This window comes from Miscanthus floridulus, chromosome 18 (genome assembly GCF_019320115.1).
Source record: "Miscanthus floridulus cultivar M001 chromosome 18, ASM1932011v1, whole genome shotgun sequence".
Lineage (NCBI taxonomy): Eukaryota > Viridiplantae > Streptophyta > Magnoliopsida > Poales > Poaceae > Miscanthus > Miscanthus floridulus.
The window spans coordinates 31,741,261-31,813,349 of NC_089597.1; the positions used below are offsets into that span (position 1 = coordinate 31,741,261).

The 72,089-nt window shown below is 41.5% G+C and overlaps 1 protein-coding gene across 2 annotated transcripts; it reads left to right on the top strand.

Moving 5' to 3' along the window:
* Positions 1–5,761: 5,761 nt before the first annotated feature.
* Positions 5,762–25,594, top strand: LOC136519987 (uncharacterized). Of its 2 annotated transcripts, none has more exons than XM_066513388.1 (29): positions 5,762–5,928; positions 6,664–7,282; positions 8,332–8,492; positions 10,640–10,705; positions 11,546–11,663; positions 11,741–11,850; positions 11,959–12,054; positions 12,660–12,783; positions 13,128–13,195; positions 16,606–16,692; positions 16,785–16,937; positions 17,031–17,126; positions 17,518–17,577; positions 17,655–17,776; positions 17,859–17,946; positions 20,135–20,239; positions 20,438–20,542; positions 20,614–20,666; positions 20,748–20,811; positions 20,895–21,029; positions 21,108–21,220; positions 21,314–21,407; positions 21,627–21,846; positions 22,862–22,992; positions 23,850–23,996; positions 24,133–24,261; positions 24,381–24,479; positions 24,579–24,617; positions 24,999–25,594. In XM_066513388.1, exons 2-29 carry the CDS (start codon positions 7,033–7,035, stop codon positions 25,134–25,136), a joined length of 3,171 nt encoding a protein of 1,056 aa, XP_066369485.1. In that variant the 5' UTR covers positions 5,762–5,928; positions 6,664–7,032; the 3' UTR covers positions 25,137–25,594. The 2 variants fall into 2 exon arrangements, with proteins under 2 accessions (XP_066369485.1, XP_066369486.1); XM_066513389.1 differs by having other exon boundaries at positions 20,441–20,542.
* The last annotated feature ends 46,495 nt before the right edge of the window (positions 25,595–72,089 follow it).

A 72,089-nucleotide genomic window follows, 5' to 3' on the forward strand; every position in this document is an offset into this window, starting at 1 on the left:
CAGCTGTTGGAATGAGCAAAAGTACCCCCACACACGAGCGGAGGTTGTATTTATAAAACCCGGCTAAAAAACGAACCGTTATGTGCCTCTGTGGGGTGACCGGATGCTCCGGTCATGTTGACCGGATGCACTGGTCAGTATACCCCGAGCTCCAGTGGTTATGAGTTGATCGGACGCTGGCAGCATCCGATCAACACTGACCGGACGCGTCCGGTCACATTTTCCCCTCACTGGAACCTTACTGATGTCGACCGAACGCTGGACCTCTAGAGTCCAGTCACTTGCTAAGCAGCATCCGGTCAGTAACTGGAACCTGATCAGCATCCGGTCAGTATTGACCGGATGCGTCCGATCAGGATTCTCCCTCTTTGGGACCTTACTGGAGTCGATCGGACGCTGGCCCTCAACGTCTGGTACCATGACCTCACAGCGTTTGGTCATTTCCAGACGATTTCACCTTGGTCAAATGAATTAACCAGACTCTGAGCCAGCGTCCGGTCATACCAGAGCCAGCATCTGGTCAGTATTTGACCCTCCATTCACATCCAACTCTCAAACATATGTGAATGAAGTTTGCTCCATAGGATCAAAGGGCTGTTGTGGAGCTACCTAGTGCTAGTTTTAACAAGTGTGCACCACACCTAACTCACTAGACTCACCTAAGTCAAGCTACCCGTTCATACTCCCCTTAATAGTATGGCTAAAGGAAAAACAAAGTCCTAAACTACTCTAAGTGTCTCTCCAACTCTAATCAACACTTAGAACTAGTCTATCCTTAACCTTGTTGTCCATCCTTTGAAAACCGAAACGATTTCCATCATAGGGGCATGACAACCATGATTACCCAATCGATCTCCATTACCGTGACCTAACTCAATTGTTTCTGTAAAACACACGTTAGTCACAGTAATCACGTATTGTCATTAATCACCGAAACCCAACTAGGGGCCTAGATGCTTTCATCATCCTTGTCAACCCCTTCCCTTTTCACTTGGTATGTCTCTTGTGTCATGATATCACCTAGTACTTGGTTAGGGGTAATCTCCTTTAATCCTCCTCTTATGATAAGCAATCTCAATATCTCAAATCTTAGAGGTAGGCACATTAAGAACCATTGAGAGACATCATCATCCTTGATCTTCTCTTCCAAAGCCTTAAAGTCATTAATAATCACTTGCAACCTATAGAACATCTCTGGAATGCTCTCATCATCCTTCATTTTGAAGCTTGTCAACTTATCCTTGAGGATGTATAACTTGGTACTCTTCACCGCCGGTGTGCCCTCATATGTTTCCTCTAATCTCGTCCACACCTCATTGGCTCTTTCACAATTCTTGATTTGCTCAAACACTTTGGAATCAATGGCATTGTATATGGTGTTGAGAGCCATTGTATTACATTGTTTGTTGGTCTTATCTTGGTTGGTGGGATTGTCGGGATCAATGATAGCATAATCATTCTCGGTCACCTCTCATACTTGATCATTGATTGAACCAAGATACATTCTCATCTTTCTCTTCCAATAATCATAGCATGTGTCATCAAAGAATGGTAGTTTGCCCCCCACATGGTTGAACACAACTTGAGCCATAATTTGACACCGAGGTTGTTAAGCCTTTAATCAAATGGTGGCCACGGCTCTAATACCACTTGAAAGGTCCTAATATGGCTAGAGGGGGGTGAATAACCTATTTAAAAATCTACAAATCAACTAGAGCAATTTGATTAGTATAACAAATAGCGAAATGCAAACTTGCTCTAGCTCTACAAGGGTTGCAAGCCACCTATCCAACAATTCTAGTTGCTTTGATCTCTTGACACACTATTTGCTAGATCACTACTCACTAAGAGCTCTCACACTTGCTACACTAAAGAGCTCTACTAGATGAACTTAAAATAACAAGGTAAGCTCTCAATTTTAATTATAGTAAAGAGCTTGCTACAACTAGTTTGCAAGAATATAAATAAGTGAGTAGGGTGATTATACCGCCGTGTAAAGGAGTGAACCAATCACAATATGAATACTAAATCAATCACCGGGAGAATACCAAAGGGTAAGAGACAATCAATTTTCTTCTGAGGTTCACGTGCTTGCCAACACGCTACGTCCCCGTTGTGTCGACCAACACTTGGTGGTTCGACGGCTAAGAGGTGTTGCACGAACCTCATCCACATAATTGGACACCGCAAGAACCTACCCACAAGTGAGGTAACTCAATGACACGAGCAATCCACTAGAGTTACTTTTCGGTGCTCCGCCGAGGAAGGTACAAGTCCCCTCACAATCACCAGAGATGGCCACGAACAATCATCAACTTATGCCAATCCTCCTTCGTTGCTCTAAGCCGTCTAGGTGGTGGCAACCAGCAAGAGCAACAAACAAATCCCGCAACGAAACATGAATACCAAGTGCCTCTAGATACAATCATTCAAGCAATGCACTTGGATTCTCTTCCAATCTCACAGATATGATGAATCAATGATGGAGATGAGTGGGAGGGCTTTGGCTGAGCTCACAAGGTTGCTATGTCAATGCAAATGGCCAAAAGAGTGAGCTTGAGCCAGCCATGGGGCTTAAATAGAAGCCCCTATGAAATAGAGCCATTGTGTCCCTTTATTAGGCACAACACGGGGTGACCGGACGCTTCGGTCAGATCGACCAGACACAGGACCCTAGTGTCCGATCGCCCAATGCTTGTCACGTGTCATCGGCTTCAAATGCTGTTCACCCGATCTCAACAGTTAAGTGTTGACCAGACGCTTTGCTCAAAGTGACCGGATGCTCCAACACCATCGTCCGGTCATTTCCAGTAAGGTTCCAACTGTGATCGGACGCGTTAGTTGGATTACGACTGGACGTAGGACCTCAGCGTACGGTCATTTTCAGTAAGCTTCCATGCGTGACTGGACGCGTTCGATTAAGCCCGACCGGACGCACCCAGCGTCTGGTGACACACTGCCTCCTTAGTGTGCTGCCACGTCTGTGTGACCGGACACACCCGCCCAGTGTCCGATCACTTTAACGCCAATGTCCGGTCGAAGACTGACGCTGCGTGTCCACAACTGCCACTTGACCGGATGCGCCGGTCCGACCAAGACCAGCGTCTGGTCACTTGGTGACCAGTGTGACTAACTTCTTTTCAACTCTATCTTCTTCACCCTTGCTCAAATGTGCCAACCACCAAGTGTATCACCTTATGCACACGTGTTAACATATTTTCACAAATATTTTTAAAGGTGTTAGCACTCTACTAGATCTAAAATGTATATGCAATGAGTTAGAGCATCTAGTGGCACTTTGACAACCGCATTTCGATACGATTTCACCCCTCTTAATAGTACAACTATCAATCCTAAATGTGATCACACTCACTAAGTGTCTCGATCACCAAAATAAAATGGCTCCTATCATTTATACCTTTGCCTTGAGCCTTTTGTTTTTCTCTTTCTTCTTTTCAAGTCTAAGCACTTGATCATCACCATGGCATCGTTATCGTCATGTCATGATTATCATTTGCTACACCACTTGGAGTGTGATACCTTTCTCATGACCACTTGATAAACTAGGTTAGCACATATGATTTCATCAATTCATCAAAACCAAACTAGAACTTTCAGATAGTGACATTGTCGGGGATACATTCCGGATAGTGACGCTAAGAAATGCCAACACACACCAAAAAGTAAAATCGACCTCAACCCAAGCCCCTATCGACTAGCTGGTTTCACCCTGAGTAGTGGCAGATGCATTTATTATGATATTGGTTGTGCTTCCCTTTTATTTTATTCATAATCATGGCCCTGTTCAGCTTACCCAGAAGCCGGCTTGTTCGACTTCTTTTTTCAGCCAGAACAATATTTTTCTCTTACAACAATTCAGCAAGAACAGTGTTTTTCAGTCAGTTTCAGTCAAAATTCAGCAAGCCGAACGGGGCCCATGTCTAGATCATTATAAACAAACTTTTAACTCCTACTAAATAAGACTATATATATAAACTTTAAAATAACTATGAAGTATTTTTACACTAAATATGCGATGGCTACTTTCATAACTTTTGATAACTCACTTGGTGACTATACGTATGGAATGAACACTCAAGTCTATCTATGTACTTATGGCTTTATATGGTGGCAACCTTCTACACTTTTTTTTACATTTTAGAATACCTCTCATGTTTATCTAGATATTTCTCATTACACATAAGATCTAGATCTAGAATATTCTATTTAGAATCTTGTTTGAGTTTATCTATTCCTAGATATTTCTCATGCAAAATATCCATATATAGAGTATTCTTTTGTCTAAAGTATGATAGTTATGTCTTATGCATACTCGTCATTTATCTAGAAAATTTCTCATGTAGAAGTTTCCTATTCCATAAGATACTAGGAAGGCAAATGGGTTACACTTCCTAACCTTTTCTATTATGAGAATATTTCTTTCCTCTTAATAAAATATTGTTTTTTCTACTCTAGAAGTTGTTTCTAACCCCCCAAAAAATATTTTACTACAAAGGGGTAAGCAAAAAAATGTTCTACCTATAGAAAAAACCATTTATTATTCCATAATAAAAGGACAACCAATGTCATGTAAGAGTGGCAACATTCCTTATTTATTAATTATGCATCATTGTTATTTGTACAATATTATTTTTCTCCAAATGCATAATTGTTTTTATAGTCAAACTATTTATATTCATATCCTGTCATGTCAAACCTTTTTTTTTCTCTTGCCTGATAACAATTGCATATATTTGTTTTCGGTTGGAGCTTTTCTGTGGACTTGCGCCATCATGTGCCTCTACTTTATTTGTGCCTTGCGGATAATAAGGCCCCCTTTGGCAGGGCTCTTGGAGGCTCCGCTTCCTCATCAAATTCACTGTAGCGACACTGTAGCAGGAGACGTTTCGGAAATCGAGGTAAAAAATGAACTAGAGAGAGCCGGAACTGGTGAAGCCATGACCTGGAGCGTCTCCGGCTCCGTGCTACAGTACTGCTACAGTACCTGGAGCCGGAGCCGGTAAAGCCGTGCCAAAGAGGGCCTAAACACTCGCTTAGCTGGATTTGTTTAAGATTGATAAAGTGTGACTATTCCAACACAAAAGTATTTTGCAACCAAATCTTTAACCCCATTACATCATAAAAATCCTTAGTACATTATAAAATGAAAATAGAGTGCTAGGAAGACTCAAATTTTTCATGAGATATTGAAGTGTTAGTACTCTTTATCAGTTCTTGTTGGAGCATGTAAATTTCTTTTAATGTGTTCATACCATTTTTTTTTGATGATAGCAATGTTCCTAGTTTATGGGAACTATTGTTCCATGTTTAGCAAAGAAATATTTAGTATTCACTTGGGAAATTGTCACAAAGAGAAAATTGTTTTTATTTTAGAAAAATGTTGTTATAGCTTCTTGGTTTGTGAAATTGGTATATGTTCATGTGAAAATGGCTTCTAGCTTCAATAGAAAAATATTCAACCTTAATAAAATATAAGAAGTTCCATTTACTTATTTACAATGTACTATATATTTACTAGCCATTGATAGTGTCCAATGAAGAGAATAGATATAAAATTTCTGTTATTTAAAACAAATGTTGTACTAGCCATTGATAGTGTCCAATGAAGAGAATAGATATGAAATCAACAAGAATAAAAAAAATTAAAAGGGAGAGAAAGAAAAATAAAAAACAGAACGAAACTAGAAAAAAAACAGCCCACAAGAAGCCCGTCCGTTTTTTTTTTCGCCGTCGATGCATAACCTACATTCCCCCCGTCCACTGCATCCCTCTTCGTCCCTCCTCGCTCGCTCGCTCTCTCGCTCCCCTCTCGCTCTCAGACGCCGCCGCCGCCGCCCTAAGCCAGGTGCTGAGGCTTTCGTTGGTGTCTTGCCGGCGCCCGGCGACGAGCACCCACCAGGGCACCAGGTGCTCCCACCCCTTCTCTTCCCTTCCCTTATGCTGTGCGAAGCTGAGCACCGAAACCCTAACCTAAAGCTATATAGCTATTTGACAAGCCCCTAACTTCGAAGTTTTTGCAAAAATTATTGGATCCGCTCCTGCCCTTGGGATGAGCATCATCCTGGAGCGATTTCCATGCATGGTTCCACCCCTGGGATAAGCATCATCCTAGAGCGATTTCCATGTCATGCAACCTGATCTTTTTTTAGAATTATGCAACCTGATCTTTGATGATAGGCTATCCAGTGTTTAGGGGAATGCAGCATGTTTTTTTTCCGATTAACTCATTGTTTGTTGTGCTGTGTGTTTATATGTATGCCGGAATGTAGGGGAGCCCTATCAAATAGAGCATCACATAACTCGCTTTGATCCTTTTTCCCCCCTGCGTTATGTTTCCTTTATCCCTTTTTCTTGTGTTATGTGATACCTGTTAAGTCGCTATAAATAGTCTTTTACCTATGCTGTGCAGTACCTGTTCAGATTTTATCATTATTGCATGAACTAACAAAATACAATGGCTCAGCAAATGCAGCTATTGTTAGCTGATTATTATGGTATCACGTAGATTGCTGTAACTATGTTTGTATGTGTCATCAAGTGGAATTGCTTAGCAAATGAAGCTAAAAGCAACCATTGTTTTGTTATTATGCTATTGTTTTGCTGGTTTGGCGGTCGCTAAGTTTGGCATTTCCATTCTTGCAGATCACTGTAACCCAGGCTGAATTGGGGCTGGTATTGGCGATATAAGCATTCGTTAGCTGTTTATATTGTGTCTTGTGTCTTTGATTAAGCGTCATTGAAAAGATTGTCATGAGAGAACTCTTTTGTTCAAATATTTCTCTCCTGTAATATGAATGTACTGTAACAATCCTTCATCCTATGCTAGAATCACATATTTTAGCTTCTAAGCTCCTTACAGTGCTTTACAAGTTTCCTATTCAACCGAATACCTAATGCATTAATTCGGTGCTTGTGACAAGCATTCATGCAAATTCGTGGATACTAATTCAGAACCTGGTGACATATTAATCTTGGATACTTGGTCAACTGCAAACTTGAAGCTTCATTTTCATGTCATCAATGGAGAGCCTAGCGCAATTAGAGGTGTTGTGTGAAAAGCTTTATAATTCTAGAGACTCAGCTGAGAGAGTGCATGCAGAAAGCACCCTCAAGTGCTTCTCAGAGAATAGCGAGTACATTTCGCAATGCCAATACATATTGGACAATGCCTCAACTCCATATGCCCTGATGCTGGCGAGTTCAAGCTTGCTGAAGCAAGTTTCCGACCGCAGTCTTTCTTTGAAGCTCCGTCTCGATATACGTAATGTTTCTTTCTGTACACTTATTGCATGGCATCATCTATAATTAAGGTTTTATTGTTTCTGTTCTGTTGCATCCATGTGGCATTTTGGCATTAAAATCCCTTTATGTTTATCAAATTTAGCTGTGTTGTTTCTGCTCAGTTGCATCTGCTTTAACATTTATGTCTCTCTATTTGTTGAATAAATATGAGCTGTGAGCCTGTGATGTATGCAGCATGCAATCATACAGAGTAGTCTCAATGTAATTTTCAATAAGCTTTTGTTATTTCTTCTAGACTCATTTCCTTATACTTGTGACATATCTAAAGATTGTAAATTATATAGTTTCATATTCTCAAGTTTTCTTTGTCTGCTTTCATGACGTTGCTGGAAAGATAACTATTTCCATTTATCATTCTTTATGGGAAAAAGTTCAAATTACTCCCCTTAAGTTTGGCATATGTCCAGATTACCCCGTAAACTTACATTTGGTTCAATTTACTCCCTCCAACTATTTCAGTTGGTCTAGTTTACCCCTTAACATAGTTTGTTATTTTTGTTTTTCCACGTATTTGTTGAGTCTTAATATCAACTTCTGTGATATGATAGAGAACATCACAAGTTATGTTAGAAAAATATATCTTAACTTGTTGCCACTATTTTGATAGCTTAGGAAATTTAATAATAAATTAACACTGGAGGTACAATATCGTATAAAACATAATGATGAAAAATTCATAGTGCATTTTTCTAATACAAAATACAATGTCCTCTATCACCTCACAAAATTTGAAACTAAAATATAATTTGTACATAGAGAAACCAAAAAAGAAAAAACTCTTTAAGGTGTTAGTTGGACCAACTTAAATAGTTGGAGGGAGTAAATTGAACCAAATGTTAGTTTGGGGGGTTATTTGGACATAGGCCAAACTTGGAGGGAGTAATATGGACTTTTTCCTTCTTTATACGTCATCATAGACGAAATTAGTATTTGTGTCTGTTTCTTACATGCTTTTGTATACCTCTTGTTGCTTATTTACACCTAACCTTTTTTGTAATCTGTGTGAAGGGAATTATGTCATAAACTATCTTGCCACAAGGGGGCCTAAATTGCAGAATTTTGTCATTGTGTCCCTAATTCAGCTGGTTTGTCGAATTACAAAATTTGGATGGTTTGATGATGACAGATTCAGAGAGACTGTCAAGGAAGCGACTGATTTCTTAGGTCTTGTAAGTATGTCTTGCATGCTTTATGTGTTGAGATAAGAATTCTCTGATTGTTTGTCACGCATTTAAGAGTTTTGTCATCACATGAGACCTTGCCAGTTCGATGACTGAAACCTGTTTTTGAAATTAATTAAACTTCACAAGATAGCTATTTGCACCATATAAATCTGCAGACACTATTCCTGTTTCTATACACGTGGATCCAGTGAGTTGTTTGAACTTTTTAACCTTTTGAACACAGAGAAATGTAACTTGTAAGGAAAATACAGACTGTTTCCACCCTACTGGACCCATGCTGTTGTTGCATGCATAGAGGTCATACATGAATTTGTTCATGACTTCATGTTCATAAGACCTAAAACCTTGGAAGAAATCATTGAGCACTTGAGCGGTATTATTAAGAACTCTGATAATTTGTTAGTAATTTATCAGGGAATCTGTTGTTTCAATTTTGTATTCCTGGTGATATCCATTTTAATGGTCTAAGTTCCATATGGGAAGCAGGTTGTAAGATCCTGTGCCAAATATGCCAGTAAAATTTGGAAGTTGCTATTTCAGTTGAAACTTAGATAGGAATTTTTTCTATGCTATTTATATAGGTTAAAATCCTTTATGGAGTAACTTGATCCAATCGTTGATGTACTGTTACCATAACTATTCAAACTAGGCTTCTTGTTTTCTGATGGAACCCTCATCTCACGGAAAAAGAAATATTTCCTTTCAGTTTTTCCGAGGTTATTGTAAACTTTCTACTACAGTCACATTGCTGCTCATTATACTATATACGTCTATACCTTCTGCATCCCTTTTGTCATCTTTTATATAGACCCCCACTGTTTTTCCATAAATGTTTTTTTATCTCACATACACATGTTAAGATAATGTGTGCTAGAATAGGTTGTTATCGTACACCAATAAATATCTCTTCTACTGTTCTCTAAATTTGTTTAGTTTTTTTCTTCGACCAGTCTGTAAGGGACCAGTTAATAACAACATAAGAGTCTCTCCCAGATTAATGGTCTCTTACAGTGATTGTATGCACAGTTGCATAGCGATTTGAGAACATCTATCTTTGCCCTTTAAACAGGAGAACATTACTTGTAAATGAACTGTTCTGTCTGTTAAACGCATTGATTTATGAGGCAACAATTAAGTGTCCAGGTGTACCCCTGGCGTGGTGGCGCGACAGAACGCTACAAGGTTCTAGTTACACTATATTTCCTAGGCATTGTCTAGGTGGCACGTGTCATGAACCTTGATCTGGATGGCCCTAAGCCAAGCAGCCCGACGTCAGGCAGCCGGTAGCTGGCAGCCGGAGCACAAGGGCAGGGGTAGAAGGGGCTAAGCCTAATAGATTGATGTTCTTTTTTGCTTTCCCCAAAATGGTTGCCAGCTGCTCCTTTTATAAAGCTAGAATGGCCCTAACAGTTCAAATATAATCTTATCTCTACTGGTAAGAAACCCCTGAGATAGATCTGAACTAATCTTATCCTTGCTATCCAATCTTCTAATTCCTAACTAACTAAGGACAACAATTAGCCACACTGGCTATAAGGCTAGATTACTGTTCCTGTGAACAGTAACACACTTGGGGCCTGCACGTGACAGCACCTATGTGTCCAGGCACACCTCAATGGCACTGGGTGCCACAACGCCTTAGAAACCTCAATCATTTGTAGAAGAAGAATGGAGCAACAAGAGAGTTTTTTTTTATTATATTATGTAAAACTTTTGTGTTTAAGCTAAAACATAAGCATCTTTACTGTTTTGGTACATTAGTAATTACTGAAGCAAGTCTGTTTAATGAATATTTAAATGAAGCAGTTGTGGCAATATTATACTCCCTCCTGTCGCCAGATGTCATTTTGGACATGCCTGCAGCCAAAATTCCAAAATTTCAATTGTCAGAAGATTTTAATTTCTGAAATATTTGTACTTGAGACCATGCATATTGTATGTTTAGGTTTGTCATGGGAATAACTTCCATAATATTACAATTGTATTGGTCTTGTAAATACAATTTTGGAGACCATGTGTTCAAAGTGAGAAGTCTTTGTGACTGGAGATGGTATACTTTTGGTTCCAAGTTCTTTTGCATGCGACGTGATGCATTTTGCTTATCTTTGTTGGCTGTGCCTACATCATTTCAGGCATCTCAGGATCATTATTTCATAGGCTTGAAGATACTAAACAATCTCGTTACAGAAATGAATCAGGTGAGACACAATTATTTGTGAAGCCAGTATATGCTCCATAGGTTATAGTTCCCTTTCAATTTTGGGTCTTATTTTGATTCAAACATGGATAGATTAAAGTTTAACTGAGCGTTGCTTCAAAAATAATGTTGATTGGTTGGTTCTACCAGGCTGCAAATTGTGTTGTTTGCTCATGTTGCGTGGACATACCGTCATAGAAAAAAAATGAAATGGTTGTTTTGACCACCATACATAATGCTGACTATGCACAAGCACAACTGATCAACATATACACTATCTTGTGGAATGAATTCATGCAAGACCAGTTGCACCTAGAACCATGCAAATGAACATCATGTATAATCTTAATGTTAGTACTAAGAAGCAGGGATATTAAATATGTCTACGTGTGATTGGCTTATTAACATGTATGCAAATGGACACACAAAAGGCTTTTCTCTGTTTCTTTGTGTACTTCTGTTTTGTCATATATAATTGTGTCTGTTGTGAAGACCTTGTGTGTCTGTTGCTGATGAACTTGTCAAGATAGTTCCAATATGCTTGTTTCCTACTTAACATGAAGAGTAACACATGTTGCTTGGTTAATATGGAGGTAACTGTAGCGGTGTCCATACTTGCTCTCTCTCTCTCTCTCTCTCTTGAAACAACACATTTCTTGAATGAGAGTTTTCTTAGTATGTAATGTACTAGTGTATACATTTACAGACTGACCTTGTGCTTTTTGGTTCATATAATTAACTTCACCTCCAATCAAGGTTTTATTTCGGACTTCATTTTTTTAGTACATTTGAATTGTCATACCCGTTTTAATTTGATGTTTATATGTTGTTTATCATATAGCCAAACCCTGCGATGCCTGTGACGCTTCATAGGAAAATTGCGAGTTCATTCAAGGACCAGTTTCTTCTGCAGGTCTTCCAAATATCATTAACCTCACTTAACCAACTGAAGAGTGAAGGTATGCACAATATGTCTAGTTGGCATTTTTTCCTAGTAGATTATTGCAATTCTTAATATTTTTCCCTTATACTTCAGCCCCGGATGAATTTGGACATATTCCTCTTGACCTTGCATTGAAGTGCTTATCATTTGACTTTGTTGGTTCTCCGGTGGACGAAAGCTCTGAAGAATTTGGAACAGTGCAGGTATATCAGTTACATGATTGTTAGCTTCTTACGTTTGATTAACCTGTCATTGTACCACACTTAATCTCTTTCTTTTATTCAATAATTGAATATTTTATTTTGGTGCAGCTTCCTGCATCTTGGAGGCCTCTTCTTCAAGATCCTTCCACACTCCAAATCTTCTTTGATTACTACAAAGTTAATGACATACGAGTTTCAAAAGAGGTATACACTGACATGATGATTTGGGTAATTCATTAATAACAAGAGAGTTTTGTTTTGTTCCACGTTTGAAAAGAGTTACCTTGTTTTGTCCATGTTCGTGTGCACAGAATTATGACAGTTTTATGCCCTCGATAAACCTGCGAAGAGTGGATCCGGAACGACATTTTCTCTAGCATGTTAGCGAAGTTATTAAAGTATAATCTTATTTTTATGGTTGGTTCAGTGTATTTCTAGTATCCTGTTAGAGACCGATCACTATATTACCTTTTTGAAGATCAATCACTATTTACCTTCTTATGAGGTGGTTTGGTCATTAATGCAACCTGGCAGCCTGCTAATTTAGTATTCTTAGTGGGTTTTTTCTTGCTCAAGAACTGTAAATTTTTGCTGCGACATGCAGCAACAAATTTTTTTTATAATGTTTGCCGTATTCTCTTAGAAGTATGTTCTTTCGTCCATTGTTAGTAAATTTAACATTGACTAATCTCTGCTTCAGAAATTTATTCTGGCTAGTGCCTTAAGCTATACCTGCATTTAACCTTTCATATATTTTTCTCTTCCTTTTCCTTCTGTACTTATATGTGCAAACCCTTTGATTTTTCCAGGCTTTGGAGTGTCTGGTGCGACTTGCTTCTGTCAGGCGCAGTATTTTTGTGGAGGATCCTGCAAGGTCCCTGTTTCTTTCTCATCTGATGCTAGGCACCAAGGAGATACTTCTAACTGGACAAGGTTTACTACACAGATTTTTCATTGTGAATTTGTATTTGATGCTGGTTTTGTGTTCCTCTCACAATTTTCACAGATTAATGAGAATAATAGTCTCTTTTGCTAAAATAAAAGCATAATGATCTCTATTGAAGACATTGTACATGAAGTAATAATCTTGTTTTCTGTTAATTGGATAAATTGACTGCCACAACCACATTGTGTATTGTAAGAGAATGCAAACTTGTTAGCAGATAAGTCTTTTGATTTGATATGCTTACAGTTGCTACTCTTACCATGTAGATAAGTTTCTTGATGCACTGACGCAGGCAAAATAGTTATGCAATTTATTGGTTTCCAATTTGCAGGACTTGCTGATCATGACAATTACCATGAGTTCTGCCGTCTTTTGGGACGTTTCAAAGTGAATTACCAGGTTGCAATCCTGTTCCTTTTTCGCTATGGACATAGCTTGAATTTCATTATTTCATAGCAGTGAAATTATGACGGTTTAGAGTTTAAAAAATACTTTTAGTTTTTTTATAAGGACCTGTATAAGTTGCAATCCTGTTACTTGAATGAAGAATGACCCTACTTGGTTTATTGCTGTTTTGGCAACAAATATTCTCTTTATCTGTTTTCGTTTTTTCTCTAATGATTATCTGTTTTCATTTTAGCATGTGATAGGAAATAGACCAACAAAGTATTTGTGTTGCTTGGTAGCTTTTTTTTTTATTTACACATGTCAAAGGGGTAAAAACACACAACCACGACCTAAACTCCACTGTCGTCCGGCTGAAGCGCAAAGAGGTAAGAAATGCCTTGCGCTTCAGCCAAACCTCACAAATGCAGCCCCTCATTAGCTAGCGGAAGATCTCTAGCCAGGTTAGGAGATGCCCCATCAAACACACACCTATTGTGGTGCAAACCATAAGGTCTAGGCTCCTAGTATAATAAGAGAATTGGCACCCTTCTGAAATTGATTGTTATTTTTTTTTGTAATTTTTCCTAATCTTTTAGTTTTATACCAATGAAAAGAACCAGTTAATTGGTTATGCTAATATATTAGTATGTTACAGCTTATTGGCGTGACTGCTATTGTTTACTGTTGCTGTTTATTTAGTATCCATATAAAAACATCACTGGAATAGATGGAACATGCACAATATATTGACAATCCTTCTCTTCTTTGCCACTAGCAGTGTACTGTTACTCCTATGGCCACCTCATGTATGAGGAAATGTGTTAAGTGTTATGCTTGACATTGTTTTTGGGACCTTTGTTTGTGAACTTTCGTTGCCTCATGGACACTTCGTACCAAAATTACTGTTCTTAACTGGGAGGCTATTCTAGTTTTATTTTTTCAAATGTTGTCAATACCAACTAGCAATGTTTTTTTTGGTATTGTCATTTCTTATCATTAAGCTTCGTAGAAAAAAAATCAAAATAATACCTAAATAACCCCCATATTATCCAAAAATGTCTGAATACCCCTGGTGTGGTATGAAGTGCAAAATAATGAATTTAAGGTATTACATTATGAAACTGTATCAACAACAACAACAACAAAGCCTTTAAGTCCCAAACAAGTTGGGGTAGGCTAGAGTTGAAACCCAGCAGAAGCAATCAAGGTTCAGGCACGTGAATAACTGTTTTCCAAGCACTCATATTTAAGGCTAAGTCTTTGGGTATATTTCATCCTTTCAAGTCTCCTTTTATTGCCTCTACCCAAGTCAACTTCGGTCTTCCTCTGCCTCTCTTCACGTTACTATCCTGGCTTAGGATTCCACTACGCACCAGTGCCTCTGGAGGTCTCCGTTGGACATGTCCAAACCATCTCAACTGGTGTTGGACAAGCTTTTCTTCAATTGGTGCTACCCCTAATCTATCACGTATATCATCGTTCCGAACTCGATCCCTTCTTGTATGACCGCAAATTCAACGCAACATACGCATTTCCGCGGCACTTATCTGTTGAACATGTCGTCTTTTCGTAGGCCAACATTCTGCACCATACAACATAGCAGGTCTAATCGCCGTCCTATAAAACTTGCCTTTTAGCTTCTGTGGTACCCTTTTGTCACGTAGGACACCAGATGTTTGGCGCCACTTCATCCACCCTGCTTTGATTCTATGGCTAACATCTTCATCAATATCCCCGTCTCTCTGTAGCATTGATCATAAATATCGAAAGGTATCCTTCCTAGGCACTACTTGACCTTCCAAACTAATATCTTCCTCCCGAGTAGTAGTGCCGAAGTCACATCTCATATACTCAGTTTTAGTTCTACTGAGTCTAAAACCTTTGGACTCCAAAGTCTCCCGCCAAAATTCCAGTTTCTGATTCACTCCTGTCCGACTTTCATCAACTAGCACTACATCGTCCGCGAAAAACATACACCAAGGGATGCCCCCTTGTATGTCCCTTGTGACCTCATCCATCACTAAGGCAAACAGATAAGGACTCAAAGCTGACCCTTGATGTAGTCCTATCCTAACCGGGAAGTCATCCGTATCTCCATCACTTGTTCGAACACTAGTCACAACATTGTTGTACATGTCCTTAATGAGCCCGACGTACTTCGTTGGGACTTTATGTTTGTCCAAAGCCCACCATATAACATTCCTTGGTATTTTATCATAAGCCTTCTCCAAGTCAATAAAAACCATGTGTAGGTCATTCTTCTTCTCCCTATACCGCTCGATAACTTGTCTTATTAAGAAAATGGCTTCCATGGTTGACCTTCCGGGCATGAAACCAAATTGGTTCATAGAGACCCGCGTTATTGCTCTCAAGCGATGCTCGATAACTCTCTCCCATAGCTTCATAGTATGGCTCATCAACTTAATTCCCCGATAATTAGTACAACTTTGAATATCCTCTTTATTCTTGTAGATCGGAACCAATATACTTCTCCACTCGTTAGGCATCTTGTTCAATCAAAAAATATGGTTAAACAACTTGGTTAGCCATACTATAGCTATGTCCCCAAGGCATCTCCACACCTCGATTGGGATACCATCCGGTCCCATCGCCTTACCTCCTTTCATCCTTTTCAACGCCTCTCTGACCTCAGATTCTTGGATTCTCCGCACAAAGCGCCTATTGATGTCATCAAAAGAGTCATCCAACTGAAAGGTTGTGTCTGTATTCTCACCATTGAACAATTTGTCAAAATACTCTTGCACATTATGAAACTGTATAATGTTAAAAAATTGTGAGGACTGACTCACACCCACACCTATTTTTTATTTGGAAATTTCTTCTGTTACAACTATGTACCTTATATTTATTGATCATATTAAAGCAGCATCAATCAAACTGTTCTATGTTTGTTCCTTTACTTTTTGGGGCTCTTGTGTTCTTGTCCCTACTTTGACGTGAAATTATGATTTTGCCCTCGTTTTTCTAACTTTGTGATTTTGCCCTTAACTGTAGCAAAGTCAACGCGATTTTGCCCCTGGTCAACGGTAAAAACAGGGGCAAATTCGCGTTGACCAGGGGCAAAAATGCGTCGACTTTGCTACAGTTAAGGGCAAAATCACAAAGTTAGAAAAGCGAGGGCAAAATCACAATTACACATGTGTGTAAGGGGCAAGAACACCATTTTCCCTTACTTTTTCTGTTATTCTTTTTCGACATCCTCAGAATTATCCACAACATTTACCAGATGATTCGGTTTATATTTGACTGTTGTCATTTGTTAACAATAATACTAGATAAATAACTTCATGTGTGTAGATCTTTTGCTGATGGAGTTGCCATATTTCTTTATAATTGACTAGCCTATGCTAGAAATGAGCCCTTTTATCATTATATGTTAGTTAAGTTATTGTGCTGTGCAGCTGGCAGAGCTTCTGAATGTTGAGTTTTATGGTGAATGGATTGGTCTAGTAGCTGAATTTACAACTAGATCCTTGTTGTCATGGCAGGTTTGTCTTATTCTTATTGCTTAACTGCTGGCCTTTTGTTTTCTGAAATATGATGTTGTGAGGCTTATGACTATTGATTTTTCTTTCTGTAGTGGGCCAGCAGCAGTGTCTACTATCTTCTAAGTCTTTGGTCAAGGCTGGTGACATCCGTGCCTTACTTGAAAGGCGAAACACCAAGTCTTCTTGATGAAACTGTTCCCAAGATCACAGAGGGTTTTATCACTTCTAGAATTAATTCTGTTCAGGTATTAGTTCATACAAGATACTTCTACTCCTGTTTCAGTTTAAAAAAAGTTTTTCCTACCATTCTTATCATTTGTTTTTTCTACCCATCTCAGGCCATCCTTGCTGACAACTCACTGGAAAATCCTTTGGATAGTGTGGAACTTCTCCAGGACCAGCTGGAGTTTCTTCCCTTCCTTTGCAGATTCCAGGTTTCTGTTACCTAATTTTGGTTTTTGGTGTTTTAAAAACTATTCATCTGGTTCTCTTCTTTGAATACAGTAGGGAATAAGATCATTTACATCTTTAATTGATTAGTTTGAGATCTTCCTGTAAAAGATATGCTCTGTTCCAGCTTATTTAGGAAAATGGTGCTAAATAAAATTTTCTGAATCTGGATAGTAAATTTGCCTGCAATTTGTATGTGTTAACTTTATATGGATAATTTTTAGTTAATTAAATCAGCAAAAAATTATAAGTAATCTTCCTACCAATTGGATAAATGAGACCCCTTATTATTTTTTCGACTTCAGAATATAATATTTTCCTACAAATGTTTCATATTACAGTACCTGATTCTTCTTTTCTTTCAACGAGTTGCAGTACCAAAGTAGTAGTCTGTACATCATAAACATCATGGAACCTCTTCTGCAAGCTTATACGGTATGTTTGTGTTGTTTCACACAATCTTTTTTTTTAATATAAATATAATTCTATTACAAAATAAATATCTACTACAGGAAAGGTCCAGATTACCAGCTCCTGGTGATGCTGATGAGCTGTCTGTCATTGAAGGCCAAATCGCATGGATGGTTCACATAATTGCGGCCATTGTCAAAGTTAGGCAGGTAACAGGTGCTAGGTGAGCAATATTTTTTTTTTCTTATTTTGTAAACTTTGTTCTTTATATGCTTGTCATGGATGAGATTTTCCATGTTCTGCAGCCAAGAAACACAAGAGTTAATTGATGCAGAACTCTCTGCCCGTGTACTGCAGTTGATAAGTATGACTGATACAGGAGCACACGCACAGGTTAGATGAAACTGATTTATCCACTTAACATGAATAATTTTTCTCGAACAACACTTGAACATGAATAATGAGCTAGTGTATTCGCAGGATGAATAATTCCCCTGAAAATTATTTGTTAATGTAGAAAGTAAGCACATGTCTAGAGTCGAACAATCCTCTTACTGTGACAATTTGTTGTTTAACTTTAACTGGTTAACAGCTTTAGTATTTTGTCAGTAACATGATATAAACTCATTTATCAATTCACTTGAAAAATTGGAATTGCAGTAATGCAAAATGTGTTATTTCAAACTTTTCGGTACATATAATTAGCATTTTTCTGTGGGCACCTTCCCCTCAGTTTCCCATTGGAATTGTATGAATTTGATCAGAATGGCAGAAATGACATTCTTGTTATTAGTTTTCCATTTGATGTCCAGCCTATTCGTAGTTATGTGAATTATTACGTAATTAATGCAAACTACAGTTCAAGATGGCTTTCTAACTTTCGACTTATTATTGTTTGTTCCAAAAGCAAGCACCCTACATTATAGGAAACAATGTTTCTTTTACTTGATGGATTCACTTACCGCTATAGAGTACATTTATATTTGTGCATCCACATTGGGTTGTTAGGTTTTTGCGGGCCTCGCGGTCAGTAGGTTTCTTTGAGATGATAACCATAAGGATGCTTTTACACTACCAATTTGGGAGCTAAGTTTAAAGCTCCATTTGGCATCGTGTGGCTCAAAAGGACACTTATACTTTTGGATACAACAATTAGTTTAATGCATCTTTTGGATCCATAATAGCAAAAGATACTACAATGATATAGTACAGACTGCTGTACTATCTAGGTTTGGCAATATGGAACAAAACGCCATGCAACTGTAAATTGCCTTTAAATCTAAGCTTTTGTCAGCTCTGTTATGAGAAGAGCATTGGAACTTAAATTTGTGATATCCCAACTAAGGTATTGATCAACATTTGCTTGCTGTGGTTATGGAAAATGATGAGCTTGCATATGATTTCTGTTTTGTTGTTCCCTTTTCCCTTGTTTATAAAAAAAAAAACTGTACCTGCGGGGGATAAGACAGCCTCCGGGCATTGCATTAAGAAGAAGAAGACCTTCTCACACAGGTCGAGAAAACCCCTGAACCCCTGCCCCACCCATACGCAGCGGCACCGTAGCCCATGTGAGAACAACCACGACCGGGGCCAGACCTTACCTGTGCTTCGGCGTTGGGACAGACGAGGGGATTTTTTTAACCTTAGCCTGAAAATGTGCTCTCATGGGGAGTCGAACTAACTCAGCTAGACGCCCTTTCGCTTTCCCTTGCTAGCGAACAGTTTTGGTGCTCTTCGTTATTTTCTTGAGCGAGTGATTGGCAATTTTTCTAATATGATTCATCATATATTATGGGACAATTTTGACAAATGAGTGGAATACACCAGATGTCCCTAAACTTGTCCGTGGGTGTCATGTTGGTCCCCAAACTATCAATTAGCAGTTTATATGCCCCTAAAAGTGGGTTCACCCAAGGCCCAAAGCCTTAACAATCCTTGTTAGTCTGCCACTTGCCATGTACTGTCATCCATGGCACCTTATTTTGCCACCTCATCATGTCAACATCACCGCTAGTGCCAGACGCCACATGCCATTAAACTGTGGTGGGACCTTAATGTCATATTGTTCCTCATTCCTCTCTCTAGTTCACGCTTCGTTAGGGCCTGTTGGGATGCTGCCTGCCAGACAGCAATTGAGACCCCAGGCTCAGCAAATCGTGCGCCTGGGAGCACCTGCCTGTGCCTGGCAGGTTTTCCAGGATCACAAGCAAACACGTGCTTAGTGCCCACGTCATTATAGCATGTCTTGTTAGCTTCCACGTCACCAGCAGAAAATTTACCACTGGTTTTGAACCCAAGGTGGATCATTTAACAAGTTGAGAGTCATAAAAATGCATATTAATAGTTTAGGGACCTAGATGACCCCCTCAAAGTTTGGGGAGCACGCTGGTATTTTGGTATATTTTACTCTTATAACAGATTACCAGTAGCATTATTCCTAATAACAGACTAATTGCTCAAAATTATGATTGATAGATGACCAAAAATACTACAAACCTTTGCTTGCAAAGAAACCGCTGGGAATTGGTAGTCTTGTCGCAGGTTCATTGTGTGAACAATAACTGACTTATTGTCTTTGCAGAGATATCAAGAATTAAGTAAGCAAAGGCTTGACCGAGCTATTCTCGTCTTTGTACAAAGTTTCAGAAGGTCGTATGTAGGAGACCAAGCCATGCATGCTTCAAAGGTTAATAAACAATTATTCTTTTATTTTCTCTTTTGATGGTCTTCTTTTGGTTTATGCCGGAACCAGCCCTGCAAAAATTTGGCACTATTGCCAATGGTTGCTAAAATTTTCCCTGTACATTTTCTTGCTAATATTTGGCCAAGTGTGGCAGATGTACCTGCTTGTTAGATTCCATAAACCAATGCTTCTTTGCTGCAGCAGTTGTATGGAAGATTGTCTGAGCTTCTAGGACTTAATGACCATTTAATTCTTCTCAATGTGATTGTTGGGAAAATTGCTACAAATCTGAAGTGCTATGCTGAGGTGACTATTCATTTACTGATTTTGGCTTAAGCTTTACCTTTGAGCTTTGCTGACCTTTGCTGTGGTTACAGAGTGAGGATGTTATTGATCATACTCTGTCCCTGTTCCTTGATCTGGCAACTGGGTAAAGTTGTGACTTTTTTTTTCAGTTTTCTTTTTCTCATTTATTGCGTATTGACAGTTCATTTTTTTCTTGCCAAGTCAGCTATATGACTGGAAAACTGCTGCTTAAGCTGGAGAGTGTAAAGTTCATCATTGCAAATCATTCTGTAAAGTCTTCCCACTAGCTTTTATTTATTTTCCATCCCTGCGCTCAGTTTAGAGATAATTCTTTTTTATTATATTCTTCCAGCCGGAGAATTTCTCATTTCTTGCAGAATACAAATGTTCACGTAGTAGAACTACGTTCTATTACATCCTTGGCTCCTTAGTCTTCATGGAAGATAGCCCTGTGAAATTCAGGACTTTCATGGAACCACTTCAGCAGGTGCGTAGATAATCCTTTTGAGAGAAACATTGGTAAATTTTAAAATTTGATGTGTTTTTTATTCTCTTTTCACTGTAGGTTGCATTTAACCTGGAGGCAACTCCTGATGCTGCTTTTCGGACTGATGGCGCTAAGCATGCATTTATTGGCTGGATGAGAGATCTACGTGGCATAGCGATGGCAACCAACAGGTGTGTTATCTGATCATGTTCATTATGAGGGTATTACAGCCCCTATTATTTTGAAACTAACTTTACCTTTACTGATTTACTGATGTGATCCAGTCGCAAGACATATGGCCTCCTATTTGACTGGTTGTATCCATCTCGCATGCCACTTCTGTTGAGAGCCATCTCACTCTGCACGGATGAACCAGAGGTTGTCATCTGTTCCCAATTTGTGCTGTAGAACAATTTTATGCCCCTGCACATATTGCATTTTATTATGTATAATCCTTTTGTTTTTTAGAAACAGCTTTATATCCGTGCGCTTCTATGCATGTTTTTGCTCAAATATGCTGCCTAAGCCTAACTTAGCTACTCATAACCTGAGGTTTCATAATTTGTCTTCAGTCACCCTAAATGTCACCTCATGCAGGTCACCACACCCTTGCTCAAGTTCATGTATGAATTTGTTTTGAACAAAGCTCAAAGACTGACATTTGATTCATCATCACCAAATGGGATCCTTTTGTTCCGAGAGGTTAGCAAGATAGTCGTGGCTTACGGGTCGCGAATTCTATTGCTTCCTAATGGCACAGACATTTATGGAAGTAAATACAAAGGCATATGGATCTCACTGACTGTTCTTTCAAGGGGTGAGTAAAAATTATGTCATTTGACCTGCTAATTTGATATACTGCAAGTGAGTTGACTATAGGTTCCATCAGCATAGTGGATAGCTGGTTGCATTCATCAGTACTATATTTCAGAAGGCTCGATTTCACTGATTTACATGAGTGTGAAACATGATTATTTGCTGGGGCTTTTGTAATAGACTTTCTTGTATTCAACTGTAGTGTTCATTTTCCCAAGTTCAGTGATATGGATTTAGTTGGGGCAGGATGGAATATAGCAGGAAGAATAAGCCCATCCTCCGAGGCTCTGATTGCCTTTTAGGGTTCCTGCTTGATTACAACTAATGATACGTCTAGGTGTTTGTAGCCGTCAAGTCTAACTGATAACCCTAACAAACTAACAAATTTGATCTAATCTGCCTAAGAGCCACAAATAAAAAAAATGCTAACATGCCACTGCCATAATAACATTAAAACACTATGGTTTTGACATTTCTAGTATGTCAACATATCACATATTCACATGCATCCAATCGAAGAGCCAGAGAGCCAGATCCACTTGTACATGGTTCATCTTATGTTCAACCCCCACACCCCACCCAAAAACAAAAGATGTTACTATTGCTGAATTATCATTTTGAACTGCAAACTTGCTGGCTGTTTCATTAGGGTTCGTGCTTCGAAAAACTGTTGAAAAGAGCTGCTTCTCTCTCTCTCTCTCTCCCATTCCCAAATGGCTTTTGATTTTTTATGCAATGAGTAACAAATTCGAAAGACTTTAAGCTAACTTTGTAAATCACCAGTTCTTGGATGATTTCTGAGGAATTGTTACACACTGGGATATATCTTGGTCCTTATCTTGTAAATGTTGGCTACTTTTTGATTCTTAGTTTTCTTCACATTTTTAAGATTGTACTATGACCTGTTTTCTCACAATAGTTGTACTATATATTTATTTCTTGTGGGCTTAAGATTTTGTAATCTTATTGTGATTATGTATTGTTCTTTTGACTGCCATTTTACCCGGAACTTCCAGCTTTGTGTGGGAACTATGTCAATTTTGGTGTATTTGAGCTGTACGGTGACAGAGCGCTTGCTGATGCCCTTGATATATCTCTGAAGATGACCCTCTCAGTTCCATTATCTGATATATTGGCATTCAGAAAGGTATTCATATAAATTCAATTTTAATTTATGTCTTAATACTAGTGCTTAGTGAAAGAAGGTATGCAGTGTATAATAGTAGATTGATTATGGGATTACATGATACATGCATATATATAGGTAGAGATAGGGTCGGCTTATGGAAACAGAACCGACCTCCAGTATCCCTACCATATACAACTCAATCCACACCCTTGCTGGACAAGGAATCCAACACAGGGCAGCTACAAGGGCTGGACGCAAGGCCCAGACCCAGACCAGCCACATATGGCTGTCTAACACTTAGTTCCATGCATCAAAGTTCTCTCACATAGAACGTGGGCAGGAACATGCATGCAAATCAATTTAGGAGATAATTGCTCAGTAATCAGAAATGGTCAATTGGTTCTGCTCTTACCATTGAGTTTGGTGTTTGACGATTTTGCTTGCGGGGCCCCATGCATAAGGAGGGTTGTGTTAGTGCGTCAGTCATACCATAGGTGCAAGCTGGGGTTCAAACTCTGGTTCTTGAAACATAAGCAAATATCGTAATAGTAAGCAGTACCTTATGCGTGTATTTCTATGCATTTTTTGGGAGTGCTAATTATGATGGATCGATAGCTCAATTTCTTTTAAGAATTTATTTATTTAGCTAAACCCTAGTACTAGAAAACTACAATCTGATACCTCTATGCAAGATAATTTTTGCTTGGTCCAAGTCTTATGCTTCCAGAATCTTGGCCAGAGCTTATGTCAACCCACACTTCTTTTGTTCACCTAAACACTTTATTTTTTCAGTTTCATTTGTACTTCTGTAGCCTTAGTGAGAAGTTATTGTTTTCAGCTGTTGACCTTAGTGAGAATGAGTTATTGTTTTTCAGCTGTCGAAGGCGTACTTTGGGTATATGGAAGTTCTGTTCAACAACCATATCAAGTTTGTTCTCAATTTGGACACGAACACATTCATACATATTGTCAGCTCACTCGAATCTGGCTTAAAAGGTCTAGATACAGGGATATCAACACAGGTTCATCTCAAATATTCCATCTTGAGTGATGAAGCTATATTATATAATATTTGTTTAGTGAAATATATAGGCTGAAACTGTACTGGCTATTGTATTATTTGGGCTGATTTATGTCATGTTTATCTCCTTTGGGCAGTGCGCTTCTGCCATCGACAGCCTGGCAGCCTTTTACTTTAACAACATTACATCTGGTGACTCACCTCCATCAGCAGCTTCAGTAAATCTCGCGCGGCATATTGGAGAGTATCCCAATTTGTTTCCTCAGGTTTTGTTGCTAAATCCTGTTTACCATATTCTGAAATGTTTCAAAGTAATACAGTAGTATTTTATTTGTGATAGATACTGAATTTGCTTGGGACTTAGGCTTTTTTTGTTGTTCTGTAGATACTGAAGACACTTTTTGAGATCATGCTCTTTGAGGATGCTGGTAATCAGTGGAGTCTGAGTCGACCAATATTGAGCCTGATAATGACCAGTGAACAGGTGCCTTCATTTATTTTTTATTTTAATAATACTTATTTTTTTCCACTTTATGCTTTTAAGCTTGTTTATTATTTTGATTTGTTTTTTCTTTTTGTACAGATGTTCAGTGAACTCAGAGCGCACATATTAGCATCACAGGTTAGAGCAGTCCTCTGCTTGAAGTTCCATATTCCATTAGAGCCTTTGGTACACCTTTTTTTTTGTCGGGACCTTCTCATAGTTTGCTTGGTTCTTTGGTTTTGCTCCTATGGTACAAATTGGGCTAGTGTCATAATATCGCAGATCACCTTCAGCGTGTATGCTTTATATAAAAGAACATATCGAGCGGGAGCGGGCTACTTTTTCGCTCCATTAGCATTTAGCAATCTTCACGGTTTTGAATCAAGTTACCTTAAGAATGCTAATATAATTATAATGAAAGCTGAGATTTGTTGGAACCTTTCTTTCTTTTGGATGCCCCAAATAGCTTTATAAAATGGGTGATTATTTTAAGAGATCTAATGCAAATTTAATTTACAGACTGTGGACCAGCAACGACGCCTTTCACAGTGCTTCGATAAGCTGATGACGGATGTCAACAGGAACTTGGAACCTAAGAATCGCGACAGATTCACTCAAAACCTGACAGCATTTAGACGTGATTTCCGACTGAAGTAACAGCTCCTTGGAACCAGTTATCAGTTTGAAGGAGGTGTTCCTGCATGATGTAAATACTCCAGTTACCTTCTTTTTAGGAACTACCATTCTGTGTGTTGAGAATGGTTTGCCTTGGATTGGCTGAAGATGATGGGTCTTGTTGATGCATGTGGTGGTGAAAGCAGCTGTAAATTGCATAGCATGTCATTTTAATCAGAATGGTGAATGGTAGAGATTGTTTCTTTTGTTTTTTCTTTTATTTATATTGCATCCCTTTTGCGTGTACAGCGAAATTGATGCTAGAACAGGGACAGCTGTTTGCCCAAGTTGTTAGGTGTGAAGCAGTCCCCCCTCAGATCTAGTTCATTTGTTAAGAAGTCAACGAGGTAAAGGATGTAAATGATTCCGTTGGCTTTGCTGAATATGAAAGTTGAAACAGTAAAAAGGGTGGCTCATTTGCATGCGATGTGCAGATTGAACGGTTAATAACATTTTCCTTTTTGTATCAATGTTTGGTATTGAAACTCTGCAGGTTGGTGTGGTGCAATTGCAATACAGCACTGTGCTTTGTTGCTGCCTTGCTGGTTGGGGTCTGTCTTCAACCTGTTCGGGTTTCAGCCAGTCCAAACCAGCCAGTCAACAGTGTTTTTTTCTCACAATAAACCAGCCCAGAAACCAACCAGCGAACAGGCCGGCCTACCGGGAGATGCAGACATACAATGGTGCAGAATTTCTCGAGCCCAGGGGGCCCCAGCTGTCGTGGCTTCATATTGATGTTCTTGTGTCTAGCGAGTAATTATTCAGATAATCGCCATGTTTTGTTTATTTGATTATATTGAATTCTTGTTTTTACGATGCTCTTTTAACCTCATGTAATCTGCTTACTGTTGACGGAGGGGGTAAAAACAGATCACCTAGTCGTTAGGTCTTTTGATGTTTGCATTTTTTGACGAGCCATTCTAATTGTTGGATGTATCTTGGAGCAACTCCAATTGGTCCGGGTAAAGTGAGGTACCTGCACCCGCGAAGGCTTACGGCTAAGATTTTGTACCCTAACTCTTACCTGTACTTGTGAAGGCTTACGGGTAAAGTTTTGTACTCGTGCATGCACCTGTTGGGTATCAGGTGGGTATATTTAGGACAGATCAAATAATACATCATTATGATCACAACAATAAAGTATAATTCAAATTTGGTACATATAGTTTCATCTTAGCAACAAGGAATGACTCATGTAGCGGCTAATTAAGCAAAATTCATAGCTCAGATCAAACACAATCTGTCCACTCACTCTGTTCCAAAATATTTGACGTTTTAGTTTTGAACACGGGAAATTAGTAGTGAAAAGGTATGGTGTACATAAAACAAGGAGAGAGATAGAGAAAAATATGGATAGAGATGTATTGGAAAAAGACAAAAGTGTATTAGGAGAAGAGAGATGCATTGGGAAGTGAGAAGGTCAAATATTTTGGGACACAATTTGAATCCTATAAGGTTAATTATTTTGGGATGGAGGGGGTGTCTCAATTACATTATAGAGACTTCACTTGGATAGTATACGCCAAATAGTACTATCTCTGTCTCCGAAAGAGTGTCATTCTCATCTTTTGAGGAGCAAAAAAGTCTTAGGTTTGACCAAACATATATAAAAAAGTATTAATAATTTTTTGAGGCAAACAGGAGGGGAACACCCCTACTGAACTCATTTTTATAAAGATATAAGTCTGTACAAAATGACAAAATAGAAGCTAAATACAAGAAAACTAAAAAGAAAAAAGCCAGTCCCTAAGAAGAGGTTTCTTAGAGAACTTGCACCTAAGAATAGTCAAAGAAAGCTCCTCCTGAAGTAAGGTGGAATAAGTATCATTAGATGAGTTATGAAATAATTTTTTATAGTTAAACTTTTTGGAGATATAAATGTTAATAATATTTTCTATAAATTTAGTAAAACTTAAAAAAATGACTTGGGCCAAACCTAGAATGACACTTTCATGGACAAAGATAGTGCTTACAAACCACCATATACATAACAGTTCAGTGCTTCATGCTCATGCAAATAACGCAATGCAAGAACTAAAATAAACTAAAAATTCACACAAATCCTTATTCACTTGATGTGGGGAAGCGTTCTCTAGCACACAAATAGTTTAGTGCTATGCGGTTTGGTATGTACAGCACATGTAGTTTGAAACTGCATGTACCCACGGAGTTTAGTACCTATAGCCTACTCGCACCTCCGTGGGTACCTAACTCGCATGTACCCGCGGTTGAGTTTTCTTGCCTGTACCCATAACCACCCTGCGGGCCTGACTACTATCCCTACCTCTCAAGAGACCTCCTACCTTACTTTTGAATGCCCAACCTTTAAAAACCCATGTGCAACTAGGCTCCTCACCCTTATTTCTAGATGATGGGCCTATAATTTTTCTTCCCTAACCCCTCACAAGTAGGAGCCCCTCATCCTTTCCCCTACTTCTTTCTATTTTCCCACATGTATGATAAGTAGGACGAGTTAAGTGGATCTAGCAATAAAATTGAGGAGGAAAAAATAGTAGGTGCACTATGACGTATGAGGTGGAATATGGTTGAGTGGAAGATCAAGGAGGCCGACTAGAGGGGGAGGGTGTGAATAGTCAACTTTAAAAGCAACAAACTATGGAGCAGGAATTTATTTTTGTAGGTGCACTATTGAAAGGATTGAGGCAAGGCCTAGAGGGATGAATTGTGGTAGAACCGCCTCATCTAATGCCATCCCAAGAGTACTAGTCTTCCATTAGACACTAAGTACCCAAGAGAGTGCACTAAATCATGCCGTTCCGTCGGGCACACCCCAACGGAGAACTCGAAAATCCACATTCTTCCGTTAGGATCATAAATGAGAGAATAAAGCTTACAACATTCTTAACCATTTCTTACATCACTTTATTACAATATTAGAGTACTTAAACAAGTTGAATGCAATTGCGGAATTAAGACAGTTTTACTTGTACAAGAGTTTATATATTTTAGGTTCACGTTTTTATCTCGCAACGGAGAACAACATATGATCAGAGTTACAACAGAAATAAAGGTTAATGGTGAATCATTAACATAGCGAACATTTATAAACCAAATATGATGACAAATCATAAGGTTATAAATAAACACTACGGTCGTAGCGTGAAAGAAATCCTCTCTGAGCCCACCAGGAGGTTTCCACAAACAAGAGTCAGATCTATGTATCCTACGGTCACCTACAACAGGGAAATAAAACCCTGAGTACTCGATTGTACTCAGCAAGACTTACCCTACAGGAGGAAAATAAAAGACCCCAAGGATATACAATGCTATCTGGCTTATGGGTTATTGCATCTGTAGGAAGCATTACTAAACGTGCGTCCTTATATTCAATTTTTAGCAGTCATCATTAGTTCATTAACTAACCATTCTATGTAAGCACCTATGCTACTTTTAAGCATGTGGTAAGCAATCAGAACTATTTTACCATCTTTCATATTCCTGTTCTTACTACGGTGCTAGATCATAGCCAAGTCGTACCGTCTTATAGAAACGGTGATTCGTGAACCAATGTATCCCAGCTGGGTACCCCGAAACACACGCCTCGCTTGTACCACAGGCGCAAACGAGACCAACCCATTCTACTCCTGTCGAGGGGTCCAGGTCCCCGTCCAAATTTAGACTCCAAGCCCCACACTTGAGACCCGGTCTCAGTATGGTGCTTAGACCTCCACCTTTCCCCGCCTCCAATCAGTCAGTTCGAAAAGAGCCAGAACCCACAATAAGAGCATAACGAGCCTTTCTGCTCCCATAAGCAAGTATGTGCTCAGGATAATAAGTCTGTGACCTGACTACCATCCACAACAACGGACGGTCCTCAATCGACATAGGCGGAACAAATGCAACCCGAGCCTCGCTCGAATGCCTAACCAAGTCCAGATTCCACCCGGTCTCCAATTATCATCCTGATATATATATATTCCATGTGATAGTAATATGATAATAACAACAATATTATCTTTCCTATCTCTCACGAGTGACAGGTAATCACTAGACTTCTACCGAATCCTATAGCATAGCAATCTACACGATCCTGACATACTAGTAGGACTCATAGGATAAGGATATATATATGCAAGTGGGTTTCATTCAACTCCTCAAAACTTAATGCACAAGTATAAAATAAAGTGCAGAATATTAGAGGTTATGCACCAGGACTTGCCTGGGTGTAAGGAAAATGGACCCTAGGCCAATTTACTTTGGATTTTAGTGTTTGATGACCAACACAACCAAATTGGACTAATGAATTTGCAAGTAATTGTTTTGTAGTTTAATAGGGTGCAAGACGTGACTTGGACAAAGGCAACATGATGATCCCACGATCAACACCATAAGCAAGATCCTAGAAGCACAAGAGAAGACCCACAATATCAAGCATAGTCCAAGCTGCGAAGTGCTTAGATTGATTAGACCACCGCTTATGTGCTTGCTCTAGGTTTAGGTCTAGTGTTTAGTGAGGTTTGCATACCTCTTACCACTTGATGCTTGAGCGCACCATTGTTGTACATCGGAGGAGCTTGTAGTCTTGTGAGACCACACCAACCGCGTTTGTGGTGTGGCCACACCGTGTACCGGAGGGAACAAGGCCCGCAGCAGTTTGGCCAGAAGCTTGATAGTGAAGATGGCGGGTAGCAGTCTAGGAGAGGCTTGCCGAAAGGCACATCGGAGACCCACTTGTGCGTGGGGAAGGTCCGGGGCTATCCACGGAGTTACCCGACCGAGAGCTTGGCCCTTGAAAGGGATTGCTTGCGAGGGGCTCCAATGAGGACTAGGGGGAAGCTTGCGTGCTTCTCGATACCTTGATAAAAATACTAGAGTCGTCGATGGGAGTTTGCATATCTCTACCTTACTCTTTAGCTTCTGCATTTACATTGTTTGGATAACTCCTTTTGCGGTAGAGATAGCAACACACTAGCAAAACCGTAGTTGCACATTTAGATAGTTTATCTTTTGCCTAGGTTTTGCTAAGGTTAGAAAAAGAGGCCATAGTTTAGAGTTAGAGTTTTAAGTGCCTAATTCACCTCCCCTCTTAGGCGTCATGGTCCCTTACAAGTGGTATTAGAGCCGGTTGGTCTAATTTGGACCTTTGGCTTCACCGCCGTTGAGCCGACGCTATTTAGAGTGGTTGGGATGGATACCTCTTGGCCTCCACACTTTGTCGGCACTAACTTCCCCTACTATAAAGCTAGAATGGCTTGTCACCTTGAGGCGGTTGATTTGGGTGTTTGGAGAGTCACTCTTGACGGGATGAAATCCATTAAGAATCCCGATAAACCCACAAAGAGTGAAGAAAATGAAATTCATTTCAACGCTAAAGCTAAAAATTGCTTGTTTGAATCTTTTAGCATGGATGTGTTTAACCAAGTGTTCACTTTAAATACGCACGTGAAATTTGGTTAAAACTTCATGAGCTCCATGATGGCACAACTAATGTCTATGAGCAAAAACATTGTCTAGCTAAACAAAATTATGATTCCTTTAAAATGAATGATGATGAGCTTGTTCGTGATATGTATTCTCATTTGAATCTAATTATCAATGAGCTCCATTCAATAGGATTAACGAAGCTAGATGATGTGGACATCATGAGGAAGATCATCTCTGTGACACCACAAAAGAAATATGCAAGCATCATCACCATCCTTCACAATATGGAGGACTTGAGCATCATGACCCCGGCCATAGTCATTGGCAAGATAGTGGCATTTGAAATGTCATGGAAGATGGGTCAAGAAGAAGCCTCATCATCAAGCAAAGGCAAAGCTCTCGCATGTAGTGAGAAAAAGAAGATGAAGGGCAATCAAGTTGAGATAAGCTCAAGCTCAAGCTCCTCAAGTGAAGAAGAAGAAGATGATGATGATGATGATGATGATGATGATGAATCAAGTGATGATGATCAATCTTCCTCCTCCACCTCTGACATTGATGAAGAATCAATCAAACTTATTAACAAGGTGGAGAGGATGATCCAAAGGCTCAATGAGCAAAGGAAGAAAGGATGCTATGGATGCGGTGAGTTGGGGCACTTTGTGGAAGTTTGTTCAAACAAGCCCACACCTAAGACAAAAAAGAAAGCGTGCAATGACAAAGCCCTCACATCAATAAGGTCATGGGATGATTCTTCAAGTGAAAAAGAAGACCATCACAAGAGATGAGGCCACAAGCACTCATCATCAAGCTTTTCTTGTGTGTGCCTTATGGCATGAGGTAATGAAAGCTCATCCTCTAGTGAGAGTGATAGTGATGATGAAATGCCTTCTCTTAATGAACTTGTGCAAGAAAATCTTAAATATGCTAAGGCTTGCACTAGCCAACAAAAGAAGCTAAAAATGTTGCAAGAAAAGCTAGATAGTTCACAAGAAGCATATAAAACCTTACTTGAACAATATGAGACATTTGTTAATCTCAATACTGAACTATCTACTAAAATTGAGCAACTTGAGGCTAGTGCAACAACAAATGCATGCACAATCAATGGTGAGCAACTTGTAAAGAAAAATGAAAAATTAAAAAAAAAGTTAGCTAGCTCACAAGATGCTTATAAAAGTTTGCTTGCTAAAATGGAAACCATGTGTAAATATTGTGATGAGCTATCTAATAACGTTGCTAATCTTGAAGCCATCGGTACAACCCTCACCAAGGCACCTAAAAAGAAAAGTTCTATCTTTGACATGCCTAAAAAGGATGCTTCTACTTCTTGCAATGATTTATGTTTAGACTCACCCTTGTGCAACCAAGTTTGTGTTGAGAAAGTTGTTGTAGATACATGCACACAAGAGGTCGCAATGGAGAATGAGCAACTCAAGCAAGAAGTGTCTCGCCTTACCAAGGACTTGACTCAAGTAAAAGGCAAAACAGAGCAAGCCCAACATCATCAAGATAACACCGTTAAGGGAGTGAAGAAGCTTGATGAAGGACAAACCGTGGTTTGCTACGTGTGCCACAAGGAAGGCCACAAGTCCTATGAGTGCAAGGTGAAGAATGGGGGAGGAGCTAAGAAGAAAGAGAAAAACAAAAAGGAAACAAGCAAGCTCTCCAACACCTTCACCAACAAGGTGGACAAAAAGGTCTCCACACCTTATCTCTTGAAGAAGAAGAAAAATGACAATGTGGTGGCCATCAAGGTGAACAAGCAAGCCAACAATGGGGCCAAATGTATTTGGGTGCCAAAGGAAATCATTTCCAACATGAAGAGCACCAAGAAGGTTTGGATTCCAAAAGGGAAGTGAGAAGTCTGATGGACTTCTGGGAATTTAGAGACTTGGCAAAGTATGGGTGTATTTTATGGGGTGCATCATTATGGACAAGGTAATTGTCAAGTGGGTTAGCGAATACTATAGACCCAAATTCCCCTTCCCATGTTATGTAACTAGATTTAATTTCTTGAAATTTTAATTAGCATCTAGTTCCTTTTCATGCCTAGGTTTGCATTTGCATGTTTAATCTTTTGTCTTGCATACACTAGGTATATCTTATGGTAGGCTTTCTCGGTTTCACTTTTAACCCTTGGAGCAAAACCTACATGGTTTAAATTGTTTAGGAGCATGGCACATAGCTTGTTTTATAATTGTTCATCTAATATGTGCCAAAGTCCAAATTGTAGATAACTTCTCCTGAATATCACTTGCAAAAATGATTCTCACATTCATGTGATGTCATCTTTCAAGTGGTATTTTTGATTCTAAATTCAATGTGCATGTCTCCTACAAGTATTCCATACTTGTGTGCACAAATTTAGGGGGAGGTTACTCTACAAGTTGGATGCTTTGAGACTAACACCTTTTCAAGCTTATCATGTCTGTAGTAGTCTCATTGCAAAGAAAATGGAGTCCCTAGAGTTAAGAATCATACTTCAAATATCCACCACCTATTGCAAGTGGTATAAATCAAATTGATTTCCACATGTGGTGTTTCTAAACTGATATCATCATGTTGATTTCACTTTGGTATCTATATGCTTTCTCCATGCATTATATAGATTAAACTCCCTTGAGCATTAATTCACCAATTATGCATAAACTACATTTTTCATCATATGTATGCATATATTTAGGGGGAGCGTAGTCTATGTAATGTGAGAGTCAAATTTGGTGACCTATTCCACTCCACATACAAAGGATCACAAAGTTTGAACCTCCCTTGTGCTACTAATGTCTTCTTTTTTGGTGTTCGATTCCAAAGGTGGAGAATTTGTAGGACCAAAAGCAAGCCCGATCATAATAATTTACAAGTGGTAATGGTCTGAGAAAGGGAGGATAGTGGATTATGGAGTTAGGGGGAGGCTTAAATCCATAATGCCACATGGGGACATTTACAAGGGCAAGATAAGTTTCCAAAGATGTTTACATGTGGTATCTTTTAGCATCATATAACCTTGCCCTTTGCATTGCATCCTAGCAAGTATATAGTTTTTAAATTCCAAAATTTTTATTATTTGTTTGCTTTGGTCGTGTTGTCATCAATCACCAAAAAAGGGGAGATTATAAGGAAAATGGACCCTAGGCCCATTTACTTTGGATTTTGGTGTTTGATGACCAACACAACCAAATTAGACTAATGAATTTGTAAGTAATTGTTTTGTAGTTCAATAGGGTGCAAGACGTGACTTGGACGAAGGCAACATGATGATCCCACGATCAACACCATAAGCAAGACCCTAGAAGCACAAGAGAAGACCTAAGATATCAAGTATAGTCTAAGCATGAAGATGGGAACCAAGCCAGATGTAAGATCATGAAGAAACGAGCTAGGCAGAGGTGACCGGACATGACCCTTATAGGGACCGAATGCGTCTGATCAGTTGCTCGGTAACAGCAGGCATCGGTAGCTATGATCAGACGCTGAGCGAAGCAGTGATCGGACGCACTGATGACACTGTTCTTCATCATGGCAATGTTTTCAGCATGACCAGACGCAGTGGCACTAGATGACCGGACGCACAAAGTATAGCGTCCGATTGAGTCTAGAGAGGTTCTAGAGCGGCGTTAGCACGATCAGATGTGTCCAATTGAGTGAGACCGGACTCGGCCTAGAGTCCGATCAACGCGCACGCTCTAACGGTTGGGACGACCGGACGCGTTCGGTCAAGACGACATCAATGTCCGGTCAGTAGCAGAAAGCTAGGTTTTGCCCCCAACGGCTACTTTCTCGGTGGGGCTTATAAACTGACCATTTGAGATGTGGAGAAGTGAGGAAACATACCAAGGGTGTTGATACACCATTTTTGTGATCTCCACTTGCATAGTGCTTAGTGATTCATTTGGTGATTAGCGTAGGTGCTTTACGAAGTGCTTAGATTGATTAGACCACCGCTTATGTGCTTGCCCTAGGTTTAGGCCTAGTGTTTAGTGAGGTTTGCATACCTCTTACCACTTGATGCTTGCGTGCACCATTGTTGTACATTAGAGGGGCTTATAGTCTTGCGAGACCACACCAACCGCGTTTGTGGTGTGGCCGCCACCATGTACCGAAGGGAACAAGGCCCGTGGTGGTATGGCTAGAAGTTTGATAGTGAAGACGGCAGGGAGCAGTCCAGGAGAGGCTTAACGGAAGGCACACTAGAGACCCACTTGCATGTGGGGAAGGTTCGGGGCTATCCACGGAGTTACTCGACTAGGATCCTAGCCCTTGCGAGGGATTCCTTGCGAGGGGCTCCAACGAGGACTAGGGGAAAGCTTGCGTGCTTCTCGATACCTTGGTAAAAATACCGAAGTTGTCAACGGTAGTTTGCATATCTCTACCTTACTCTTTAGCTTCTACATTTACATTGTTTGCATAACTCCTTTTATGGTAGAGATATCAACACACTAGCAAAACCGTAGTTGCATATTTAGATAGTTTATCTTTTGTATATGTTTCGCTAAGGTTAGAAAAAGATGCCATAGTTTAGAGTTAGAGTTTTAAGTTGCCTAATTCACCCCCCTCTTAGACGTCATGGTCCCTTACACTAGGTAAGATATAACCAAAGGTTAGCACTCCATCGTGGTGACACAATCACCAAGGCACCATCTTTTCTTCTACTCCAGATGACTGCGTGATCCATCGTTGTTCCTATTATGATATGCGTGGATGCAACGTAGAAAACATAATTAACCAACGGCAACCGCAACTCTTAAAATACATTGACGCCTCTCAAGCTAACAAGCTAGCTCTAATGACTAACATACTAGGCTACATATCCACGTTGTTGGGTAAGGTGTCGTTTCTCGGAAAATGTTATAGTTTTACAATCCCAGGGTGTTTTGGCATTTTATCGATTAAACATATATATATTTGAACTAGAACTTATTTAGCTACCTTACCAAACTGATTATTATGGAGCTACAAAAATTATAGTGAACACCTAATAATGTTAGGAATTTACTGTGGAAGTTTTAGAGCCAACACTATCACCAATTTATCACAATAATTCCTACAAGTTTATATTTTAATAATATTAAGCACCTAAAATTAATTAGATCACTCTTGAAAATACTTATGAAGCCATGCAAACCAATTATACTAGTAGATAGATCATGATTCTAGGAACCTAATAAATTTAGTTTCACAATTTTTTGTGAACTACACAAATTTATATTGCATTTACAAGTTTACCTTAAAAACTAAATTATAAAACGCTTTAGAAAAAGAAAAGGGCCGGTGGCCATCGATTCGGCCCAGTAGCCCCGCTTGGGCGCGGCTGCGCGCGTGTCGCGGTGGCCCAGTATGGCCCAAGGCCGAGGTTTCCCGCGCGTGTTGGCTGTTTTGCAGAAAAGCCCCTGAGCTTCTAGAGATTATTACGAATGCTATGTGCACTATTCCTACCGACAGTGGTTTTGCGACCAAGACCTCGAACATTTTCATCCTCACCACGGAGATGTCCCTAGAATCCCCATGCTCGCCGGCGCAGAGGCCGACTGTAACACCCTAAAATTTGCATGGTTTGAAAATAGGTGAATTAGATTTATTTATGTATTAGTGTGAGCATGCAACATAGAAAAATAATAAATTTTATCAAATTAAAATCAAATATAAGGTTTACTTACATGTTTATGCATTTATGCTACTGCATATTATTTTTGTATTGTGTGGTTTAAAGTCAGATTTCAAATTGATTTGAATTTGCATTCAAAATTTGTTTGGACAATGGTTTAGAAAGGAAAAGGAATTTTCTCTCCCTCCCTTGACTTTGGCCTGCCGCAACCCAGCTCGGCCAACTCCTACGAGGCCCATTTCTTCCACCGTCCTGCTCTTTCTCTCCGCGCTACCCGCGGTTCTTCATCACTCTTGGGCCGCTCTTTTCCCTTATTTTCCCACAGCCGGCCTAGCCGAAGGCCCAGCGTAGCCACCGCGCATCTTCTCCCCTCTTTCGGTCGCTGACAAGTGGGCTCGGTATGTTAGTCGCATCTTCTTCCTAGCTTCATGTCCAAGACGGACACCTTCACCGCCACAGCTGCTGAATCCGCCTCTGCTACGCCGTGCCTGGCGTGACCCACAAGCTAGCTCCGCCCATAAATAGTGCTCGTACCCACGCCGCTCTCCCTATCATGCCCTGGAGCAAGCCGCCACGCTTCTTGTGCCCTAGCGCCGCCGTCCGAGTTGCCGAGGAGAAGTTCGTCGCCTCTGTGTCGATTAGCCGATCCATCTTCAAGGTAAGCTCATCTACGAGCTTTGCGTGGACTACTTGACTACGCTGAACACCTTTAATATCTCTTTCTCCCTCTGTTATGGCTTTCCCCGTGATGCAATCGCTTTGTAGCAGAGCCTAGCTCACTGCCCGCAGCCCCTGCTCGATTTCAGTCGTAATTGATCGCCCATATGAGTTTGTCGTGCCTCCATCTTGCTCCATGTCCTTTTCACATGTCATATGGGGGTCGAATTTGCTCTAACCGACAACGCCGGTGAGTTCCTCATCGCCGTCCATGGAGGACCACCACGCCGGCCCTGTTCCGGCCGGTTAGCTCTCCCCCCCTGCCTGATTCAATCCGTGCCGCTCAATTCTAATCCAACAGTCGGTATCGCCTGATACCCTTTCATCGGTCGATTTTGCAAAAGGTCCTTACAACTATTTAGATCTCAACCCGCTGTCCTTGTACTTTTCCTAAAGAGCCCCTCATGTTTTTTATTATAGAACCCACAGTCCAACATGCAAATCCAGAATACGTTTTCTTCTTTAGAAAGCGTAGTTTCCTTCGGATTAGATTTAAAATATATTTTCATCTATTTACAGTTTTGCCACTAATTTTGTTTTAGCCATAAAATCTCGGTTTTAACTCTGATTTGATCCGTTCAACTTGCGTTAGGTTCGTAATTCTATAATCTACATGTTCATACTACTATTAAGTATGTTTTCAACATTTAAAATTTGAGGTTAGATTTAATCTATTATTTTACTAAAGGAAATCTTGTTTAATTCATAACTTCTCCGTTTTAGCTCTGATTTTTGTGATCTCGTCTGTGTGTTCGAAGTGAGACATAGATTCGTTTTACAAACTTTCATCTTAATTTTATGCTGATTGGTGTACTGTTCTAATCTATAGCCTTTGTTTGCTATGCATGATTGCTTCTAGATGCTTGTATGTTGCTGTGATTATCGAGTATAGATGGTGAGCAAATCGTGGGGGATCAAGAATACTACTTTGATGAGTAGGATCAGTAGAAGTACTTTGTTCAAGGCAAGTATAGCATGGAATCATCCTTGTTTCCTATCAACTTTAATATATTTAATTCATATTGCATGTGTCACCTTGATAGTGATTCCCTAGAATTGAACTTATACCTTGTCACCTATGGGATATGCATTGGGTAGCTTTGCTAGTGCTCAATTAAACCATGATCTTGTAACTTGACTAATGGTATATGCAATAAACATTAAAACATGACTTTTTAGCAACTTGGAAACTGGGGGCTAGAGTATTTAGCTACTTTCAAAATGCTTCGGATTCCTCTCCCTAAGGACTTATCTGTAATCGACCATCCGGGACTTACAATACAGCTATGAGGGCTACATGACTCTAGCTTTAGCTAAGTATGAGGACCTTTTCTAGCTTGTTAGGGGTTACCTTTATTGGCGTAAGAATGGCTTGATGAATCTAGTATAGTGCGGCCTCTGTCCCCTTGAGTATAGGCTGCGCGTCGTTGTGCCATCGGGAAGGAGGGCTCTACATCTATTTGCCGTGTGAATCTAATGGCCCTAACTTGTTAGATGAACCTTTGAAAGGCTTCATAGTGACCCCTGCCTGCTCACCTTGGAAGTGTTTTGGGAGTAATTAACCCGAGCATATGGGTATCATAACTCACAGTGAAAGTGTACAACCTTTGCAGAGTGTAAAACTGGTATATCAGTCGTGCTCACGGTCATGAGCGGCCTTGGACCCTTATGGAATTGATGATCACTAAGAATTATCCATTTATGCTATTCATTATTCATGTTTACATCGATCATGCGTTTTACTTTGGGATTGAAACAACTTGTGCTACTCTTATGCTAAAATTATGACAACTAAAAGTTGAATGCTGTTAAACCTGTGTCAAGCCTTTTGAGCCTCATGAACCCCATGTTACACTTGTTGAGTACAACATGTACTTACGCTTGTTTATTATCATTATTTGGATAAAAATTCTAGATGGGTAACAGATGGCTATGGTAATGATGACTTTCCTGAGGATTACTAGACTTGTGGTCAACCAGTCAACATCCCTGTGATATGGAGCTTCCATGAGAGATTTATCTTTATACTTCCGCTATATTTATGTGAAGACTCTGTCTTATTATTCGTGATGTAATAAACACTTGTGATGATACTATTCATAATTTATCGGCTTATGTGTGTGACTGATCTCTGGGCACACATAAGATTATGCATCCCATTTTATCCTTAAAATCGGGTGTGACAAATTGGTATCAAAGCCGTGTTGACTGTAGGACGCAATCCTAGTTAGCAATGGTCATTTTAGCTTCTTTTGCTCCACTCATTTTATGCTTCCCATCTCACATTGTTATTTGCTAAATTTTATGCTTCTTTTGCCTCACTTTGTTATGAAAATTATTGCTTCTAATCTGACTAGATCTAATTCTATAGATGCCTCGTGCCAATAAGACCGCCCGTATCAGCACCAGAGGCTACTACCCGCCTTATGGCTTGTATGAGTCCATGGAGCCACATGAGGAGGAGGAACCCTAGGAGCAAGAAGTTGACTCACCAACATCTATACCTACGCCTGAGCCATTCTAGGAAGAGCCTGAAGAAGAAGAACCCGAAGAAGTGGAGGTCGTTGCATTGTTTGATGATGATGATGAGGAAGACGCTGTTCAAGAGGATGAGCCAATCCCTCCCCTAGGATGGACTACAAAGGTCTGGTATAAGCCAGGGTATGAATCTTCTATCTTGTACCACCGACTTATGGGGATTCTTTAGACCTACTATGGTGATTGGGACGCAATTGTGGAGTATGTCTGCACCGAGTGTATGCATCCTCTAGAGGACACTTATTGGAAGACCAGGGTGTGCATCTCCATCAGGGACGAATAGAAGGATGCATACTAGCTGGATTTGAACTATGCGCATCACGCTCATTGTGCCACCATGGAGGATAGCATAGAAGATGCAGCCGCTGCAGCTTGCATGGGTCTTCAACTCTTGATGGTCGTCGATTTGAGGATATGAAGGAAGAACAATACTAATTCCTCCCTCGCCAACACCCTGTATTGGAGTGGGCAATGATTGACCCTCAGGGCATGGATCCAACTACCCAAGTGATGGTACACTTTGGCTGTGAGTCAGTAGCGAAGATCAGTTAAAGGCACAACATGAGACCCTTAAGAGATACTGACAAGTGATAGATGAGCAAAGGGTGTGCCTAAACCTACCAAGGATGTATGAGGAGCTTTCCCATAAATTTTGCCCATAGGTGTTGGAGTCCTTTTTATGTAATAAGACGTTAGTAGCACGAGTCAAGTTGAGTCAAGTCGAGTCTAGAAGTGCGGTGTGAACTTTGGTGTGCCTAGTTGATTTGTTATTATGGTTATGTGTGAGTTGGATTTTTTGTAATGAGTGCATGTCCGCAAGTTCCATAGTTAAGAATATTAAAGTTTGAGTCAATAAATAAATAGTTGGGTTTGGTATATCTTGTTCTCTCGGAATCTATTTTTTTGGAGCAGTCTATCCTTATCTTTGTTCCAATCTAAATCTACTTGACCAAAAATTATGAAATTTTTATGGGAATAACTAGACTTAAGTATATTTCCTATTCCTCTAGAATCGCCCCTATATCTGATCTTGTTTGATTGATATAGCTATTTTAAGTTAAAGTTTATGTGCAGTCTGGAATCTGGAACAGTTTCGGTTGTGTCCCATTTTTTAGAAACCTAACGATAGAATCTAGAAATGTGGTTTGAATAAAAGTTGTAGATAATTTCTTAAGATTTCCAACCATATAAAGTACGTCTCTTTTTATATCTGTAACTCGATATATGATTGTTTTATAGAGCTACTGATGTTGGAACTTGTCCAAAAAATTTTCAGAACATATTCTATATCTCTATAAGTGCATATAATTTGGAAATCTCTAAATTTTGAATATTTGTGTTGGATGTTAGATGTCTAGAAGAGGAAGAGACCGAGGTCATGGAGGTGTTCCCCCACATCCACCACCACCACCACCACCAACTATTGAGCAATTTCTGGCAGTGCTGACACAACTTATGCAAGCTCTGGTGCAGAATCAGTAGAATCAACCGATTAGTGGAGCATCGTGTGACAAGCATGGTGAATTCTTGAAGGGCCGTCTCCCGGTGTTTTCTGATACCACTGATCCACTGGAAGCAGATGATTGGCTTCATGTAGTGGAAAAGCAACTCAACATAGCGTAGTGTGATGACCAGCAGAAGGTTTTGTATGCGTCAGGACAACTCTAAAGAGAAGCTCAAGATTGGTGGGAGGCATTCGAGTATGGACGTCCTGCCAATGCTCCTCCTATCACCTGGCAAGAGTTTAGAGAGAATTTTAGATCCTACCACATACCTGAAGGATTGATAGAGCTCAAGCAGGAGGAATTCAGAGCTCTGAAGCAGGGATCTATGTCTGTAGCTGAGTATTATCATGACAAGTTTCTTCAGTTGTCATGTTACGCTCCAAATGAGGTGGCTGATGATGCTGATAAGCAACACCACTTTCTCAAGGGTCTATATGACAGTTTGCAACTCTAGCTTATGTCCAATACATACCCCAACTTCTAGACACTGGTGAATCATGCTATTGTTATTGACAACAAGCGCAAAGAGATGGAGGCTAAGAAGAGGAGGCTTCAGGGATAGGCCTCTAGAAGCAATACTCGTTCGTGCACCAATCCTCAACAAGGCTTCCAGTAGAGGTACCCGGGACCACCCAATCAGGAGAACCGTGGTCAGTACCCTCAGCACAACTTGAACTAGCAAAGCCCACCGTATCAGTAGTAGAATGGCAACCAACGTCCCTAGCAGCAGAGTGGTCAGCAGACACCATGATAGGGAGCGCCTAACAGTACTCCCATGAAGACTAGTGCCCCTAACATTCCCAACAAGTGTTTTCGCTATGGTAAAGAGGGTCACCTGTCTTATAATTGCCCTGAGAAGACAAACCAGCAGACCCCACAGAGGTAGAATAGTTATTAGAAGCCAACGCCCAACACAGGAAAGGTGAATCATGTGTCTACTGAGATGGCGCTTGTGGAACCAGAAGTCATGCTCAGTATGTTCGATGTTAACTCAACTCCTGCTACTGTTCTTTTTGATTCTAGAGCTTCACATTCATTCATATCACAAGCATTTGTTAGAATGCATAGAATACCCTTATGTGCCATGCCAAATCCCATTTTAGTAAACTCACCAGGAGGTAGTATGCAAGCTTCATATTATTGTCTTCCGACTAGTCTATCCTTAAGGGGGTAGAGTTTAAAGTGAGCCCCATTGTGTTGAGAACATCTAGTATTGATGTGATTCTAGGAATGGATTGGATGATGCAACAACAAGCAGTGATTCAGTGTAAAGAGAAGGTAGTTACTGTGACCGCACCGAATGGAGATAGAATCAGTGTGGATGTGGTAGTACAAGCCCAACAGATAGCCACAGTGAACCAGCTTGATGACCGCATCAACAAGGAGGACCTAGTAGTGGATGAATTTCCAGATGTGTTTCCCGATGACTTGCCAGGTATGCCACCTGATCGTGACATTGAGTTTATTATTGAATTATTACCTAGAACCGCACCTATAGCTAAGCGTCCATATAGAATGGGGGTTAATGAACTAGAGGAACTAAAGAAACAAATAAAGGAGCTATAGGAGAAAGGTTTCATTCATCCTAGCTTGTCACCTTGGGGAGCACCGATTGTATTTGTTGACAAGAAGGATGGTACCTAGAGGATGTGTGTTGATTATCGGTCATTAAATGAGGTTACTATCAAGAACAAGTACCCGCTACCTAGAATTGATGACTTGTTTAATCAGTTGCGAGGTGCTTGTGTTTTCTCTAAGATTGATCTTCGTTCTGGTTATCATCAATTGAAGATTCGTGCAACTGACATACCCAAGACAACTTTTACTACGAGGTATGGTTTGTATGAGTACACCATTATGTCCTTCGGTTTGACCAATGCACCTGCATACTTTATGTACTTGATGAATAAGGTGTTCATGGAGTTTTTGGATAAGTTTGTGGTGGTATTTATCGATGATATATTGGTGTTTTCCAAAATGGAAGAAGAGCATGCTGAACATCTAAGGTTGGTCTTGTAAAAGCTCAGAGAACACAAGTTGAATGCTAAGTGAAGCAAGTGTGAGTTTTGGTTGAAGGAAGTTTCTTTCCTAGGCCATGTTGTCTCCAATGGTGGGATAGCAGTAGATCCAAGCAAGGTGAGAGATGTGTTGAATTGGAAACCACCAACCGATGTCGGAGAGATTCATAGTTTCTTGGGATTGGCTGGATACTATAGAAGGTTCATAGAAGGTTTTTCTAAACTTGCCAAGCCTATGACAGCTTTGTTGGAGAAAATTGCTATGTTTGTGTGGACCGAGAAGTATCAGGCTAACTTTGAGGAATTGAAGAAAAGATTGACTACTGCCCCAGTATTGGTATTGCCAGATTTGAGCAAGAACTTTTCTATCTATTGTGATGCATCTCATCAAGGTCTCGGATGTGTTCTTATGCAAGAAGGTAGAGTAGTGGCTTATGCATCCCGATAGTTGAGAAAGCATGAGCTAAACTATCCTACTCATGATTTGGAATTAGCGGCAATGGTTCATGCTTTGAAAATATGGAGACACTATCTTATCGGACATAAGAGTGACATCTAACTAATCAGGAGAGTCTGAAGTACATTTTCACTCAGATGGATCTGAATATGAGACAGTGTCGATGGTTGGAGTTGATTAAAGATTATGATCTGGAGGTACACTATCATCCTAGAAAGGTGAATGTTGTTGCCGATGCTCTTAGCAAGAAGAATTATGCCAATGAGGTGCAAGTGGCACCTATGTCAAGTGAGTTGTGTGCTGAATTTGAGCGACTAAACTTGGGCTTTGTCACTAATGCAGTGGAGTTGGTGTTAGAGCCTATACTAGAGCAAGAAATACGTAAAGGCCAGTTACAGGATGTGAAGTTGAAAGAGATAGCGGAGAACATAGTGATAGGTAAGGCACTAGGTTTCCATTTGGATGATAATGGAACTTTGTGGTTTGGGAAAAGACTATGTGTGCCTAAGAATAAGGCTATACGAGATGCAATTCTTTGTGAGGCACATGAGTCTGCTTACTCTATTCACTCCAGGAGCACTAGGATGTACTTGGATCTAAAAGAGAAGTATTGGTGGTATGGACTAAAGAGAGATGTGGCTAAATATGTTGCCTTATGTGATACCTATCAAAGAGTCAAAGTAGAACATCAATGACCTATAGGATTGCTACAACCAATGAAGATACCTGAGTGGAAGTGGGAAGAAGTTGGATTGGATTTTATTGATGGGTTACCACGCACTCAAAGAGGTTATGATTCAATATGGTGATAGTGGATCGGTTAACTAAAGTTGCTCACTTTATACCGGTCAAGACCCACTATAAAGGACCGAAGTTGGCCCAATTATATATGGAGAGAATAGTGTGTTTATATGGAGTTCCCAAGAAAATTGTGTCCGATTGGGGTACTCAATTTACATCTCTTTTTTGGCAGCAAGTACATAGTTCATTGGGAACAAAGTTGAATTTTAGTACAGCATATCATCCTCAGACAAATGGACAAACTGAGAGGATTAATTAGATATTAGAGGACATATTGAGAGCTTGTGCATTGCAGTATGGTACAAGTTGATACAAGAGTTTGCCTTATGTAGAGTTCACGTATAACAATAGTTGTCAAAAGAGTCTCAATATGGCACCTTTTTGAAGCTTTGTATGGACAAAAGTGTAAAACCCTATTGTTTTGGAATCAAACGGGAGAAACTCAAGTGTTTGGACCGGATGTTTTAAGAGAAGCAGAAGAGCAAGTAAGGATGATTAGGGATAACTTGAGAGTGGCACAATCTCGACAGAAGAGTTATGCTGACACTCGGAGGAGAGAATTGGTTTTTGAAGTAGGGGATTATGTTTACTTAAAAGTGTCACCAATGAGAAGTGTGAGAAGGTTTATCATGAAAGGAAAGTTAGCACCAAGGTATATTGGACCTTTCAAGATTTTAGGGAGACATGGAGAAGTAGCTTATTAGTTGGAACTACCTGAGAGCTTGTCAGATGTACATGATGTGTTTCATGTGTCTCAACTAAAGAAGTGTTTGCATGTACCATAGGAGTAGATACCATTAGAGGAACTTACAGTTAAGGAAGATCTTACATATGAGGAATTTCTGATAAAGATTTTGGAGATGGCAGAAAGGGTTACAAGGAGCCGAGTTATAAAGATGTGTAAGGTTCAGTGGAATCGATATACAGAAGATGAGGCTACTTGGGAGTAAGCATCGCCCAAATCTCGAGGACGAGATTCATTTTAAGGGGGGTAGAATTGTAACACCCTAAAATTTGCATGGTTTGAAAATAGGTGAACTGGATTTATTTATGCATTAGTGTGAGCATGCAACATAGGAAAATAATAAATTTTATCAAATTAAAATAAAATATAAGGTTTACTTACATGTTTATGCATTCATGCTGCTGCATATTATTTTTGTATTGTATGGTTTGAAGTCAGATTTCAAATTGATTTGAATTTGCATTCAAAATTTGTTTGGAAATTGGTTTAGAAAAGGAAAAGGATTTTTCTCTCCTTCCCATGACTTTGGCCCACCGTAGCCCAATTTGGCTAACTCCTGCGAGGTCTATTTCTTCCGCCGGCCTGCTCAATTCTAATCCAACGGCCGGTATCACCCGATACCCTTTCGTCGGTTGATTTTGCAAAAAGGACCTTATAACTATTTAGATCTCAACCCGTCGTCCTTGTACTTTTCCTAAAGAGCCCCTCAGGTTTTTGATTATAGAATCTACAGTCCAACGTGCAAATATAGAATACGTTTTCTTCTTTAGAAAGCATAGTTTCCTTCGGATTAGATTCAAAATACGTTTTCATCTATTTACAGTTTTGCCACTAATCTTGTTTTAGCCATAAAATCTCTGTTTTAACTCCGATTTGATCCATTCAACTTGTGTTAGGTTTTTAATTCCATAATATACATGTTCATACTACTGTTAAGTATGTTTTCAACTTTTAAAATTTGAAATTAGATTTAATCTATTATTTTACTAAAGGAAATCTTGTTTAATTCATAATTTCTCCGTTTTAGCTCCGATTTTTGTGATCTTCGTGTCTGTGTGTTCGTAGTGAGACGTAGATTCATTTTACAAACTTTTCATCTTGATTTTATGATAATTGGTGTACTGTTCTAATCTATAGCTTTTGTTTGCTATACATGATTGCTTCTGGATGCTTGTATGCTGCTGTGATTGTCGAGTATAGACGGTGAGCAAATCGTGGGGGATCAAGAATACTACTTTGACGAGCAGGATCAATAGGAGTACTTTGTTCAAGGCAAGTATAGCATGGAATCATCCTTGTTTCCTATCAACTTTAATACATTTAATTCATATTGCATGTGTCACCTTGATAGTGATTCCCTAGAATTGAACTTATACCTTGTCACCTATGAGATATGCATTGGGTAGCTTTGCTAGTGCTCAATTAAACCATGATCTTGTAACTTGACTAATGGTATATGCAATAAACATTAAAATATGACTTTTTAGCAACTTGGAAATAGGGGGCTGGAGTATTTAGCTACTTTCTAAATGCTTTAGATTCCTCTCTCTAAGGACTTATCTATAAGCGGACATCTAGGACTTATAGTACAGTTGTGAGGGCTATATGGCTCTAGCTTTAGCTAAGTTTGAGGACCTTTTCTAGCTTGTTAGAGGTTACCTTTATTGGCATAAGAATGGCCCGACGAATCGGGTATAGTGCGGCCTCTGTCCCCTTGAGTATATGTTGTGCGTCATTGTGCCATCGGGAAGGGGGGCTCTACATCTATTTGCCGAGTAAATCTAATGGCCCTAACTTGTTAGAAGAACCTTTGAAAGGCTTTATAGTGACCTCTGCCTGCTCACCTTGGAAGTGTTTTGGGAGTAATTAACCTAGGCATATGGGTATCATGACTCACAGTGAAAGTGTACAACCTCTGCAGAGTGTAAAACTAGTATATCAGCCGTGCTCACGGTCATGAGCGGCCTTGGACCCTTATGGAATAGATGATCACTAAAAATTATTGGTTTATGCTATTCATTATTCATGTTTACATTGATCATGTATTTCACTTTGGGAATTAAGACAACTTATTGCTACTCTTATGCTAAAAATTGTGACAACTAAAAGCTGAATGCTGTTAAACCTGTGTCAAGCCTTTTGAGCCTCATGAACCCCATGTTACACTTGTTGAGTACGACATGTACTTACGCTTGTTTATTTTCATTATTTGGATAAAAATCCTGGATGGGTAACAGATGGCTATGGTAATGACAACTTTCCTGAGGAATACTAGACTTGCGGTCAACTAGTTGACGTCCCTATGATATGGAGCTTCTGCGAGAGTTCTTTTCTTTATACTTCCTCTATATTTATGTGAGGGCTCTGTCTTATTATTTGTGATGTAATAAACACTTATGATGATACTATTTATAATTTATCGACTTATGTGTGTGACTGATCTCTGGGCGCACATAAGATTTTGCATCCCATTTTATCCTTAAAATCAGGTGTGACACCGACGACATAAGGCAGCTACGCCGGGAAACATAGGCTCGCTACGACGGGAGTAAGGGGTCGACCATCATCTATGGCTAAATGCGTAATGTTGGGTGGTGATTATGGACTTAGGGACACACTGACGTGAGCTGCAGCGGCTACCCGCACGGGCGACACGACTGTTCCGACGAGCTAGGGCCCTAACTCACCATGGACTGTGCTACGATGATTGTTGAACCCGAGTAGTGCTTAGGTGGTCTGGCCACGTGCGTCCACGCCACGTGGCGGTGCTCTGAGCGCGGCTCTAACACGTCACCGCACCCATGACGGAAACCCAGACCAACCTGACACAAGCACCAGCTAGAGGGGATCAAGACAAGTCCAGAAACATGACCAATTGAGTCCTTTCCCATGGGTTGGGACTTACCCCCAACCCACTGGCTGCGGCAGCGCTCGTGGCCGGCGGCGAGCAAAACCCAAAATTGGCCGCAGACGGACCACTGCTGGTGCTTCTCACTGATGTGACAAATTAGGCTGGGAAGCTTTGAGTTGGTGATTATGAAGGGGAAAGGAGAGCGACACACTGCCACCGCCACATTGTAGGGAGCGGCCCCAGCTAAGTTGACCCGACCAAGACCCGACTAGGCATGGTAGCACAAGGACACAAATGCACGAGCATGGGCCAGGGTCGTGTTGTTTAATGCTTAGGTGGAGCCTTTGCGGTTTGCCTGTGTGGCCATGTGCACGCGGCAGCGTGACCTCGCGATGCAGCAAGTCACGCCATGGCACCGAGAGCAGAGCTAGGTAGGTGGGTTGAGTGGTGGAGGGCGAGCGCTGCAGTGATAGAAATGACAAGAGGACAAGGTGAAACTGTAACATCCCTGATGTTATAAAGTACTTAAAAGGTGATCATATCATCATTATGCATAATCATCATGTATCAACTCATGAATGCATTTCATGTTTAATTTATAGCATGTAAATGTTGTTATGAAGTGTGTTATATGTTACATGAAATAATAGTGATTAAGAAACTTTGTGAATTCTATTAAACAATTCAAATTCTTCTTTAGTAAAAGTTTAATAATTTTTGTTGCAATGCTTGGTGTGAATATTGTTTTTTTATATGTGTTGACTTGTATGGATGAATCAATTTCAAAACATTTGTGTTTAATTGGATTTTTGAAAACCCGAATTTTCAGCATTTAAGTTTACCCTGGAAAACCCATTTCAAAATCTAAGTACATTTTGGGGTTGAGCCTTAAAACAAAAGTGTAGAGCTTGTCGAGTTGTACAAAGTTGGTTTTTGGAGTTTTCAAAGTTGTTTTATGAAATTTGAAGTAATTTGAAAAGGCGAGATTCTTTAAATGTTCCTTTTTTTAATTCAAATTTGCATTTCAAAATGTGGACCGAATTAGGGGGTGGTTATAAAAGCAAAGTTGTAGAACTTTTGTTTTTGAACAACTTTTATTTTTGGAGATTTTTGAGTTACCATATAAAATTTGGAGTAAATTGGGATTCAAAGCGAGTGGTAATTCTGTAAATTCGGTGAACAGTAACCACGGAAGCCAACTCACCGACGGCGAGCTTCGATTGTCTTCCAGTCGTCGTCGTGGCTGCCTTCGGCTCCGTGCTGGCTTGGAGAAGCTTCTGCGCGTCGTCTTCGTGTCCTTGGCCGCGTTATAAAGCCAGTCATCGTCGCCGTTCTCCTCCTTTCAACTCCTCTGTTTTTTTCCCGCCGCCGGCCGAGCTTTCTTTGCCGGTGAAATTCATCGCCGATGATCAACCATCACCCAATAGCTCGCTCACCCAGCTTCGCTTGCTCCTTGCGATGCTCCCTCACCCTTATATGCTACTGCTTCCGGCTAAATTGCCCGAGCGTTTGATTTTCGTCGCGGACGAGCTGCCATGGCCGCCGAGCTCCACCTCTCCGTGGCCAGAGCGCTCTGGTGCCTATCTCCTCCTTCCGAGTATGGTTCTGAGCTCTCCGTGATGCCGTGTTGCTCGTTAACTTATTCGTTTTACCTCTACCGCACCGAGCACGCGGGAACAACATCGCCGCCGTTCACGCCGCGGCCATCCGTCATGGTCGCCGAGCTCGCCTCCGCCGTGGCCGGCCTACTTCGGCTGCTCTCACTCATTTCTCTCTCTTGTTTTGCGCTTACCTCTGTGCTGTGATGCTCACAAGCAAACCGGTTGCTCATCTTGTCCACAGGACACGTCGGAACGCAGCATCGCCGCCGTGTTCCTTGCGCCGTTCGTCTCTGGGAAGAAGATGATGTACTGTAGCGATGCTAAGTGAAAAGTCTGTGATTATTTTAAATAGTGTTGTGATTTGTTATTTTTGTGTAGAATTAAATAGAGCTCCAAATATTATGAAAATTTTTGTGTGACCTCTCTAAGATGTAATCTATTTAGGAAAAATATGAAACCATGAAAATCAACAGTTTTTGGATGCTTAAAAATTAGTCCTTTTAATTAAGAAATGCTTGCTGTGTAATTTTTATAGGCCAAAATAAATATCCAGTGACCATGAAACTTTTATTGTATTTGTTTATTGTTAAAACCTGCCTCCACAAAAAGTTTGGGATTAATTTGATGATGTTTAATTATACTCTTATTTATATGCCTTAATTATTAGTTAATAATTGTCAAAATGATAAACATAGATCATAAGATGTCCTGATTGATTTTTAGAGTTGATTATAGATCATGAAACACCCCATCCTTGCTGTGTCATGGCCAAGTGATTACCTTCTTGATATGTTTAGGTTCGCCCTTTAGTTAATAATTCTAAATGACTTAGTTAAGAATTTCGTTAGTAAATGCAGGTTAATAAACTTGATTGCTTCTTAGATGCAACCTCTTGGGTAAAAAGTAAAAGTTATACATTTCCTTGTATATTGTTTATACATGTCTTTTCATGATGAGGCTTTAGTTGGTAAGCATGTATAATAAGTGAACCTTTGACTTATTAGAAGAATGACTAAAAATGCTTTATGATAATTATTTGTAACTGTACCGCGAAGGAAAGTTGTATTCAAGTTATTAACTTTTGCATCCATCATCGAGCATCATGTTTTATATCTTGCATCATGTTAAACATGGCATTGTTACTACGTGTAGTGAACGAAGGTGAACACGTGGTAGTTAATCAAGTGGTTGAGGAAGTTAATCCGTCTGTTGAGGTTGGATCGAATACTTGTGGAACGTCGCAGGAACCGGACTTTTCCGTCAACGAAGGCAAGCCCCGGATGCATTTAAACCCTACCTTGTGTTTTACAAATTGATTTCGCTTTTGCTTTCATATACTGCATTAAGTGATTAGGAGTTAAGTGAAAACCTAATTGATGCATGACCAACCTTGTTTTGTTCCATATCTACCTTGTTACCAGTTTTAATTCGTAAATACCTAGTTATGCTTAGTCATGCTTAGATAAATAAAGGTTGGGTGATTACCTGTCACCTGCGAGTTTTAAATGGAACTTTGGTTACTTATGTTATCATGTGATATGGGAATGTGGAGTAATAAATCTAGACCAGGCGGACTCGGTGTGTGTGAGCCACAAGACCTGGTAATGTCTTGTGAGCGGGTTCTTTCCGCCTGTGTTGATTAAGGCCCGTACCGTTGTTGAATTGCATGAGGTGAGAATTTGTAGTACTAACCACATACTCCGGTAAGCCTTAACTTGGCGATTCTATTACGAGAATGGCTACTCGCGTACTGGGAGTGGAGAGATGGCGGGAATAGCATGTACCCACGTGGCAATGGGCTAGATTGGTGGAGTACTGTATTCTCGGGTGGCGTGGACCCGTTCTTGTTTTAGAGGATCTGAGGGTAGGTTGATATATGTGAGTCGGGGACCTGCATATGTCGTGTGGCCTGGAATCCCTAGCTGGGTTTAATCGGTTCGAATCGTCGTTGCTCCTCAGTTATGGAGACTCAACTCACTGTTCATCATCGTAGTAATAAATAACTGGAACTTGAGGATGGTCTGTGAAGGTGTTGGTTATGAAGTTTCATGATCTCATTACGGATCGTGTCAGCTTTGTATATGATCTTATGAAGTTTTAAATGTTGACAAAAAGAATTTCATTAAAGAGCTTTTACGCAAAAGAACTTTGATTATTGCTAAAGCCATACCTTGAATCCCTGAGCCTACATTCCTGAGTTCTATCAATTTTTATTTCGGTTAAGTCTTGTTGAGTACTTTTATACTCAGGGTTCATTGACCCTTGTTGCAGGTGAGCCTCATGAGCAGGTCTATTTTGGACCGTGCTGCATGACTGTTGTTCCATGCGATGATGATAAGTAAATGCGTGGCCCTTGGGCAGGGCGTTTTATTTGTGTGTTTGTATTATGTTATAATGCCACTCCACTGCTACCGTTTGTATTATTAATCGAACTTAGTTTGAAAGGTTTGAAATAAATGTTTTGTAAACTAAGTTATTGTAAGACTTCCGCTATATTACTCTGATGTATCTATTTGAATAAACTGTTGTAATACTGCAATGACTCTGTAATGGGATCCTGCTCGGAAAACGTGGATGATTCGGGGTTCCACGGGGACACCCGACAGTCTTCTTAAGTTACTAGGAACATATGCATAGTCGTCAGAGGTCGTTGGACAGTGACAGGTGCATGTGGGTCCTATAATTTAGGAGGTTCTGCCACAGAATGGTATCAGAGCGATCATTACAAAGTCTTTGTTGTATTGTTTTACAAAAACTTCAAAATGATTTGGGACAAATATATATAACTTGTTAATTTGGTCCAAATTGCTTCCGACTTATCTTATTTCATTCTCTCCATTCCTTATTTGATTAAAAAAGGCTTTGTGTGGTGGAGTAGTAATCTTATTATGCCCTATATAATAACAACTATTGTTTATGTACCATAAGAGCTTTGATGTTTAGTAACGTAAGAATCGTTCATGCATCATGTCATTAATGAAACACTGCACATATTCCAGTTATAATCATTCATATGAAGTTGAAATATAATGATGTTTAAAACTTCCTCCTTCCATTCAGGGAATGGCTATTACTTGTTATAGCTATTTTTGTCCCAACGAATTTGGTCATGTACCAATCTTTGCTGGTAAACCACTCTTTGATTGTCCTTGCTCATAAGTTCCACATCTTTGGGAATTTCTTGATGCACTTTAATTTTTCCCCATCTACTCAATGTTGAAACTTGGGACTAATCCTTGACTTCTCAAACCTATGCATGTGTCATGTCTTGGTCTCTCCTAATGCAACACATGCTAGTTTCTTGATCTTGCTAGCTTGACATGTATTACTTATGAGTTACTTTAGTTGAGCCCTATGGTGGTGCCATGATCCATGATTTACGGTGCCGCGTCAAAACCTGGGGTCTCCTATGGACTGCAGCCATAAGGAAATACTGCTGGGCGCTCGCTGGTATCGAGATCTGCGGTCATGATCCACTATAGCTTCGCAATTAATGTGATTCATTCATCTTGACACTTTCATTTGGAATTCATGTTCCATCATTCCATTGAAGTTACTAAATCCTTTATCCCTTCCAACTGTCTTTTGATCTCATTTGTAATCTCACAACCAACCTTTGTTGTGTTGTGAACAATTTGCAAGTTAATGTGTTTGACACATTTCCTTTTCCACTATTCAACCCAATGCTTTTCGCACTTTGTAAATCTCGGGACGAGATTTCTTTAAGGGGGAAGGATTGTAACATCCCTGATGTTATAAAGTACTTAAAAGGTGATCATGTCATCATTATGCATAATCATCATGTATCAACTCATGAATGCATTTCATGTTTAATTTATAGCATGTAAATGTTGTTATGAAGTGTGTTATATGTTACATGAAATAATAGTGATTAAGAAACTTTGTGAATTCTATTAAACAATTCAAATTCTTCTTTAGTAAAAGTTTAATAATTTTTGTTGCAATGCTTGGTGTGAATATTGTTTTTTTATATGTGTTGACTTGTATGGATGAATCAATTTCAAAACATTTGTGTTTAATTGGATTTTCGAAAACCCGAATTTTCAGCATTTAAGTTTACCCTGGAAAACCCATTTCAAAATCTAAGTACATTTTGGGGTTGAGCCTTAAAACAAAAGTGTAGAGCTTGTCGAGTTGTACAAAGTTGGTTTTTGGAGTTTTCAAAGTTGTTTTATGAAATTTGAAGTAATTTGAAAAGGCGAGATTCTTTAAATGTTCCTTTTTTTAATTCAAATTTGCATTTCAAAATGTGGACCGAATTAGGGGGTGGTTATAAAAGCAAAGTTGTAGAACTTTTGTTTTTGAACAACTTTTATTTTTGGAGATTTTTGAGTTACCATATAAAATTTGGAGTAAATTGGGATTCAAAGCGAGTGGTAATTCTGTAAATTCGGTGAACAGTAACCACGGAAGCCAACTCACCGACGGCGAGCTTCGATTGTCTTCCAGTCGTCGTCGTGGCTGCCTTCGGCTCCGTGCTGGCTTGGAGAAGCTTCTGCGCGTCGTCTTCATGTCCTTGGCCGCGTTATAAAGCCAGTCATCGTCGCCGTTCTCCTCCTTTCAACTCCTCTGTTTTTTTCCCGCCGCCGGCCGAGCTTTCTTTGCCGGTGAAATTCATCGCCGATGATCAACCATCACCCAATAGCTCGCTCACCCAGCTTCGCTTGCTCCTTGCGATGCTCCCTCACCCTTATATGCTACTGCTTCCGGCTAAATTGCCCGAGCGTTTGATTTTCGTCGCGGACGAGCTGCCATGGCCGCCGAGCTCCACCTCTCCGTGGCCAGAGCGCTCTGGTGCCTATCTCCTCCTTCCGAGTATGGTTCTGAGCTCTCCGTGATGCCGTGTTGCTCGTTAACTTATTCGTTTTACCTCTACCGCACCGAGCACGCGGGAACAACATCGCCGCCGTTCACGCCACGGCCATCCGTCATGGTCGCCGAGCTCGCCGCCGCCGTGGCCGGCCTACTTCGGCTGCTCTCACTCATTTCTCTCTCTTGTTTTGCGCTTACCTCTGTGCCGTGATGCTCACAAGCAAACCGGTTGCTCGTCTTGTCCACAGGACACGTCGGAACACAGCATCGCCGCCGTGTTCCTTGCGCCGTTCGTCTCTGGGAAGAAGATGATGACACTGTAGCGATGCTAAGTGAAAAGTCTGTGATTATTTTAAATAGTGTTGTGATTTGTTATTTTTGTGTAGAATTAAATAGAGCTCCAAATATTATGAAAATTTTTGTGTGACCTCTCTAAGATGTAATCTATTTAGGAAAAATATGAAACCATGAAAATCAACAGTTTTTGGATGCTTAAAAATTAGTCCTTTTAATTAAGAAATGCTTGCTGTGTAATTTTTATAGGCCAAAATAAATATCCAGTGACCATGAAACTTTTATTGTATTTGTTTATTGTTAAAACCTGCCTCCACAAAAAGTTTGGGATTAATTTGATGATGTTTAATTATACTCTTATTTATATGCCTTAATTATTAGTTAATAATTGTCAAAATGATAAACATAGATCATAAGATGTCCTGATTGATTTTTAGAGTTGATTATAGATCATGAAACACCCCATCCCTGCTGTGTCATGGCCAAGTGATTACCTTCTTGATATGTTTAGGTTCGCCCTTTAGTTAATAATTCTAAATGACTTAGTTAAGAATTTCGTTAGTAAATGCAGGTTAATAAACTTGATTGCTTCTTAGATGCAACCTCTTGGGTAAAAAGTAAAAGTTATACATTTCCTTATATATTGTTTATACATGTCTTTTCATGATGAGGCTTTAGTTGGTAAGCATGTATAATAAGTGAACCTTTGACTTATTAGAAGAATGACTAAAAATGCTTTATGATAATTATTTGTAACTGTACCGCGAAGGAAAGTTGTATTCAAGTTATTAACTTTTGCATCCATCATCGAGCATCATGTTTTATATCTCGCATCATGTTAAACATGGCATTGTTACTACGTGTAGTGAACGAAGGTGAACACGTGGTAGTTAATCAAGTGGTTGAGGAAGTTAATCCGTCTGTTGAGGTTGGATCGAATACTTGTGGAACGTCGCAGGAACCGGACTTTTCCGTCAACGAAGGCAAGCCCCGGATGCATTTAAACCCTACCTTGTGTTTTACAAATTGATTTCGCTTTTGCTTTCATATACTGCATTAAGTGATTAGGAGTTAAGTGAAAACCTAATTGATGCATGACCAACCTTGTTTTGTTCCATATCTACCTTGTTACCAGTTTTAATTCGTAAATACCTAGTTATGCTTAGTCATGCTTAGATAAATAAAGGTCGGGTGATTACCTGTCACCTGCGAGTTTTAAATGGAACTTTGGTTACTTATGTTATCATGTGATATGGGAATGTGGAGTAATAAATCTAGACCAGGCGGACTCGGTGTGTGTGAGCCACAAGACCTGGTAATGTCTTGTGAGCGGGTTCTTTCCACCTGTGTCGATTAAGGCCCGTACCGTTGTTGAATTGCATGAGGTGAGAATTTGTAGTACTAACCACATACTCCGGTAAGCCTTAACTTGGCGATTCTATTACGAGAATGGCTACTCGCGCACTGGGAGTGGAGAGATGGCGGGAATAGCGTGTACCCACGTGGCAATGGGCTGGATTGGTGGAGTACTGTATTCTTGGGTGGCGTGGACCCATTCTTGTTTTAGAGGATCTGAGGGTAGGTTGATATATGTGAGTCGGGGACCTGCATATGTCGTGTGGCCTGGAATCCCCAGCTGGGTTTAATCGGTTCGAATCGTCGTTGCTCCTCGGTTATGGAGACTCAACTCACTGTTCATCATCGTAGTAATAAATAACTGGAACTTGAGGATGGTCTGTGAAGGTGTTGGTTATGAAGTTTCATGATCTCATTACGGATCATGTCAGCTTTGTATATGATCTTATGAAGTTTTAAATGTTGACAAAAAGAATTTCATTAAAGAGCTTTTACGCAAAAGAACTTTGATTATTGCTAAAGCCATACCTTGAATCCCTGAGCCTGCATTCCTGAGTTCTATCAATTTTTATTTCGGTTAAGTCTTGTTGAGTACTTTTATACTCAGGGTTCGTTGACCCTTGTTGCAGGTGAGCCTCATGAGCAGGTCTATTTTGGACCATGCTGCATGACTGTTGTTCCATGCGATGATGATAAGTAAATGCGTGGCCCTTGGGCAGGGCGTTTTATTTGTGTGTTTGTATTATGTTATAATGCCACTCCACTGCTACCGTTTGTATTATTAATCGAACTTAGTTTGAAAGGTTTGAAATAAATGTTTTGTAAACTAAGTTATTGTAAGACTTTCGCTATATTACTCTGATGTATCTATTTGAATAAACTGTTGTAATACTGCAATGACTCTGTAATGGGATCCTGCTCGGAAAACGTGGATGATTCGGGGTTCCACGGGGACACCCGACAGTCTTCTTAAGTTACTAGGAACATATGCATAGTCGTCAGAGGTCGTTGGACAGTGACAGGTGCATGTGGGTCCTATAATTTAGGAGGTTCTGCCACAGAAACCCTACATGTGTGCTCAGACAGCGCCATGGTCGGCAACATCCCGTGCACGGTGGAGAGTGGCTGTGGCCACGCCTGGCCCGACGGGCAGTCGACGGCCACGCGGCTGGCCAGAGGGATAGCGGTCGCGGCCATAGGGTAAGCCAGCCAATGCACAGCGCAGCACATGGTAGCAGTGGCCGACAGCAGTGCAGGTAGCCTATGACAGCACGACACTGGATGCGGTGACCACGTCCTAGGCCCGAACGGCCGAACCACGTGCTTGCATGATTTTTGGAGCGTGCCAAACTTGAAACCCAGCTCGGTGGAGGTTCAACCAAAGTTACCAACCTAGGGCCGATAATAACACCTAGCTGGCAAAGCAAACCATGCTCCTAGAGAGCGACCAAAGAGGGAAATGGAAGGATGCCAACATGAGCTCATCGCGCTGAACGTCCATTCACGACCGAAGCCCGAAAAAAACCGACAGCGCGTTCTAACGAAGTTAGGTCAATTTTTGCGACGCCACGACAACCCCAACTCATCCGTAGGCTACACCCTACTAAAGCACTCACCTAGAGGCAACCAACAAAACTAAACCATGGAGCTAGTGCTTAAGTATTTTAGTTAAAACATAAACGCCAAGATGACATGGTCTTCTTCCTTTTAGTCTTAGAAGGTCCAGAGCTCGGGTTCGATGTTTGAGCTCCCAAAACTCTGGTTAACACTATTCACTTCCCAAATCTAAAGTTGCACTCTTAACTACACTATTTGCTCATTCTTTTACATAAGCACTATACATACATTATATTTTGTTTTTGTTTACCAAAATTGCTTTTCGTTTCATGTGTGTTTTAACTTGTTAAAATTCAAAAACTTGTTCTGCTAAATCCCCCGAGGCCTTAACTGAGGTGCTAAGCAAGTTCATAACACTAGAGGTGTTACAACCTTCCCCCTTAAAACAATCTTGTCCCGAGATTCGAAACAAGAATTAGAAGGGGAAAATGCAATTACACTTCTCCGATCTAAAATTACACGGAAGATTACACGACGTCGAATACTAAACCACACAGGGATTGTGACATGGCATCAACTCAGGCGCTTCAATCACTCTAGACTACTTGAGTACTAACTTTTCCTTGTTGCTCTCCTCCTTCTTAAAAAATCATATAAACTCTGTCACTTCAAAAGAGCACTACTCCATCAATCCATTGTGGATTTCCTATTAGAACACAAAGATATTTTTCCCAAGGAAAATATTTTGTTGCAAGAGTGGTATGGCGGTGTAACTTGGTTAAGGTGCTTGGTCAACAACCTCAATACCAACGCATGCCGAGCAATGTCACCATGTGGCAGCTGTTCCATAGGGGCCGTCAGTTTCGTCGCGACACTATAAGCTATTAACTCGGCAACTATTACCAACTTACACGCAATGAAGGTAGTGGGGTCATAGACCACAAAATCAAAGGAGTATTGCAAGGAAAGATTCAGGCAATAAGGATTCCTTTCACAACAAGGGACAAGGAAAACAAATCCCATAACAGATTTAATTTAAATAAATGCAAATGTTCTGCTGGGACATCCACAATTAGTTGATGCAGTGTCCTCTGTTATCCAATTAGGGCTGGTCTGTTTGCATCGGAATGGTTGCCTTTCTTGTAACCCACTGGATGTCGTCTCAAGAACCCTAAGCAAGTCTAACAGAACCAAAGGGTAAATTGACGTATCAAACACAACAGAATAAACGACATGCACGTTCCAAACGGCCTTATACTGGTACAACATACAAGCACTTACTCTCCCACTCTCAACATGTTGCGTGCCTCCTACGACCAAACAATCTCAACAACTATGGACGAAATACCATGGAAAGATTACACACTAGAGGATAGCAATGAGAAGCACCATAGACTATGGATACACCTCCCTAAGGCAACTAATCTACTGCGCCGGACCAAACCGCTTCATCCCCGGGCTCAATGGATTCTCCTACTACCCGGCTATGGGTCTACCTCCTCTCTTGGCAGTGGCTAAGTGAGGGGAAGCAAGGGCTCTCCTTCTGACACCTCCGAAGGTGGGGGTGCTGGCGGTACTACAACATCAGTTCTCTGTCTTTTCGGTGGGTGGACAGGGATTCCCTCCAAGACCAAGGGATCCTGCCTTTCAGTGGCAAGCGTCCTATGCTTGGCCCTGGTGACAAGGTAGGCATCCTCTAGCTGCTGGGTGTGCCAATTTTTGGCCTCCTTTAGGGCTTCTACCATGGCAGTCTCATGACTTTTGGCAGTTGCCACATTAGCATGTGCTTCAGCGAGCTGCACTTGGAGCATCCTGGAGAAGATCTCGGCTTCCTCGGCTTGGTGAAGGCACTTCCTTAGCTCCAAGGCCTACCAGTCATACTGCTCAACCAAAGCAATCAAGTACGTGGTCAAGCGCACCACGGTTGGGTTGTCTTCTTGTGTGTCCCACCCTTGCAAAGCCTCCATGCGAGCCCTCCATACCCATCGATTAGTGTCCACGGGTGGAAAGAACCTCATGGGGGTATGAGCAATGGGCTCTTCATAGATCTGGCAAAGATGTCGTAAGGCTTTGTGGGCCACAACTTGGTAGGTGTCGATGAAGCAAAACCCGGTTGCGGTCACATTCTAGGATTTAGTGATGTCGAGGAACTCTTCACTCTTCCCAATGTTGATGGTGACCTCACATCGCTCAGTGCCAAGTTTCTCATACTCAGGGCGATCCTTGACTCTGAGTTTTTGTAGGGTGGCATGCAGAATTTTGGGAAAACCCTCAGTGTTTAGGCAGTAGCTGCTAACCTAGGCTTCTGCCATCCCTGGTGGGTGGTTGCAAGGGAGGATTGAGCATAAAGCTTGCTCAAAATAAAGGGCTAGGTGAGCTAGAATGCACCGAGTGGTGGTACCAAGTGGCTAGGCTAGGCCCCTTTTGTAATGGCAAAGCGGTTAGTGGTCCTGGCATAGTCCACCATCAGGTCTGGTGCAGGGACCACTAAAAGAAAAACAGCAAGGTTTTTACACGGACGAGACGAGCGGTGTCCGAGGCCATTAATGACTAGCATGACTGTAGGGAAGAGGTCCAACAAGAGCGCAGAAGAGAGCACCACGATAGGCACGAACCACAGGCGAACGTGAAATATGAAGCCACAGTACAACAATAACTTATGGACAAGGATGGGGCAGTTTGCGCACTTTGCGAAACGCATGGCACCCATGAATGGACACACCTGCAAAGCAAAACTAGCACAACATCTAAGGTAGTACCAATGCGTCTGACTGAAGGATCATATACTATGCAAGAGTTAGTCCACCGAAGAAAGCCAAGTTAACCCTATTCTGAATACTTAACCATAACTATAGGGCTACTTATATACTTCGTATGAAAATGCCCTAACTTTTTGCAAAAATAGGTTATCAAATTTTAGTTTATAAAAGGGGTTTTAATGCTTTATTTCCTCATTTATACTCTGATACCACCTGTGGCAGAACCGCCTAATCTAATGCCCTCCCAAGAGTACTAGTCTTTCATTAGACACTAAGTACCCAAGAGAGTGCACTAAATCATATCGTTCCGTCGAGCACACCCCAAGGGAGAACTCAAAAATCCACATTCCTTTGTCAAGATCATAAATGAGAGAATAAAGCTTACAACATTCTTAACCATTTCTTACATCACTTTATTACAACATTAGAGTACTTAAACAAGTTGAATGCAATAGCGGAATTAAGACAATTTTACTTGTACAAGAGTTTATACATTTTAGGTTCACATTTTTATCTTGCAGCGGAGAACAACATATGATCAGAGTTACAGGGGAAATAAAGGTTAATGGTGAATCATTAACATAGTGAACATTTATAAATCAGATATGATGATAGATCATAAAACTTTTCTTCTAAAAACTTTTAGTGAGGGTTATAAATAAACACTATGGTCATAGCATGAAAGGAATCCTCTCTGAGCCCACCAGGAGATTTCCACACACAAGAGTCAGATCTATGTATCCTCTGGTCACCTGCAATAGGGAAAATGAAACCCTGAGTACTCGATTGTACTTAGCAAGACTTACCCTACAGGAGGAAAATAAAAGACTCCAAGGATATGCAAGGCTATGTGGCTTATGGGTTATTGCTTCTGCAGGAAGCATTACTAAATGTGCATCCTTATATTCAATTTTTTAGCAGTCATGATTAGTTCATTAACTAACCATTCTATGTAAGCACCTATGCTACTTTCAAGCATGTGGTAAGCAATCGGAACCATTTTACCATCTTTCATATTCTAGTTCTTACTACGGTGCTAGACCATAGCCAAGTCGTACCGTCTCATAGAAACAACGATTCACGAACCAATGTATCCCAGCTGAGTACCCTGAAACACACGCATCGCTTGTACCCTAGGCGCAAACGAGACCAACCCATTCTACTCCTGTCGAGGGGTCCATGTCCCCATCCAACTTTGGACTCCATGCCCCCACACTTGAGATCTGGTCTCAGTATGGTGCTTAGACCTCCACCTTTCCCCACCTCCAATCAGTCAGTCCAGAAAGAGCTAGAACCCACAACAAGAGCGTAACGAGCCTTTATGCTCCCATAAGTAAGTATGTGCTTAGGATAATAAGTCTATGACCTGACTACCATCCATAGCAACGGATGGTCCTCAATCGACATAGGCGGAACAAATGCAACCCGAGCCTCGCTCGAATGTCTAACTAAGTCCAGATTCCACCCGATCTCCAATTATCATTCTGATATATATATTCCATGTGATAGTAATATGATAACAACAACAATATTATCTTTCCTATCTCTTGCGAGTGACAGGTAATCACTAGACTTCTACCGGATCCTATAGCATAGCAATCTACATGATCCTAACATACTAGTAGGACTCATAGGATAAGGAAATATATGTATGCAAGTGGGTTTCATTCAACTCAAAACTTAATGCACATGCATAAAATAAAGTGCAGAATATTAGAGGTTATGCACTGGGGCTTGCCTGGGTAAGATATAACCAAAGGTTAGCACTCCATCATGGTGACACGATCACCAAGGCACCATCTTTTCTGCTACTCTAGATGACTCCATGATCCATCATTGTTCCTATTATGATATACGTGGATGCAACGTAGAAAACGTAATTAACCAACGACAATCGTAACTCTTAAAATACGTTGATGCCTCTCAAGATAGATCAAGATTTTAGGAACCTAATAAATTTAGTTTCACAATTTTTGGTGAACTACACAAATTTATATTGCACTTACAAGTTTACCATAAAAACTAAATTAGAAATGCTTTAGAAAAAGAAAAGGGCCGGTGGCCATCGATTCGGCCTAGTATCTGTCGACGAAATATGGTCGGCAGTCTACCTAGGGGTATGCCCAAAGTTGTAGATTATCGACAGACAGATGCGCAAGCTACAAACAAGATGGTGACGCAAGACAGACACGAGGTTTTATCCAGGTTCGACCGCCGTGAAGGCGTAATACCTACGTCCTGCGTCTGATTGTATTACTGTATGCCAATGAGAGAGGTTTTTTAGAGGGGTCCCCTGCCCGCCTTATATAGTCTGGGGGGCTAGGTTACAGATCTGGAAACTAATCCTGACCAGTTACAATTGCCATAGGTGGCCGGATAAGGATTCCTATTCTAACCGACCAGGATCTTGCTTGATCTCCAAGTCTGTCTTGATTCCTTGCGCGAGACTCCGAGCAGATTGGCCAGGCCGCGCGTCGTCTTCTAGTGGGCCAGATCCCCTAGTCCAAGCTGGCCCAAGCCTAGCCATAAGGGTATAGGGGTTAATACCCCCACAGCTAGTCCCTGAGCACCATGTATTATGTTGTGACATGCCGTTCGATCTTCTTCAACTAACGCGATCTATCTTCATGTCATCTCCAACTGGCTAAAACATTGACCAAGCAAATGTGCCAGTATTCTGGTCAGCATAGAGAGCAGTAGACCACGATTATAGCCAAAGATTCCGGTTGTCCGAAGAATGCATGGTGCTCTAAAGAAAAAAGAAAAAGATTCCTTTCCTGATCAAGTGTGCCCACTTGTATTTCTGAAAAGAAATGTAAGTGACCCTTGTACAATAGTAGTTATGGCCAATAGTCAGAGTGTAGGGGTTGATAAAATAAGCATATTCACCACAAGGTGAAGTGTGCCCACTTAGTCCCCGAGCCTGGTAGTACGTGACGCAGGCATGTGGTGCCAGGGTCTAAAAAGAATTCCCAATTAAGTTCAGAATCTAATCGTCATACAAGCGATACGAGATGCACCGGCAGGTGCATCATACCGATGTGGTCTCCGAGCTTGCTGGAAGGCATGGTATTAGCCTTGTAGCAAGGTCTAAGTGAGAAAAAAATAAATGCCTCTCAACTGTATGTGAGTACAAATCACATGTAGCCGAGGAGAGTGGTCTCCGAGCAATGTTCGAAGAGTGGTCGGAACAGTCCCAAGCACAATGGTGGTCTGGACAGTCCCTGAGCATGATGGTGGTCTGGGCAGTCCCCGAGCACGATGGTGGTCTGGGCAGTCCCCGAGCACGATGGTGGTCTGGATAGTCCCCGAGCACAGGGATAGTCGCGACAGTCCCCGAGCACGAGAAGTGTGGCAAAAAACCATATGCCACTTGTACTATTATTTTATGTATTTATTTATTTACTTGCTCTGTCAAGTCCAATCTGACATGTCTGGTAAAAAAAGTAGACGGATATAGCACGTCATACTGCCTTTTTGTCTTGTCAAGCAAACAGTTGCGTGGCACCTGTCAGTAGGTGCGTCAGCGTGGGCCCTCCCACACTGGCAATGAAGAGGCGCATATATTGGCATAGATCTCGAGGCTGTGAAAACAACCATCTACGGCATGTGCGCACGTCTCCCAAGAATCTCGGGCAGACAAAATGGCATAACTCTTGGGTTAAATATAGTATAGGATAGGTAAGTTACTTTTTACTGAACCCCATTGCCATTCATAGCCGTAGCTTTCTTCTTCCTCTCGCCAACCCTAATACCTCCAAAATCGCCATCAATCAATCCTTCGCCATTTCCTCGTTCATCATCAAGGCTAGATTCATGGCAAAAAGTGATGCGCAGAAGAAGGCAGGAGTCATGGCGAAGGAATGGTGGAAATCGAGAAGCAACAAGCAGACCATTGAAGACCTCGTCACCATGGGGGTACTCCACAATAAGGAGCTCGCAGGATGGCGTGCGCCAGAGGGCGAGGGGTACCCCGATCCACAACCAGGTGAGATCGTGGTGTTTGAAGACTTCTTTAAGCGGGGATTTAGGGTTCCGGTACATCCTTTTCTTCAGGGGCTTTGTCTTTACTACGAGATTGGGATTTGCAATCTGCATCCCAACTCGATCCTCCTTGTCGCCACTTTCATACATCTTTGCGAAGCATATGGCGGCTTCCAGCCCCATTTTGATTTTTTCCGCCATCTTTTCTGTCTGCGGAAGAAAGGAAGTGGCGGTTCGAAGATAGCCGGGGGTGTGTACCTCAACCTCCATGATGGCATGAAAGCCCAGTACCTGCACTGCCGATGGAACACGTCGCTAGACGACTGGTACAAGAAATGGTTCTACATCCACAAAGAGCCGAACACAATCACACTGTGCGACATGGGGTACATTCCAGAGAAGAGGACAAGCTGGTCAGAGAAGCCCAAGCACCTAGAACAGATTCTAGAAATATTTGGAATGATCCTGTGGAAAAAACTGGATGGTCCGAGCGTGGTTGGGAGCTTCATCAGCCGACGGATCCAGCCCTACCAGAGGAGAGTACATCCTGGCTATGAATATCAAGGTAGCGCGGACCCGACGAGGACGAGGCAGGGGGCGCTTGACAAAATCAAAGTCAAAGCCAGAATTGGAGAGCTATTTAACTTAGCTGATCCAAATTATGCCAGATTGAGCGACATCGAGCACGCTTTCAAGCTTGCCCGACCTCCCCCAAAGGTAACTCGTCTTGCCCTGTACCCGTAGTTTTATATTGTGGTAGGATAAGTGAAAACTTACTGTGTTCACCCATTTTTGTTACCCAGGTTAATGGTCGGGATAGAGCGATAGTGTTTGTGTCGCCACCCCCTGGAGTGGAGTGGACACAAGGAGCTGGTCCCACCACCAAGACCAGCGTCGAGATCGAAGACGAGGACGTTGACTGGGCGGTGCTCGGAGCTGGAGAGGAGGCAGCGGTCCTAGCCGCTGGTAAGCGGCCAGCTGCCCCCAAATAGCCAAAGAAGAGATCAGCAACCACCCTGCTCATCGAGGGGAGCTAAGTATCAATGAGCCCGAGGGGGGCCCGAAGGAGAACCCAGCCAGCAAGCGTCAATAGGTGATTTTTGCTTGGTCGGATGATGACGCAGAAGAGGGAGAGGATGCAGACACCTTTCAACTTGTCCCTCGAAAGAGGAGGAAGCAACTGGAGTCGATGGAGCAAGGTATCTCCTCCACACCTGTGGGACCCACATTGCCGACGACGGTGAAGGATGCAGCCGGGTCAACCTCGGGAGTACCTGGGCAAGGAACGCGACCGGCGACAGGAGTGACAACTCGACCGAGCATGCCACCGACCACTGCAGAGCAAAGGGCAAGCGGCGGAGGGGTCGAGCACCAAGGCCCAGCGACAGTGCTGGATGTAGAGGGAGACCAGGCGTCACGCGCACAGCACGTGGAGCAAGTACGGCGAAAGAGACGCGCCTTCTCCACATCATTCCACGCATCCAATATGTAAGTATTTGTAACCTTGATGTAAGTTAGCAATTTGCATTGAATATGGTTGCCTTCTGATCTTATCTCAGATGTACTAGTTCGGCGTCCACAGAAAGTCCTGACCAGCTAGCCGAAAGTAGCATGGCTCCACCAATAAGTTCAGAGCAGACTGCCCAGTAGCCGGCCACCGAGGAAGCCATAGCAGAAGATCCATCAGGGCCTCAGCAAGGGAGCAGTCAGACAACAGTCCCCGAGCAGGTGGTCGAGGGACCAACTAAGCCGGGCATGAGTGCTCTGAGCGCTAGACCTGCTGAGGGCAACACCTCAACGTTGAGGGTGACGGAGCAAACCAAGGAGCAACAACCGGAGGTGAGAGCACAGCCCACATTCACCGACGCTGAAACCTGTGGGAAGGCTTTGGTGATCACAGACGCTGCTGACGCCGGACCAGCACCAAGGCCCGAAGAAGAGCCTAAAGAGGACGAGGTGGAGGAGGTCCTAGGCCATCCGCAAGACAAGCGACAACATGTTTATGTGTTGCATTGGCAAAACGACCAATGGGTTGTCCATGAGGAAATCCCGGAGGTCGAAGAAACCAAGAAAGTTGAACGGGCGGCGAAACGGCTTGTGACGGAGGTGCAGGTAAGCTTTGCTTCACCACCTGATCTTGTTGTCTAGTCTAGCTATCTTACTTAGCTATCTGCACATAGGACTTAATGAAGACCACAAGGTACTGCAAGAAATGCTTCGACTAGATCAAGGGGATCGCTACAAGCAACAAGGAGCTGACGACGGAGGTGGAACACTTGTGCCAGCGACTTGAAGCTGCCAACCATGAAAAGACGGTGCAAGAGTCCCAGAACTAGAACCTGGTCGTCCAGCTTAGTAATAAAGAGCGGGAAAGAACAAGTAACTAGCCATTTTATCATACCGACTACTAACAAGTGCTATTGCGTTGTTGGTAGTAACAGCTGTAGTGCAGGCTTAGAAGCTGAAGTGATCCGTCTCCGAGAGGAGAATAGTCGTGCGGTCGTGGAGTGTGATCGCCTGAACGAGAACAACAGAAAACTGGCGCAAGACCAGTCGCAGCTCTAGGACCACATGACCAAGATGACAGAGGAGCTAAAAGGTAAGTTGTTCAAACCCCTTTGCTCATTTTTATTGCCTGCCGTAGTTTGGCGTGGTCTGAAGTTTTAATAGCGTGTGCGGTTTGTAGTTATAAAAGTCAATGCAAAGAAGCATCTAGAGGCCATGATAAAAGACCGTGATGGCTGGAAGGCGCAATGCCAAGAGATCATCAAGAACTGTGACACCTGGAAAAGCCGGTGCTAGGAGGTGGCAATGGGCATTTTGCTGGTCCTTAACCTCATCGATCCGGCACTAGTAGAAGATGTGCCAAGGACTCCACAGCTGGGATTGATCGAGAGATGCCAAAAGGCATGGGGATGGTTCCAGGAGTTCATGAAGGAGGCAGGAGAGTACACAGGTGCACATGTGCTGAGCATGGTACGTGCTCACTACCCCCTGATCGATCTCAAGCGCCTGGAGGCTGGATACCCGAAGGAGGTAGATCTAGACAAGGCCGAGGAGCTATGGATGACCCAACTGGACCTGTTAGTGAAAATAATTGGCAATATTAACCTATGTGGAGGTGCAACACCACCCGTATAGGGAACGCCATCAACAAGTCAGCTGGGAGCATCATCATTTTCAAGCCAACCGGCGAAGCCTGCGGTCTCGACCAGCCAGGCATCGGCGGGGCCATCTTCTTCAGCTCGATCAATGCTAGAGTCCTCGAGACCCTTGCACGATGTCAGGCCCAGCGAGCAGCAGGTGCCGCGTGCCCCGACCAACCAATAGTATAGGCTATAGCTATAGAAGAAGATGTAGTTGTGTTATTGTAAACTTAGACCTTTTCAGGCAAGCTTGTAATAACGTAACTATATATCAGCATAAGCTTGTTTGTTTTGTAGAAAACATGTTTAAGCTCGGATATCGTGTTGGTGTAACTAAGTTAGAACGTGTTAGCGTTCTGTTTAGTTGTATTAGTTTAGTCGACACGTCATCCTAAAAGGTTTGTACGACCCTGGTTTGTCTTGTGGTCGGGGTGTGAGGTGCGTAGCTTGTGCACACGTAGAAACACACAAGTCAAACCAGAGAGCACCTGCCAATCACCCATAGCGTAGAGAGCGGATCCCGTGCATGCGTTGGGAGGAACCGGAGACAGGGCCTGCCTCGAAAACCCGAGAAGGAATGGTGGTCGGTTTTAACTGGTTAAGTTAGAATAACAATAGACTTTGAAGTGACACATTAGAGTGGTCAGAGAAATCATAATAGCTTTATTGAATTAAATTGAAAGTACAAGAGGGGTACATATCTTAGTAGTTAAGCATAGAAATGCCTAAGCTTGTCGATGTGCCATGAATTGGGTACGTCTGTACCATCTAGGTGAGCTAACATGTAAGATGTTGGGCGTGTAACCTCTTTGATCATGAAGGGCCCTTCCCATGGGGTTGCGAGTTTGTGGACGCCAGCCTGATTTGTCTTCCACTTCAGGACCAGGTCCCCAACCATGAAGAACCGCTCCTTGACATTCTTGTTGTAGTACCTGCACAAAACAGCAAGGTATTTGGCTATACGTACACAAGAATCGAGCTGTTTCTCTTCTGCACTATTCACTTCTAGCTCCCATACTTCATTGGCCTTGTCTTCGTCGAAGTTCTCTACCCATGCTGATCTGAAGGCTATATCTGCTGGGAGCACTGCCTCAGCGCCATAAACCATAAAGTATGGTGATACGCCAATATTGCGACTGGGCTGGGTTCTGAGATCCCAGACCACGACTAGTAACTCTTTGAGCCATCTTTCGGGAGCTTTGTCATTTTGTTTATACATCCTCTTCTTAAGTGCGTCCAAGATCATACCATTTGCCCGCTCGACCTATCCATTAGCTCTAGGATGCGCCACCGAGACGTATTTTACCACTATGCTCCTTTCATCACAGAAGTCCCAAAAAGCATTCTCGATGAACTGAGTACCCAGATCGGTGATGATGCTGTTGGGTATGCCGAAGCGATGGATGACTTGGTCGATGAACGCGACAGCCTTTTCTGAAGATGCCTTGACCAGGGGCATATACTCTAGCCACTTGGAAAATTTGTTGATCAGCACAAAGACGCATGTAAATTTCCTAGGGGCCAGTTTGAAAGGCCCGATCATATCTAGTCCCCAGCATGCGAAGGGCCAAGAGGCTAGTATTGTCTGAATCTCATGTGCTGGTACGTGGATTCTCTTGGTGAAAAACTAACAACCTTCACAATGGTGGACTAGCTTCTCTGCATCGGCTACGGCTGATGGCCAATAGAACCCTGCTCGGAAAGCCTTGCCAACCAGCGTTCTCGAGGCCGCGTGGTTGCCGTAGGAGTCAGAGTGGATTTGGTCCAGGAGATGTTCACCATCCTCCTGGGTTATACACTTCATCAAGATTTCCTCCTTCGTGTTCTTGAGCCACAATTTGCCATCGACAAGCAGATACTGCTTACTGCGACACATTAGGCGTTCGTTTTCTGTCCGATCGGTGTAACCGCTACCATCTGTCAGGTACTTGATGAAAGGTATTCTCCAATCAGGCTCCTTAGTGGTCAGAGGTGGTTCGGTGGTGTTTGACACTGGAACCGTAGCCACCAATAGCTGGTCTGGAGGCTCGTCGACCGTGGGATCTTCTTCTTTGATGGAAGGCATGAGTAGGTCTTGAACAAATACACCATGTGGGACTTTGGCTCAGGATGATCCTAACTTTGACAGCGCATCTGCTGCTTGATTTTTGTCCCAGACCACATGTGTGTACTCGATGCCATAGAACTTGCCTTCCAGCTTTCTGATCGATTTGCAGTATGCGTCCATCTTTTTGCTGGTCGTATCCTAGTCCTTGTTGAGTTGGTTGATGACCAGAGCTGAGTCTCTATAGACATAGAGACATTTGACGCTGAGCTCGATCGCAATGCGCAGACCATGTATGCATGCTTCGTATTCGGCGGCGTTGTTAGACGCCAGGAAGTAAATCCCGAGGACATATTGGAGCTGCTCCTTGGATGGTGATACGAAAAGGACTCCTGCTCCTGTGCCATCGATGTTGAGAGAGTCATCGAAGTACATCTTCCAATACTCAATGGGCCCCTGAGATGCAGGTGTGCTTAAGTCTATCCACTCGATGATGAAATCGACAAGTGCCTGAGACTTGATTGTAGTACGGCTTGCAAATTCCAAGGAGAAAGGGCATAGCTCCATTGCCCATTTGACGATGCGCCCGTTTGCATCCTTGTTGCGAATGATGTCTCCCAGAGGGTACTCAGTCATGACCACCATGCGATATCCGTCGAAGTAGTGTTTCAACTTTCGGGATGTGATTAGTATGGCGTAGATCAGTTTCTGAATCTGTGGGTACCTGGTCTTGGATTCATTGAGCACCTCACTAACGAAATAAATTGGTCGCTGTACCTTGTAGACGTGGTCGGGCTCATCACGCTCGACCACCATGGTAGTGGAGACCACTCGATTAGTTGCCGCAATGTAAAGCAGGAGGGTTTCGTCTTCTCTAGGAGCAGTGAGGATCAGAGGTGATGTAAGGAATTGTTTCAGCTGTGTAAAGGCAGCGTACGCTTCCTCCGACCACTCAAACTTCTCGGATGCTTTGAGCAGCTTGAAAAATGGTAGTCCTTTTTTGCCTAATCTTGATATGAAACGACTGAGGGCAGCCATGCATCCGGTAAGCTTCTGAGCATCCTTCACCTTTTTGGGTGGCTTCATGTCCAAGACAGCTTTTACCTTTTCTGGGTTAGGGCATATGCCATCATGACTGACGACGTTGCTGAGCAATATACTAGATGGAACACCAAAGATACACTTCTTTGGGATTAATTTCCATTGGAATGTGTTGAGAGCTGCAAAGGTACGTTCGAGGTTGTCAACAAGGGTGTATGCTTCCTTGGTTTTAACAACTACATCATCAACATAAGCCTCGACGAGGTTGTCTTTTATCTCATCTTTGAGGCAGGCCTGTATGGCGCGTTGGTAGGTAGCCTCGGCATTCTTGAGCCCAAACGACATGGTCATGTAGCAGTAGGCACCGAAGGGCGTGATGAAGGATGTCTTGATCTGGTCGTCCTTTTTGAGAGCGATCTGGTGATAACCAGAGTAGAAATCGAGAAAGGAAAGCAACTCGCAATCGGTAGTTGAATCTATGACCTCGTCTATGTGAGGTAAGCTGAAGGGGTCTTTAGGGCAGTGTTTGTTGAGATCAATGTAATCAACGCACATTCCCCATTCATTATTCTTTTTGCGTACAAGAATCGGGTTGGCTAACCACCGCGGATGATACACTTCTTTGATAAATCCGGCTGCCAAAAGCCATGTAACTTCTACCCTAATAGCCTCCTTTTTGTTGCGAGCGAACCATCATAGCTTCTGCTTGATAGGTTTGGCCTTGCCATCGACATTTAAGGAGTGCTCGATCAAGTTCTGAGGTACACCAGGCATGTCAGTGGGTTTCCATGCGAACACACTCACGTTGCTCCTCAAGAACCTGACGAGCGTGTCTTCCTATTTAGGATCCAGGTTGGCCCCGATAAGGGCCGTTTTGCTGGGATCACCGTCGACTAGCTGGATCACTTTGCGCTCTTTGGACTTGATGTTCTTGCATGGGGCCTTGAGCTATGGGATCTCCAGGTGGCCGGCTGGGGTCTTCTTGGCATCGAGCGTGGTCTCGGCCATGAGAATAGAGAGGTCATGAGCCTCTGCTATTTTGAAGCTATCATCCTCGCAGGTGTAAGCTGTGTGTACGTTGCCTCTGAGAGTTAGAACCCCCTTCTCAGTAGGCATCTTGAGCACCAAATACCTATAATGAGGTATGGCCATGAACTTGGTGAGCACTGGTCTACCAAGGATAGCATGGTAGGTGCCTTCGAAGTCAGTGACCACGAAGTTGACATAGTCGGTGCGGAAGTGGTCTGGGGTACCAAATTGCACAGGCAGCGTGATCTGCCTGAGAGGTGTGGAGCTATGTCCGGGGAGAACACCCCAGAACTGTGCCTCATATGGCTTGAGATCAGCCTAGGTTATCTTTAAGGCTGGCAAACTATTCTTGAACAGTATATCGATGGAACTACCACTGTCAATCAGCACTCTGTCGAACTAAACCTTGTTGATACAAGGATCGAGAACTAGAGGAAAATGCCCTAGCTCAGGTATTATAGCCCATTGGTCCTTTCTGCTGAAAGAGATCTCACAGTGAGACCAAGGAAGGAGCCGCGGATCGGCGACAAGGTTGTCGACGTTGGCCATGTTCAAGCAAGCGCGGGCGAGCAGCTTGCGTTCTCATTTGGTCTCGATGGACACTTTGCCCCCAATGATGGTGTGGACACGATCGGTTGGCTTGATGTACTTGTGATGGGGATCTACGTC

Coding starts and splice junctions, on each gene's coding strand:
- LOC136519987 (XM_066513388.1), top strand. CDS start 7,033: ATGTCATCAATGGAGAGCCTAGCGCAATTAGAGGTGTTGTGTGAAAAG. Junction 22,993..23,849: donor ATATATTGGCATTCAGAAAG/GTATTCATATAA, acceptor ATTGTTTTTCAG/CTGTCGAAGGCGTACTTTGG. Junction 24,480..24,578: donor TGATAATGACCAGTGAACAG/GTGCCTTCATTT, acceptor CTTTTTGTACAG/ATGTTCAGTGAACTCAGAGC.